Source organism: Diceros bicornis, chromosome X (assembly GCF_020826845.1).
Source record: "Diceros bicornis minor isolate mBicDic1 chromosome X, mDicBic1.mat.cur, whole genome shotgun sequence".
Taxonomy (NCBI): Eukaryota; Metazoa; Chordata; class Mammalia; order Perissodactyla; family Rhinocerotidae; genus Diceros; species Diceros bicornis.
The window spans coordinates 123,161,162-123,232,944 of NC_080781.1; the positions used below are offsets into that span (position 1 = coordinate 123,161,162).

General features: G+C 41.1%; 2 protein-coding genes and 1 non-coding gene across 11 annotated transcripts; 2 read left to right on the forward strand and 1 right to left on the reverse strand.

Annotated features, from left to right (window-relative positions):
- The first annotated feature begins 6,006 nt into the window (after positions 1 to 6,006).
- ZNF75D (zinc finger protein 75D) lies at positions 6,007 to 24,894 on the forward strand. Of its 8 annotated transcripts, none has more exons than XM_058536802.1 (8): positions 6,200 to 6,283; positions 6,936 to 7,012; positions 7,734 to 8,260; positions 9,474 to 9,666; positions 10,389 to 10,480; positions 10,816 to 10,942; positions 16,086 to 16,237; positions 23,499 to 24,894. In XM_058536802.1, exons 3-8 carry the CDS (start codon positions 7,814 to 7,816, stop codon positions 23,646 to 23,648), a joined length of 1,161 nt encoding a protein of 386 aa, XP_058392785.1. In that variant the 5' UTR covers positions 6,200 to 6,283; positions 6,936 to 7,012; positions 7,734 to 7,813; the 3' UTR covers positions 23,649 to 24,894. The 8 variants fall into 8 exon arrangements, with proteins under 8 accessions (XP_058392788.1, XP_058392782.1, XP_058392783.1 ...); XM_058536803.1 differs by having other exon boundaries at positions 23,535 to 24,894; XM_058536799.1 differs by lacking the exons at positions 6,200 to 6,283; positions 23,499 to 24,894 and adding an exon at positions 6,106 to 6,182 and having other exon boundaries at positions 16,086 to 16,984.
- A 4,008-nt stretch (positions 24,895 to 28,902) lies between these two features.
- Positions 28,903 to 29,009, reverse strand: LOC131401517 (U6 spliceosomal RNA). The gene has a single exon (XR_009217716.1). It is a non-coding gene; the product is annotated as a U6 spliceosomal RNA (small nuclear RNA).
- An 11,792-nt stretch (positions 29,010 to 40,801) lies between these two features.
- On the forward strand, positions 40,802 to 54,257 carry LOC131401461 (zinc finger protein 449-like). 2 transcript variants are annotated; one of them, XM_058536806.1, is made up of 5 exons: positions 40,857 to 40,911; positions 43,332 to 43,781; positions 45,441 to 45,645; positions 52,128 to 52,244; positions 52,499 to 54,257. In XM_058536806.1, exons 2-5 carry the CDS (start codon positions 43,428 to 43,430, stop codon positions 53,212 to 53,214), a joined length of 1,392 nt encoding a protein of 463 aa, XP_058392789.1. In that variant the 5' UTR covers positions 40,857 to 40,911; positions 43,332 to 43,427; the 3' UTR covers positions 53,215 to 54,257. The 2 variants fall into 2 exon arrangements, with proteins under 2 accessions (XP_058392790.1, XP_058392789.1); XM_058536807.1 differs by lacking the exon at positions 43,332 to 43,781 and having other exon boundaries at positions 40,802 to 40,911.
- The last annotated feature ends 17,526 nt before the right edge of the window (positions 54,258 to 71,783 follow it).

Genomic DNA, 71,783 nt, shown 5'->3' on the forward strand with positions numbered 1-71,783 from the left:
AATAGTCTGCTATTGAACAGCAGGATTGATGACCTCTCATTCTCTTGTAGGCACATTTCAAACAGCAGGTCTGAGTGCCTTACTGGAGGCTCCCATGAGGTCACTGCAAAGGATGAATAAGTTCATACTTTTTACATTCATATTTTTACATTACATGCATACTTTTATGTTTATACTTTTACTCTCTCGTCCTCTCATAAAAGAAACCAGAACAGATTTCAACTGTCTTTTATATCAAAGGGAATGTGACACTAGAGTCATAAGGATCCCTGGCCTCTAAGTCCAAATGGGTATAAAAGGAGACCTGGGGGCCGGCCCCGTGGCTTAGCGGTTAAGTGCACGTGCTCCGCTACTGGTGGCCCGGGTTCGGATCCCGGATGCGCACCGACGCACCGCTTCTCCGGCCATGCTGAGGCCGCGTCCCACATACAGCAACTAGAAGGATGTGCAACTATGACATACAACTATCTACTGGGGCTTTGGGGGAGAACAAAAGGAGGAGGATTGGCAATAGATGTTAGCTCAGAGCCGGTCTTCCTCAGCAAAAAGAGGAGGATTAGCATGGATGTTAGCTCAGGGCTGATCTTCCTCACACACAAAAAAAGGAGACCTGGGAGATATAGACTGACCCTGAGCAAAAGCCACACCTCCCTGTAGCAAAGAGAGCACATGAGAAGGGCAGAAGGCTCCGGGGTGGAGAATCAGTACCACATTTAAGCAATGTGAAAGCCTATGGCATGCCAAGTGTAACAGTGAAAACAAAGCCTGTAGTACCAGGGTGGGACAAGCAGTGTGGAGGAAGTTTTATAACCAAAAAATCATCGAATTGTTTGATTTTTTTTTTTCAGGAAAATCCTTTAGAAATCACTTTATCTAAATTTTTTTTTACTGCAGTAATAAAGGAACTTACAGGTCTAAACATCATAATCAGAGATTTGAGGTTTTTAACTCAGCACCCTTTTTTTTTTTTGCTGAGGAAGATTTGCCCTGAGCTAACATCTGTTGCCAATCTTCCTCCTTTTGTATGTGAGCCGCTGCCGCTGCCACAGCATGGCCACTAACAGACAAGCGGTGTAGGTCTGTGCCTGGGAACTAAACCCAGGCTGCCAAAGTGAGGCGTGCTGAACTTAGTCAGTAGGCCACCAGGGCTGGCCCTCAGCATCCTCTTAAGAAGAATTTAGAAGCTCATTATTGAATCACTACATCTACTTATATAATTTTGGAATGTGCAAAATCACCACCACTGCTTAAAAGCTGTAATTTATCTAAATGTTTTACAAGTGGTTGAGACATTTAAGTCTTAATATGTGTTACAAGAAAACCAACTAGCAAAATTATTAGCACTAAGAGAATTTATAACTTTTCTTTCTCCCCAGGAGCTCAAGAATAACAAGATCAGTGAAAGGAAAAATATGTTTATTTTGAAGCATTTTCTTTTACCCTTCAATCTAGCTTGCAAGCAATTTTGAATAAAAATTGACTTCCATTCTTGAAAAGAAGACTCATTTCCTTCTGATCATATAATTTCTTATGAAGAAGGCATTATATGCATTTATTCTACAAGAGAAAAAGTTTAAGATTGCCTCTTGCCTGACACGGGTACTAAGAAAAGAGGCAGTAGGAATGACCTAGGAAAATTAAACAATGTTAGACAATAGTTGTTGATGAAAATTTGCTCATATCACACGCTCAAAGTATTTGATAAATCTTGCAGTTAACATTAATATCCTTATAAAAATCGCCAATAAGCACATGAAAATATGCTCAATATCATTAGCTATCAGGGAAATGCAAATCAAAACCACAATAAGATACCATGTCACACATACTATGATGGATATAATAAAAAAGACAGATCATAAGTGTTAGTGGGGATGTGGAGAAATTAAAACCCTCATACCATGCTGCTGGGAATGTAAAATGGTATAGCTTCTTTGGAAAATAGTCTGACAGTTCCTCAAATGGTAAAACATAGAGTTACCATATGATCCAGCAATTATACCTGTAGGTATAATTCATTATTCACAATAGCCAAAAGGTAGAAAAAACCCTGATATCCATTAACTGATCCTTTTTTTTTTGCTGGGAAAGATGTGCTCTGAACTAACATCTGTTGCCAATCTTCTTCTCTCATATTTTTCCCTCCCCAAAGCCTCAGTACATAGTTGTATATCCTAGTTGTAAGTCCTTCTAGTTCTATGTGAGCTGCTGCCACAGCATGGCTACTGACAGACGGGTGGTGTGGTTCCACACTGGGGAACCGAACCCAGGCTGCTGAAGTGGAGCACACTGAACTTTAACTGCTAGACCATGAGGGCTGGCTCTTAAGTGATCCATTTTGTTTATCCATCCCATTGTATGGATATGCCACATTTTGAAATACTAAGTAAAAAGAGAAACTATGTAAAATCTAAAAGGCATTTTCTTTCCCCTAAACACAGCAATGTGTATATCCATACAATGTGGTATATCCATACAAAAGAAAATGTGGTATAGCCACACAAAAGAAAATGTGGTATATCCATACTATGGAATATTATTCATCAGTAAAATAGAATGAAATACTGATACATGCTACAACATGGCTGAAGCTTGAAAACATCAGGCTTAGTGAAAGAAGCCAGGCACAAAAGATCACATGTTGTATGATTCCATTTATATGAAATGTCCAGAATAGGAAAATGTAGAGACAGAAAGTAGATTAGTGGTTGCTTAGGGTTGATGGTGGGGGGGAATTACGGCAAATGAGGCATTACAGTTAAAGGGTTTGGTGTTTCTTTTTGGAGTGATGTAAACATTCTATAATCTATTGCCATGTTGGTGGTACAACTCTATGCATATAGTAAAAACTACTGACTTTTAGCATACTTTAAATGGGTGAATTGTATGATTTGTAAGTTATATCACAATAAAGCTGTTAAGAAAATCTAATTACTAGAACTAGAAGTAATTTTTAATAGCTCCTTAAATATTATGAGGCCTCAGTTTCAAAAGCTACCAATTTTAGATGGAATCTACTCTGGCACCATTTTTTGATTACTACTTGTTGCATCAACTTCAGCACAAAATGAAACCTCTGAAATTCATTTTTAGCATCAACAAAATCAAGGAGGTAGTCCAAAGTCTGTCTTATAGCAGATAACTTAAATTCAGCAGTTTGTTGTTATTCAGCAGTCTCTCCTCTTTTCTGAACAACTCCCTCCATAATCACAACTTTGTTGTTTGGAGGCAACCTTTTTCTTCTTCATTCGCATTTAACCACATCCTATCTTCTTCCAAGTTGGTTTCTAATTTTACTTCTCAAGAATTTATCTACAAATGCCCTCTTCCCAGCCTTCAAGATCATATTCACGTTCCTTTCTGTAAAGAAGATTTCCTATGCAGTTGCTATAGTTATTTGTTTTACTCCATCCCAACTCGTGGCCCAGTTAAAAACTTCAACATTTTTGTGTTATAGGTTTTAATTTTGGAAACTTCTTTTCCTTCTTTGTCTTGCTCATGATGACCTTACTCAAAATTATGAGATTTTCTTCAAGTTACTTCCACCTATAAAGTTGTTTGCAGTTCAAGATCATACCTTGATTCCTTGGGTGAATCAAGGTTGAAGTGTTCAGGGGAAAGAAAATGCCTTTTAGATTATACATAGTTTTTTTATTATTATTACTGTTTCAAACATATTAGCCAAAATTTAACTATAGACGGCATCTCGGTGTTAGGGGTTAAATTAGAAACCTTTAATTTTGTAGAGCTTTATAAAAGAAAACATGGGGCCAGCCCTGATGGCCTAGTGGTTAAGTTTGGTGTGCTCCACTTTGGTGGCCTGGGTTCAGTTCCCTGGCATGGACCTACACCACTTGACTGTCAGTGGCCATGCTGTGGCGGCGCCTCACATACAAAAAGAGGAAGATTGGCAACAGATGTTAGCTCAGGGTGAATCTTCCTCAGCAAAAAAAAAAAAAAAGTTATAAAAAATAAATAAAAGAAAATATTGCTCAATGTATGCTTTTACTACTAACCATACTAATAACACATAATGAAATGTTTTAAGTGAATTACAACGTGTATTCCTGGAGTCTATAGTCCTTTTAAAGAATTTTTTCTTTTCTTTGAAGCATATAAACCATAGTAGGTTATTAGGAAAATCGAAGACAGCAGTATACTTATTTCTATATTCATTCTAAATGGTTAACTATATAATAATTTACAGATAAATTATATTGAAAATAATTACAAGGAAAAACTTTGTGCAGATTAATATATAAACTCCACATGGTTTAAAAAACCTTACTATTTCAAACAAAAACAACAAAAAAAAGAAATAGAAAATGAATTTTTTTTCTTTTTGAGGAAGATTAGCCCTGAGCTAATATCTGTTGCCAATCCTCCTCTTTTTTGCTCAGGAAGATTGGCCCTGGGCTAACATCCGTGCCCACCTTCCTCTACTTTATATGTGGGATGCCGCCACAGCATGGCTTGATAAGTGGTGTGTATGTCTGCGCCCAGGATCTAAACCTGCAAACCCCAGGCCACTGAAGCAGAGTGCAAACTTAATTGCTATGCCACCGGACCTGCCCCAAGAAAATGCCTTTTATCTGACCATCCTCACTGGTTAGTGATTCAGCTGAACAGTAAGCCTGGGAATTGTCCAGAAGCAACAGGGCCCTGACTTCCTCTTCACAGTCATAAAACCTTAGGTTGAATATGCCTGACCTCAGAAACATAGCTTTGAAAGAACCATTCTGAAAACGAACCTCTGGTGAAGCAAACGTCTTTACTAGGTTTATATATCACAGATAATGCACTGTGTCCTCTTGCACACTTTTGGGCAGCTTTGCTTTTCAAATGAGGATTGACTTTAGCTTATCAGTCTGATCTGTGTTTACATGTAAAAAGTCAGACAGGTGCTCTTTTGTTTATTTTCCTCCTGGGCATGCAGACGTCTTTTCTGCTTGCCTGAGTGGTTTGTCACACTGATTTCCAAAAGACACCAATTTCATCCCCACCGTACAACTGAGCGACACAGTTTCTCCTCTTTGATATATAGGGACAATTTTTGTCCAAATGGCTCAACACTAGGCAAATCCTGATAATTTGGAGACACGGACAATGCAAGATACTCAAGTTCTTAGAAAGATGATTTATCCAGAAGACTATGCCAAGCATTACAGAAGATATAAAATGAAGGTCCCTGTCCTTCAGGGAGGCATAATGTAGCAGAAAAAGCATGAGATATACCAACAAGAGACCTAAATTCCTGTCTGAAATCTGCCACTGGGAATCTATGTGATGCTGAGGCCGCCACGTCCTACATCTCGAGAAATATAAATGGAACCTACTTCACAAGGTTAAAACCTACCTAACAAGAATAAAACAAGATAATAGTTGGGAAGGACGTGCCAGTGAACCAGAAAAGGGTTTAAAAACTATAAGGGACTGTTGTTCCTGGTCTAAGGAGGAGCCTGGCCAGGACCAAACTGATTCTTAATTAAGGAGGCTCCGGACAAGCTTAGTGACGACTTTTGGGGTGGCGGCCTTTACCGGGTAAAGTTCTCGGTAGAAGGGCCGCCGGCCGCCGAATGCGCTGCAGGAACAATCCGGACGCGCAACACTTTGCGAGTCGGAGATACGAGTTCGTGGCACCCAGAGTCAGCTGGCTACATCGCTCCCAGGCGACGAGCCGCTTTCTGGGCTCCTCTAGGCCTTCAGCGGGACTGGAGACTCGGTGGCATTAACTCTTTTTCGCATCCGGGGGCTGAACCGGAGCAGAAGGCCGGTTCCTCCGGGATGGAGAGCACCCGCCGGACGGTTCCTGACTGGCTGGGCTGGGACTCCGCAGGTAGAGGGAGGGAGATGGCTGGGCGTGGCTGTCACGGAGCCACCGGAAACGCATCCTTCCTTTTCCGGTTGGGGCCCCGTCCACAGACCGCGACCCCAAAATGGCGAGTCGGGGTACGGTCCCTGGGAGCTAGAGGGTTTGGGTGGGGGACTGAACTCTCTAGGCCCCTGCGCCCCCGGATCTTGGCGCTGCAGTCGCCAGGCCTCGCGCGCTTTCGCGACACCGCCTCCGGCAGTGGCACAGCCCCCGAGAGCTTCCTCCCCGGAGCAGCGGGGAGGCGTGGAGACTTTATAGTCGAGTGGAGAAAGAAGGAAGTGGCGTCCGCGGGAGCCAGAGCTGCGTGGAGGTAATCGAGAAACTGATTTTCCCTTTCGAGTTCCTCCGGAGAGCTCCTGACAGATACCGGCCGCACGTGCCAGTTGCAGCCTTTGGGCCGGCTGCGTGGCGGTGAGTGAGGGGGAGCGGGGGACGCAGCCTTCTCCACTTCGCGGTGGCATCGTTGCCAGGCGGCGGGTCGGCCGGAGAACGGGCGAGACCTCCTCTCAGCAAGGCCGGTACTCAGGCTCCTACAGCCACATCTAACCTCTGAAAGCAACCTCTTTGTACCCTATGTGCAGTATAACCCAGGGATGCTGCTGAAGCACACTGGGAGGCTGCCCGCGTGCACAGTGCTTATGGGCGCCCTTGTGGATGAAGAATATGTAGCGAGTTAGTGGTGGGGGTGGGGCAGTAGTCTGCCACTGCATCCAGCGAAACTTTCCCTTTTCCGCTGGCTTAGGATCCCATCACTGGAGAAAGGGTCGTTAGCTTCTGCCGACATAAAAATATAGGAGGTGTCCCTGTACCTCCTGGGCCTGCATGGGCAGCAAAGAACCAATCGTTTCTTTGAATACCCGTGGCATCCTCGAAAGAATTTTGTTGCTGTTTCTGCTGGGTCACCTCAGGGAAAATCAGACTCCCAAGGCCACCCTCAGTCTTGCTTAAAGATCTATATGACCCTGAGGGGATGTAAAGTCAGGAGAAGGGTTCCCTTTACTAGGACCCTTCCTGTCTCTGAAAAGAGCCTTAATCATCACCGTTTCTCTTTCCTCTTTTACAGTCTGACATTAGGATATCTTGTAAACAAGGCCAACTGTACATTTTTCCAGTAAAGTAAGCAAAAAATTTGATACACAGGTACAAGTCTGCACAGTGCCCTTTATAAGTCTTTCCCAAAAGTACCAAAAAAAAAAAAATGTTGATGACAGCTGGTTGCTTAATGCGGGGTATTTACTGAGAGGAATAAGGTTCCTTTTCCCTTAGTTATTTCTTTTCTGATTTGGGCTGTCTCAGTTCCCCTGCCAATATTAATGCAATGGAAAGGAGAATATCACATGTTCCATGAAGTAAAAGTTTCAATCTTCACAAGAGGATGAAGGGGCGTGGAAGTTGTTTTCCCCCTGGCTAGGGGCGTGAAAGTTGTTTTTCCCTTGACTAGAGACAAGAGTGGAATGATCGGTTAAAATTTAGAGAAACTCACATGTGCCCTGTTTGTGAAGATGGAACAGGAAGCACACAGATTAAGTACTGGATCATCTCAAAGCTCCTTTTATCAAATGGGCACCAGGTTTCTCACCCACCAACCTTTCTTCAACTTTTAAAAAAAAAGGGAAGTGATGCATTGACGTTTGTCTTCTCTGAGCTGTGCTTTGTTTTAAAGTTGAGTAACAGAGAAGAGAAGAGAAACATGTCCTGAAATAATCTGTCATCATGAGTGTCCTAATCCTTGGCAGTTGATTTTAAAGGGGAGGCAGGACAGGAACATTTGTTTGTTCTTCTCTGATAACTATAAATAGCAAGTAAATGTGTGTCATGTGGCTTTCTTCTTGACATGTACTTTTTTTCTCCCCTCCCTCAGTGCCCTTGGGGAGAAGATCCACTCATTGCTTTTGTACCAAACCTGACAAGGCCTCAGTTGTCAAAGGTGGCACCAGGAGGATGTCACACATAGGAGTAAAACTGTTCCTAGAGCAAATGATGATGAGACATCTGAAAGTGAATGCATGCTTGTACCCACACATGGAGGCTTTGTGGGAGACAGAGGGGTCTGTGAAAGAGAGCTCCAGTCAGAGTAAGAAATCCAACCCACAAATGGACAGTCTTGGTCCTGAGAGCGCTCGCCAGCACTTCCGGAGCTTCTATTATCATGAAGCACCTGGACCGCTCGAGGCTGTCAGCCAACTTCAGGAATTATGCCATCAGTGGCTAAGGCCAGAGATCCACTCAAAAGAGCAGATCTTGGAACTGCTGGTGCTAGAGCAGTTCCTGACCATTCTGCCCAGGGATACCCGGGACTGGGTGCAGAAGTATCATCCACAGAGCATCAAAGAGGCTGTGGCCCTGGTAGAACGCTTTCAGAGAGAAGCTGGTGGAATAAGTAATGAGGTGAGAAGAAAGATTCCTTACATGTACAATGAAATAGAATAAAGGTGATATATCCGGGTGGGGGCGTTAATTGAGGAATGAGATGGATTAGGTCACTCTTCTGTTGTTCCTTTAGGATAGCTCGGCGGGATCGGAAATCACACACATGCAGCAATAGGTTTCAGAGTTCCTGGCAGTCTTTCCTGGCCTTAGAAAAAAGAAATGCTTTTTGCCCTCTTCAGGGCCAGGGTGAATTGAGGGTAGTGGGCCTAGTGTGGCATGGTCAAGGAGACAGGACTTGAATTCTTAGAAACAGAAATAAAAGGCAAGAAAAAATTGGGAAAGTGGAAGAAATCTGAGTAAATGGACAGCACTTAGAGAGCAAAGGAGAGAAAGGGTAGCAAACAGAAGTATAAATCAAATAGCTCTGGGGAGACTGCAAAGAAAGAGAGGAAATGGAAAGTAAAAAGGGAAACAAGGATACAGAAAGAAGAAAAACACCAACAGAGAAGTGGAGAGAGTCAAGGTGCTGAGGGGTAGTGCGCTTTCTGGTGGGAACACATTGCTGGGCCAGGAGAAAAGAGCCTCCACTGCCCTCCCTTTGTGGTCTGTTCTTGGCCTTGCTGGTGATTGGGGAACCAAGGTTCACCCTTGGGAGAGGGCAGCACACTTCCTTTCCTCAGGAACCTACCTTGAGGAACACAGGGCAGGACATATTTTTCGTGTTTTATTACAACTGAATCATGTGGAGGGAGGTTAGTGCCCAACCTTCCCCATTTTTTCCTCCATTAGGTCCCCTTTCTCCGTGAAATCCTTCCCTGGCCGTGGGAGGGTTGGAAAATCTGACTGACAGGAAGTTTTTTTTATTCATTTCCTTATTTTTTAGCAAAAACTAGAAGATAGAAATCTACTCAGGCAAGGATCCAAGTCAAGAAAGCAAGCCAGTGAAGTCAGTATGAGAACAGGCAGCCTGCCCCTGCTCTGCTAGTGGCCTGAGCAGAAGGGTGGAGGCTGGCAGCAGTCACAGCCTTTTTCATTTTATACTAACTTTCCCAGATGATGTGTATGGTTCTGTCTGAGAAAACAGTGGCGCAATATCTCTTCAGGTTTTTTTTATTACTTCCTTTAATGTCACACACTCCCCAAATCTTGGCTCTACTCTTGTCTGTCCATCTACCACCACCTCAAAACCAAAAGTAAGTTCTGTGCTAATGAGGATGGGGATTATTTCTAGGTCACAGACCATGAGCTGGGAAAGGAGGCAGTGCTCTTGGGAGGAACAGCAGCGGCCCCAGGCTTTAAGTGGAAGCCAGCAGAGCCCCAACCAATGGGTGTGTTCCAGAAAGAATGTTGGAATACATACCGGGTACTACAAGAACAGCTGGGCTGGAATACTCACAAAGAAACCCAGCCTGTATATGAAAGAGGTGAGGAGCTTCATAATAATTCTCTTCTCCTGGGAGCTGTGATAGTAATTGGTTCAGCTAGAATGTCATGGGAATGTTCCAGGTGCCCAGCCATGCTAGCAGTTGGGGTGTCTCTCAGGTGGGAGTACAACAGGCCAGTGGTGGGTGACGGTGAGGTCCAGTCTGGGGTACAGAAATATCCAAAACACAGAACCCCGGTATTCATACCGTGGACCTTGCTCCTTAGAAATTTGAGAGAAGATGGAACGGGGACAGGTGGGATCATCTCACCCTTATAAGTTAGAGAAGAAATTGGATCAGAAATGGGCCATCAGTGGCAGAAGGGGAAGAGAATTGTGCACCAGGAAAAAAATAATACAAGACGAAAATCTCCCACATTTCCTACTGTACACTAGAGGACCTGAGTCTTTTATTTTCAAACAGCTCTAATTCTTGCCCAGCTCAGTGAACAATTTATTTTATGAGAGGAAAAAATAAAAGATTTCCTTTTATTAATTTCTCTCATGAAATCTGGGGAAACAGGCAACTAGGGAACCGGTTCTATGGAATGGTGGATATTTGTTACTTGTTTATGATGAGAACACTTCTGGTACGACACACACACTTGTGAAGGTGAGCCGTCTTTACTGAAGGAGTCTTGATGTTCTATATTTTAGAAATCAGCTCAGGATATTCATAAACAGAAAAGAGAGAAATTTTCTCTGGCTCTTTTCCACCCACAGCTGTGCCTGCTCAACAGATTCTAGCCTTTTCTGAGCAGAAAAACACCCCAAACTGGAAGATGGCATCTGAGCTCACCTTGCCTGAGTCCCAGGTGAGCTGTACTTTCCAACTTTTTCAGGCAGCCTGAACGTGGCCTTGTCTGTGCTTTTCTCTGCTGCCTGTGACCCACAGTGCCCAGCGGCTACTCTGAGGCATATTAGCCCCAGATGTTCTCCTCTAGGCAGCTATGCTTGGCACAGTGGAATTGGGCACCTCTCAAGCTGTTTACTGATCTCTTTGGCGCCTTCCTTTTCTGCCATCTCACTTTTTTCCCTAAATCTTATACTCTTAACTTCTTGTGACTGGCCTGCCGTGTGATTCAGAGATGAGTGATGAGATGGCTTCTGTAGTGGCAAGGACTGAACTAAAACTCCTTCTCTTCTTTAGAGTTTGTTGACATTTGAAGATGTGGCCGTGTCTTTTTCCGAGGAAGAATGGAAGTTACTGAACCCTGCTCAGAAAATCTTCTACAATGATGTAATGCAGGAAAACTATGAGAATGTCGTCTCTCTAGGTAAAGATTCTTCTTTTCCTTTGTGTTGAAGTGGAGGGATCTGTTATGTCCTCAGTTTTTGGAAAACGCACTCCTGTAAGAGAGTCCCATTGTTCCAGTAGCTGATTGGTTCTCAACTTGATGGTGTAGGAGAAAGTAAAGGCATACCCAGATCACCTGGAGAGCTTTTTACAAATACATGTCCCACTTCTTTACTCTAAATAGAATTCTTGATCTGTTACACTTCCGCCCCATCCTGCAAACTTGCTCTTCCTGTATCTTTTCCATCTCAGTGAAGGGCACCACGATTTACCCAGTTGCTCAGGCCAAACCCTCTCAGATTTCCTTTCTTCCAGTCTTTCTGTTATACCCCACAACTGATCCATCAGCAAGTCCTCTTAGCTCTGTCTTCAAAATAGATCCTGAACAACCATGTCTCAACCTCTTCCACTCTTACCTCCTAGTCTAAGCCACCATCATCTCTAACTGGATTCCCACTCAGCATATCCTTTTCATCTATGCTCCTTAGGGTTAGTTCTTGGCTTCCTCACTGCATATCCACCCACAACCACAGTAGGATATAAAGAAGATATTGAATCTAAGATGCTGCCCATTTAAACATTTAAAGTAAATAAAAGTATAAAAGTGTCATTCATTCTTCCTGAAAATAGTCTGGAATTAAGATGGCAGTCCATAACCTTAAGGTTTTATTCTCAGCATTATTGTTGTACCCTAAACTTAAAGTGATCTGTTTAGAACAAGGGGAAGAACCATAGATCCAAGGTCCTCAAGAGTTCAAGGACAGCCTTGGAGTGTCTCCTACACATAAGTATATACGTAGAAAGAGGAGAGATGTTCCTTGATAGGAACCTTTACAGGGGCTTAACATTTTAAGATTCCGCTCCTGTATTTTTTGTTAATTGAACTTTTTATTGAGATAACTGTAGATTCACATGCAGATTTAAAATGTAATATATAAAGAACCCATGTACACTTTACCAGTTTCCCTCAATAACGTTTGCAAAACTATCATATACTGTCACAACCAGGATATTGATATTGATACAATCCACTGATCTTATTTATATTTCCTGTTTTGCTTGTATTCATTTGTGTATGTGTGTATTTAGTTCTATAAAGCTTTATCACATGTGTCGGTTTGTGTATTCAACACCACAGTCAAGACAGTGGACAGTTACATTACTACAGGGATCCCTCCTCTTGTCCTTTTATAGCCACACACACTTCCCTCCCATACCCCACCCCATCACCAACCCATGGCAACTACTAATCTGTTCTACATTTCTAAAATTTTGCCATCTTAAAAATGTTATATGAATAGAATCATAAAGTGTGTAACCTTTGGGGGTTAACTTTTTTCATTCAGAATAATTCCCTGGAAATTCATGTAAGTTGCATGTATCTATAATTCATTCCTTTTTATTGCTGAGTAGCATTCCATGGTCTTGATATACCACAGTTTTTTTAATCATTCGCCCATTGAAAGATATCTTTGCTGTCTTCAGTTTTTGGCTGATGTGAATAAAGCTGCCATGAACATTCATGTACAGGATTTTGTGTAGAGATAAGTTTTCATTTCTGTGGGATGAATGGCTTAAGAGTGCAATTGCTGATTCATATGGTAATTACATGCTTAATTTTGTAAGGACCTGCCAAACTGTTTTTAATAGTGGCTGTATCATTTTACATTCCCACCAGCAATGGATGAGTGATTTTCTACATCCTTGCCAGTGTTTATTGTTGTCACCTTTTTTTTTTTTTTTTTTTTGCTATTCGGATAGGCATGTAGTGTTATCTCATTGTGGTTTGGATTTGCATTTCCCTAATGGCTAATGATGTTTTATAGCTTTTCATGTGTTTATTTGCCATCTATATTCTCTTCAGTGAAATGTCTTTGCCTATATTTTAATTGGATTGCTTTTTAACTTCAAGTTTTGAGAGTTTATATATTCTAGATTCTAGTCTTTTGTCAGATACGTGGTTTGCAACCGTTTCTCTAAGTCTGTATATTGTCTTTCTATCCTCTTCCCCTGGGCTTCCACAGAGTAAAAGTTTATAGTTTGATGAGGACCAATTTTTCCGTTTATAGATTATAGTTTTGGTGTCAAGGATAGAACTCTGACTAGCCCTAGATCCCTGAAATTTTCTCCTATGTTTATTCCTAAAAGTTTTATAATTTTACATTTAAGTCCATGATCCATTTGAAGTTAATTATTGTATAAGGTGTGAAGGTGTTTTGCCTATAGAGGTCCAGTTGCTTCAGCCCTTTTTGTCAAAAAGGCTATCCTTCCTCCATTGAATTGCTTTGGCACTTTTGTCAAAGATCAGTTGGGCGTATTTGTGTGCATCTATTCTGTTCCATTAAGCTATATGTCTATCCCTCTTCCAATATTGCACTGTCTTGATTATTGTAGGTATATAATATAGTAAGCCATTTTAATATCTATCAGGTAGAGTGATTCTTCCTACTTTATTTTTTTTTTTGTCAAGATAAAATTTTATTTTAGCTATTCTAGGGCCTGTGCTTTTCCATGTAAATTTTACAGTAAGCTTATCTATGTCTACAAGAAACTTTGTTGGGATTTTGCTAGAAATTGCACTGAACCTGTAAATTAGTTTGAGGAGGATTGGTATCTTTACTGTGTTGATTTTTCCGATCAATGAACACAGTATGTCTCTCTATGTAATTAGGTCTTTGATTTCTCTCATCTAATTTGTGTAGTTTTCAGTGTACAGATCCTCCAAATGTTTTGTTAAGCATATGCTAAAGCATTTTGTTTTCATTGGAGCAATTGTAAATGGTATTATTTTTAATTTTGATTTCTGCATGTTCATTGTTTTTATATAGGACTGCCACTGACTTTGTGTTTTGATCTTGTGTCCTGTGACCTCACTGAACTCACTTATTATTAGTTCTAAGAGGTTTTTTATAGATTCTTTGAGATTTTTATATGTAGACAATCAATGTCATCTGTAATACCTTTTATTTCTTTTTCTTACCTTATTGCAATATCTCCAACTTCCAGTACTATGTTGAATAAGAGTGGTAAGAGCAGACATCCTTGCCTTGTTTCCTATTTTATCATGAAAACATTGTCTTTCACCATTACCTATGATGTTAGTACAGATTTTTTTGTTGATACTCTTTATCAAGTCAATATAATTCCTAACTTTCTGAGTGTTTTATCATAAATGGATGGTAATTTGTCAAATACTTTTCTGTGTCAGTTAATAGGAGTATGATCTTTGAAAGCTTGTTGATATGGTGGGTTATGTTGATTGATTTCAAATGTTGAACCAGCTTTGCATACCTGCGATAAATCCTACTTGGTCATGGTATATAATTCTTATATATTGTTACATTCAGTTTATCAGTATTTTGTTGATGATTTTTGCATTTAAGTTCATAGGAGATATTAATCTGTAGTTTTCTTTTTTAGTATTGTATTTATATGATTTTGCTATTTGGGTAATACTGGCCTTATAAAATGAATTGGATAGTATTTCCTTCTCTTTTCTGGAAGAGACTGTGTAAAATTTGTGTTAATTCTTTAAATATTTGCTGGAATCCTCCAGTAACACCATATGCACCTGGAGATTTCTTTTTTCTGAAGCTTTTTATTTATGAATTCAATTTCTTTAATGGTAATAGTGCTATTCAGATTATCTATTTCATATTGGTTCAATTCTGGTAGTTTGTGGTTTTTGAGGAATTGGTCTATTTTTTCCAAACTTTTTAAATTCATGAACATAAAGTTGTTTATAGTATTCCCTTATTATCTTTTTAATTGCTGTAGAATGTGTAGTGATATACCCAGTTTCCTTCCTGATAATGGTGTCTTCTCTCCTTTTATTTTTGTAGTCATGATAGTTTATCAATTTTATTAATTTTTTTGAAGAACAAGCTTTTTGTTTGACTGTGATTTCTGTTCTCATCTTTATTAATTCCTTTCTTCAGCTTTCTTTGGGTTTATTTTGCCTTTTTTCTAGTTTCCAAAGTAGAACCTTAGATTATTGATTTGAGACCTTTCCTCTTTTCTGTTGTAAGCATTTAGGGCCATACATTTTCCACTGAGCACTTCATTAACTGCATTTCACATATTTTGATATATTGTCATTTCATTTTCATTCAATTATGTATTTTTAAATTTCCTTTGAGACTTTCTCTTTGAACCATGGATTATTTAGAAGTGTATTGTTTCATTTCCACATATTTGTAGATTTTCCTGTTGTCTTTCTGTTTTTGATTTCTAGTCTGATTCCATTTTTCTCAGATTGCCTTTTCTCATTCAACTTGTGATTCTTTTGGTTCTCAGTGTGATGGGTGATTTTTTATTGTAATGATCGTTTTGTTTATTATGTTAGAAGAGTCTGGGTCCTATTTAAATATTTTAGTTTAATGGGCAGTCACCCTGTTTTAGTTTAGTACGTAGGGTCTTTCCTACTTTTGTGGGGTATGCTTCCAGTGACAGTTTAATTTTCAGAGGCTTTGTATTGTTATTTGGTTTCCTTGGTTTATATGGTACTATGAGGGCTGCCATGTGTTGCTGCTGGTGCTACCTGAGGGTGCGGAAGGTATTTACCTAGGCCAGAGTGTCTCTCAGTGGGAAAGGGGAGTCTTAGACCCATAAGGATGAAGAAGCTTCCTGAGCCAGGCTACTTATGGCTAGGTCCCTCTTGCTAGTTCTGCCTGCTCACTTTGGTATCTCTTTACTGGGGTTCTGATGTTGTCAGAAGGTTTCCCATTCAGACTGGGGCAGGGATAAGCCTATCCAGGCAGCCTTCTGTTGCTAGGATGAGGATTGGAAAACAGTAGATCTGAGTTGCCTTCTTTTGTTGGGTGTAGGAATGTAAGACACTCTGCTGTGTTATTCTGCTAGTCCTGAGGTCTCAACATTTTGCCTCCGTTTTGCTACTTTTTAGAATTCTCTATTGGTTGTGTCTTGCATTCTTTAAGGGGTTTGTTATTGTGCCTAGCAGGGAGTATCATGGAGAAATGGATCTATGCCACTTTGTTCTGATTGGACCAGAAATCACTTGTTCTTATATTTTTTAAAAGCAGTCATCATTGATTTTTCTCTCTATTCCTATAGTTTTCTTGTTCTGGAACACAGATGGCTGATTCTTCTGTTTATTCCAACAGGGTTAAAGATCAAAAATGACACTGGAAATGACCAACCTATATCTCTTTCTACATTAGAAACACAAGCAGCAGGATGCAAAGTATTAAGAAAGTCCAGAATGAAAGTTGCCCAGAAAACAACGGGCAAAGAAAATCACGGTGGTACACACAGGGTACGGAAACGGCATCGAGCTTTTCTAGGAAAGAAAAGAAAGAAACTTTCAACTTGTAAACAAGAGCTTCCAAAACGTATGGATCTTCATGGGAAAGGCCATGCAGGAGAGAAACCTTTTAAATGTCAGGAATGTGGGAAAAGCTTCAGAGTTAGCTCTGACCTTATTAAGCACCAGAGAATTCACACTGAAGAGAAACCCTATAAATGTCAACAGTGTGATAAGAGGTTTAGATGGAGTTCAGATCTTAATAAGCACTTAATGGCACACCAAGGAATAAAACCATATAGATGCTCATGGTGTGGGAAAAGCTTCAGTCATAACACAAATCTACACACACACCTAAGAATTCACACAGGAGAGAAGCCCTTTAAATGTTATGAATGTGGAAAAAGATTCATTCAGAACTCCCACCTTATTAAACACCAGAGAACCCACACAGGTGAGCAGCCTTATACTTGTAGCATATGCAGGAGAAACTTTAGCAGGCGGTCAAGCCTTCTTAGACACCAGAAACTCCATAGGAGAAGGGAATCATGTCCAGTGTCTCCAGTCTAATGAAAGAATACAAAATTATGAGACATCCAATGATAGGAATCTGTCATCAACAGAAAATTTGGGAGGGGTACATGTCATGTTTCACAGAAAGGAATGTAAGCTGTCTCTCTTATTCGGCATTGTATCTTTAGTGCCTAGCACAAGACTGATACATAATGAGTACTTCATAAATAAAAGAATGAAAATATAGCTATCATATGTATAGTTATCTGTCCAACTATCTATCTATATCTGTCTGGTTACTCAGCTTCCCTACCCTCTGTGATCTAAATTCTTCAGATATCAGGTGCTCAGCAAATATATGATGGCCATGAGTCCTACTCTGATTGTTTTTCAGGAGAGATGGAAAAATAAAGAGTATTTGGGTCTTATGAAGGGAGCTCAGAGAGAATTACTAAGATGGAAAGAGTTTCTATGGCTATTCTGTCTGCATGAACAACCAAGCCCAGGGCTCAGGGAATGGGAACGGGAAGAGAGGATTCTGTGTTTGCCTTGGGAGTAGTGACCCCATTCTAGTTGCTTCTCCCCTGAGCACCCATTACCACAATGTTTTCTGGCAAAGAATTCCAAGCAGCAAGCAAAGGCGTGAATGCCGACACAGACCTAGGGACCTTGCAAGCACTTGATACCTCTCCTGCAGATCCTCTCAACACTGGGGTATATAGAACAAAATGATGAAGGAGGCAGTCTGAGCTCTCATCCAGTTATCTGTCTCTTTGTAGAAAGCACAGGGCAGTGGTGAATGGCCTTTTTTTTGACTTTCACTGTATAGAGTGGGGGCTTTCAAATTGGTGCCACACTGCTCCAGGGCCTAAGGGGAGGCCCATTTTTTTGTGTGTGGTAAATAATAATTTTTTTATTGTTGTCATGATAGTTTATAACATTGTGAGATTCCAGTTGTACATTATTATTTGTCAGTCACCACATAAATGTGCCCCTTCACCCCTTGTGCCCACCCCTCAACTCCCTTCCCCCTGGTAACCACCAACTGTTCTCTCTGTCCATGTGTTAGTTTATATTCCACATATGAGAGAGGTCATACAGTGTTTGTCTTGCTCTGTCTGGCTTATTTCACTTAACATAATACCGGGAGGCCCGTTTTTATGGCTGCTCAGCCACAACCCTATACACCTGGATGCTCTGCAGGAAGGCCTGGAGATTTTCCAAATTGATTTACTGAGAATGGCAAGGAGAGCACTGTGGTCTTGTAGCCTCAGTGCACATGGGTTACCAGGAGGGAACATCTAGAAGTGTCAGAGCAAAGTAAGGCCTATGGCTTAGAGTGATGACCCCAGCGAGAGCAAGGTCAGACAGAAACTATCTTTTGATGTTGGTGGTTTCTCTTCCTTCCCCATTGGGCTCAGCGATTATGTCCTGAGAAGACAATGTGATGTCAAGAGAAGGGCAAGGAAGTTGGAAGACATGGCTTTATACCTATGTCAGATCCTAGTTTAAGGTGTTGGCCAAGGCTTCTATATATTATTTCATAAAATTTTACTTTTTTATGAAAATGGCATGTTTCATATTAAATTTAAACATTAAACAAAACTCCATTGTTATCAAATCACCCAGAGATGGCCAATGTTCTCTTTTTGGAATAGATATCTTCAGATATTTTTTCCATCAAGAGACCTTTCTAAGCCTGTTTTTCAGGTTTGTAAAATGGAGATAATTCCTTTCCCTCAGGGCTGCTGTGAGGATTAAATGAGACACATGTGAGCATGCCTAACACTGACGGGCCACACTAGATGTTCCATAAACATTTGGGACATTCTTCCTTCACCTTTCTGCTAGTTATTTGAAAAAAGAAAATCAACTTTGTCTACTTGTCCAGCTTTTAAGCATCCTTAATGGGGTTACCATCATTTCCAGCTGGTTTTTAAGCCTGCTAATGATAGAAGGGTACCCTTCTGATATGACATTCCTTTCTAGGGATGCTTCACTAATGTCCCCATTCAGCTAGGTACACAGCTAATGAGTAATGGAAGCAAAATATACTAGATGCCTTTGAGTTGAGATGGCTGAAAAAGGAGGGGAGGTGATGGCTAGGGGTGGGATTTTTGTGGACAGTATTTACATTATTAGGTGCATCCTCAAACTGATGAATGAGGAAAGAGGTGACTGTGTAGAATGTTCACTAAGAAGAATGAAAGTGCTAAGCCCAGAGGAGGAAGTGACCTGGAAGGAAAGGATCCCATTATATTTCTAAAGGCTTGGAGACTGACTGCCCCACCACCCTTCCAGGACTATCTGAGATTGTGTCCTTGGAACTAAGGGGAAATTCAGCTTGCAGAGGGCACTCTTCTTGGTGTGAATCTATGTTTGGTAGCACACTAGATAGCTGCTATCATACCACCATTCAAATGACATTTATTCATGTAGCATTTAGAAAGAAGAGATTGACTCAAAAATGGAAGGCTATACTGCATCAGTGGAGCCAGCAGTTATTGCCCACTCATGAGATTCAGCCAGATTCCTGAAAACAGGTCAGCAAAAGGGCACTCCGTTTTTGCAAAGCTGCCAACCCCTGTAATAACACCTGTTAGCTTGAAAGCTCATCTTGCAGGTCCTCATTGACACTGGTATTCCCAGGAGAGGTCAAACACAGGGAACGTGGGTCCTATTTTAGATATCAGCTATTTAAGGCAAGTGGCAGAAAGTCCTTTAGATATGAATGGGCAGAAACAGGAAGAGAATTGAGAATTCCTGGTTCCAAGTTCAGACTCCACTGCCCTTTGAGGACAAGGGCTCCAGGAAGAAAGGACATTCTTGTCCCCATGGTTGTGGAAGAGGATTTAGAAGTTGGGGCTCCTGGCTGACCCATCAGTACCTATTCTTCCCTTTCAGTCTTCTGTCACAGCCTCCTAGGGCCCCATTCCCCATCCATCCTGACCAATCGTATCAGCCCTCACGGTCTCAGAAAACGAAGGACAGACATGGGCACTAAGGAAAGAAATGGCAGAATAGAATCAAGGGGAAAGACGTCTTTCTGCTTTATACAGGGAAAGATGTCATTCTGCTTTATACTTGCCCACCCCCTCTGCAGCATATGGCTAAGAGAGGTGAACTCCACTGGCTTTCTGAGGACACAACAGGAAGATAGCATACAAAAGCTCGGGGACTGGAGAAGCAGGCTGATTATTCATTCGGGGACAGAATGAAGAGTCAGAATGCTCCAACTTCAGATTCCACAGGCGGAGACAGAACTGAGGAGGTGAAAGCTGACCTGAGCCAGGTATGAGGGGTGTGGTTCCTATCCCAGTCTCTGTGCTCCTGTCCTCAGAAAGTGAAGGACATCAGGGAGAAGATGGGCTGGGCAAAGAGAGGATGAGAAAGGAGCTGGGAGAGCAGAGGACAGCAGTCCTTTTCCACTCAGGTCTGCATTTGTAAGGCCTGAGGTTGGAAGTCCAGGGCTTGGGGGGCAGAATGCTTCTGCTTGCTGTGGCTGAGACAAGAGCATGTCGGTGGGTCCAGGCCAGTTCGTGCAGGACCCAGTCATTACCTTCTCCCTCCCAGCAAACAATGACATGGCTTCTACCCCAGTGCCTGTTTGGGTCCCTTTGAGCCCTCCCTCTACCTCCAAGCAGCCTCTTCGTCCTTCACTGCCTTGCTCCCTTTGCCATGGGCCAAGTGTGCTCCTGACACTTTGCCAGTTACGTTCCCACAGAGCAGAAGGGGAGGTGCCCAGGGACAGGACCTAGTGAGCGTTACTGTGTTCCACTGTTCCCAGAGGAATGAGCACAATAACTGAGAATGGGTAGGCAGGGTTGGGGAAGGAAGATGATGGTCTAGTCTTTATCAAGAGATTGAAATGCTCGTCTTGCTACCTCATCTCTCTATTCTTTGAAAAACACTGAATGTTAGGTTGTTGGTCATGGTAATGACCATGGGCGGGGGCGCTGTTCCTAATTTAAAGGAGGGACTTCCTATAAAAGTCCTGTCACTGGCACAGCAGTTGTACACAGTTGCTGCTAAGCCCTTCCATTCTTGTTCTTGTCCTTGCCTTCCTCTTCTCCCTCTGTGCTGCCTGCTCCATACTACAACTGTAGGTTCAGGCAAGGGACACAGCTGTGGAAGAAGGGACAAGGAGTCAGGGAGACTCTCCCAAGGAATCAGCAATCATGAGCATACAGGGGGAGAGGACAGGAATCAAGGTTGAGAGCAGTGGTGAGCACCATATCACCCTCGAATCTTCTGGATGACCCGGGTAAGGGAGGAAGGGAAAGAGGCCAGAACAGCTTCGGGAAGCAGTTCTGCTCTAGGGCTGGGATTTAGGGAGACGTAGAGAGGAAGAGCTAGGAGACACCAAGAAAGATTTCCCCTGCCCTTCCCTCAGGCTCTGGGTATATCTGTGTGAGACTTGAGGTGGCGAGAAGGAACTGACTCCAACCCAAGGACTGCAGACACGTCAGAAGAACTTGAGTTTGGTAGTATGAGATCTCATTCCTGAGGGAGTTATCTCTTCAGGTAGGATCCATCTATCTGCCATCCCCAGGCCGCCGTTAGGAAGGCCCTCAGATTCCCTAAAGGGACTTATTCTGATTTTTCTTCTTCACCTAATGCCCCATTCTACTGTAAGTGACAAGAGTACAAGGACCTCATTTTGGGGGTATTCCTCATGTTGGAGCCTGGTGCAGGATCTCACAAAGAGTAGAGTTAGTAGGGGCATGAGCTGTCCGTGGATTTTTTTGTGTGTGAAAAATACACCTAAAGGGATAAATCTAAACCCCTGCCAAGATTGGAAATTAACTGTCTTAACTCTGTCTGTATATTGTTTGCTTTTAAAATCTTTCTTAACAACAGGTAAGTGGGAATGTGAGCTGAGAGAAATACAGCAGCATGGGGGCGTCTATGTGGATTACACTATGCTTTGTCCAGCCCGCACTCCCACAGATCCTTACACAGACAGTGGGTAAAACCTTCCTGAAAATTCTCAAGAATGGAGAAATGTCTTCAGGCTCAGTGGACACAGGCCTACCCAGGACCAGGCCCCTAATGTCCTTGTACAAAGACCTTCCCCTCTCCCCTGCCACAGGAATCCAAAGCCTTTCCACCTGTTGTGCTGACAGGGACCCCTCTTGGAGTGGGGCATACCCATGGGATAGATCATGTAAAAAAATGTATGTATCTTCCATTCAATGGTCTTTGACAACCTGAGAAGCAAAGCTTCCTTATCTGGGGTCTATGGATGGTTTCAAAGGACCTTCAAAATCTTGAGCATGTGGCATTTGTCTGAGAAGCTGGACCTTCAAAGACTTTCAAAAGTCTTCCTGACCCCAAAGCATTTAGGTAAACTTACTGCTGCCATTACTTAAGGCTGTATCCCCTACTCCCTCAGATCTTGTAGTACATCAGGACGGAAGGGGCCTTTGGAAGCCTTGGAGACCATGCCCCTTGTTTTCCAGAAGAGGCAACTGGAGCTTACGGGGTTTCCTTTCCCAGGGCCTTCTGGCAGAGGAGGGACTGGAACAGTCTCCCAAGCCCTAGGCTTTGAAACTAAGGTTCCTCTCTCCAGACATCAAGATACACTCAGCCCCTGGCAGTGGCATCTTGGGAAGTGCCATCATTCTCAAATTGTGATCTCTTGGCTGTCTCCCTTTGGGCTAGGAGTCCCTTCTTGGCGATGGTCTGTTTTATTCTTGGAGGGCTCCAAACTCTGTTCTCTCAAGATAACCCCTCAGGAGGGTGTTTCCACACCTGAGCTCTTTAAGAAAGAGCTACTCTGTTACTAGGGGGTGTCGTGTCCTCTAAAAGTGCTTCTTGTCCCTGTCCACAGACTAGGACCAGGGAACCATCCCCCTCTACCCATTCTCAGGCCTCAAGTGGTCTGGGACTTGCAGGACAGTCACAGGAAAAGCTAGACACGAGGGGCATGTTCCAGGAGAGGCAGACTTCTCAAAACGCTCTGCCTCCTTATTTCTGTGCTACATATTCATCATTTCCTCCAACACGATGGTCACCAAGTCACTCTTCCACTCAGAGTTTTAACAGCTCCCCAGTTCCAATATCCTTTAAGTCCCACTCCCTACTTGGGCTTCAAGGCCCTTCTTCACCTGGCTCCACATGCTAGCCTACCCTCTTTCCTCTCTCCTAGCTCACATATCCCTGATGCTGAGCCGGGCTGTTAATCTGTCTTCAATTATTCTTTGCTCTTAGCACCCAGTATTGCCTCCTGACCTGTCCAAATCCTTCCTTCAGCATCACATCCCATCTTCCTTCTTTTAGCCCCCCAAACTCACTCCATACTGACTGTCTTCTTCTCTTAGAACGGCATTTAAAAACGCAGATTTTGTTAAAAACACTGATTGCTGGGTTTCACCCCAAGAGTTTCTACTTCAGTTGGTCCGGGGTAGGGCCAGAAAACTGGTGTTTCTCACAAGTTCCCACGTGATGCTAATGGTATAGCAACCCTACTTTGAGAACCGCTGTCTTAGAACATCTCTCATGTGCTTTCTCCTAAGGGTAGAGGTTGTCTTAGAAGCTCAGTAACTCTATCCAAGTCTGGCCCAGGCCTGGATATCAATATAAACTCTGAACATATGGGGCTGACAACTTTAGGGTTAAATGTGAACTTAATCTGTACTTTATTCTCATCCAATTGGCAAATCACTACCAAAAATTAAGCGTGGGTAGAAAGTCCCTACATGTTCCCTGAATTTTGAAGCTTCCATACCTGTCTCCCTAATCTCACCCTCTATTTCAGTCTCCCAGACAGCCAACATGCCTGGTCTCCTTGCAGCTCTCTGGACATGAGCCTGCACCGGCTTTGGGCCTCCCCGGTCAGGAAACCCAGGAAACGTTTCTAAACAAGCAGCACTGCCACCTGCTTCTCTGGGCCTTGGCGAATCAGTGACCATGAAGCTGCCTGCATTGTAAGGACCTCTGGGATCTCATGGCCTCTGGAGGTGGATTTGACCGAAACACCCAGGAAGCATCTCTGTAAACTGGTTTTTCTCCTTCCTAGTGCTGCCTCTCCTCCACTATCCTGCCTGCCTGCCAGCCCTTTGCAACTCAGCCCACCCAGCATGCTGTCCCCTTTGGAAACTGACCTTGGCAGAGGTCACAGAGCGGCCCAAAATGATGTAGCAGGGAAGCACAAGGGCCTGCTTCTCTCCAGGAGATTCACCTTTCTCTGAGATCTCCTAATACCTTCCTCATTTTGGAGATGGGCAGGGGCCGGAACCATCCAGGGCCCCAGAGGTGGGCTTGACAGTTGGTGCAATAAGGTAGACCCTGCACCCTCACTGAGGCCTGCAGGTCCCCACCCCTGCAGGTCAGCAGCAGCCTGGGTGCTTGAGGCCCAGAGAGGCTTCTTGGAGATGCAGTCTCAGGAGCCACCTCTGAGGAGTCATTTAGTCTAGCAGGTTTCAAACCAAGGTTCATGTGTGCCCAGGGGTGCACAAACACTATCCGAGGGAGACTGGGCATGGATGGTTTTAAAGGAATCTTGTTGCAAATCCTTAGTCCCATACAGTGTTCTTCCTAAAACAAATCTGAGGAAAACCCCAAGGGAGGTTCTCCATTCCCAGATCCCCTTCACCACCACCCTTCCACCACTAGTACCTGCCCTGATCTCCCCAGGGTTCATTGCCTCAGAGTTTCACATGTCTGAGGAGCCGAAGAGGCTTGAAAATACACTAGCCAGGAAACTGAGTGACTTATGCCTGCGTAAGGAATCTTGCATATCAAATAATTTCCTGTTTTTTCCTTTAGACAGAATTGAAGAAGGACTTAATCAGTTGATCAGCTGGTTGATCAGTGGGGAAAAAAATGGATGATAGTTCAATATTTGATTTATGCCATGTAACTCTAAAAGAAATAAAAAAATTTTGAATGATCCTGCTGTAACAAAATTCTTTCCATGCCCATTTACATAACATCTCTGAAAATGAGAAATAGTGGTATAATTGGTGGTGAGCCAGGACTCATTCTGAGAATAACTAATATTCATTCATGATACGAACTAATTTTAAAAGATTAATCCATATCATTATGAGTGGGATTTTCAATAATTTTTTTGTTTATAACTATCCAAATTTAGAATATATTTATATTATATATAAATATATTTATGTTGGATCAATATATTTATAAATATATTTATGTTTGATCAATAGTGTTTAATAATTGTAATAACTCAGAAGAAACACATTAACACTTAGAGCCTCATGGTCACAGGAAATTTTTTACCCTACTCATATGCCTTTTAAAAGAAACTTTTATTGAAGCATGGCACACAAACAGAAAAATACTCAAGTATTAAGTGTACAGCTCAGTGAATTATTACTAAGTGAACATCCTCGTAACCACCACCCAGATCAAGAAAAAGAGCATTAGCAGCACTCTAGCACCCTAGGAGTGAGATGGTTGGGTTATAGGGTTTATATATGCTCAGCTTCTTTAGATACTGCCAAAATGTTTTTCAAAATGTACCAATTTACATTGCCACTAGCAGTGTGTGAGGGTTTCAGTTGCTCCTTATCCTTGCCAACATTTGAAATTGTCTGTCTTTTTCATTTCAGCCATCCTGGTGAGCCAGTAGTAGTAGTGTGGATTTAATCTGAGTTTCCTTAATCATCAGTTAAGATGAGCACCTTTTCATGTGCTTAATGAGTATTTGAATATACTCTTTTGTGAAGTGTCTGTCAAGTTTATTGCCCATAATTCTATTGGGTACTTTTTTCTTTCTGGAGTGTTTGCTTCTGAATATGAGTCCTTTGCTGGATACATGTACTGCAGATATCTTCTCCCACTACATGGCTTAGTGTTTCACTCACTTAATGATGTCCCTTGATAAAGAAAAGTTCCCAGTTGTAATGTAGTCCAATTTATCAGTATTTTTCTTTATTATTTGTGTTGTTGGAGTCTTGGTGAAGAAATCATCACCTACTCCCAAGGTCATAAAGATATTTTCCTTTGTTTTCATTTACAAGCTGTATTATTTTACCTTTTACATTTGGAACTACAATTCATCTGGAATCGATTTTTTCAACAAGATGTGGTATATCCATTCAATGGATAATTATTCAGCCAAAAAAAGGAATAAAATATTAACGCATGCTACAACATGGCTGAACCTCAAAAAACAATATGCTAAGTAAAAGAAATCGGGCACCAAAGGTTATATATTGTATGATTCCATTTATATGAAATATCTGGTATAGGTAAATCCATAGAGACAGAAAGCAGATTAGTGGTTGCCTGAGGCTGGGGAGGATGGGAGTCTCTTTTGGGGTAATGAGAATGTTTTCATAGTAGATAGATGTGATGGATGCAAAACATAGTGACTGTACTAAATGCTATTTAATTGTACACTTGTTTTTGAGGTCCATCCATGTTGTAGTGTGTATCAGTTCTTTGTTCCTTTTTATCTGCATTATATTCCAATGGATAGATATATCACATTTTGTTTATCCATTCTTCCATTGAAGGACGTTTGGGTTATTTTTATCTTTTGGCTTTGTGAATAGTACTGTATGAACATTCATGTACAAGTATGTGTTTGGATGCCTTTTTTCAAAATAATTGAAAACACCTATTCTTTTAGGTATATACCTAGGAGCAGAATTCCTGGATCATATGGTAATTGTATGTTTAACTTTTTGAGAACCTCCAAATGGTTTTCCACAGCAGCTGCACCATTTTACATTCCAACCAGAAAGTACAAGGGTTCCAATTTCTCCACATCCTCAGCAAGACTTGTTAATTTCTATTTATTTTTAATTATAACCATTCTAGTGGGCGTGAGATTGTATCTCATTGTGGTTTTGATTTGCATTTCCCCAATGATGAATAGTGTTGAGCATCTTTTCGTGTGCTTGTTGGCCATATGTATACATTCTTTGAAGAAATGTCTATTTGAGCCCTTTGCCCATTTTTTAATTGAGTTGTTTGTCTTTTTGTAGTTGAATGGTAATAGTTCTTTATATATTCTGGATACTTGACCCTTATCATGTATATGATTTGCAAATATTTTCTCCTGTTCTGGAAAAATTTATCACTTCCTTGATGCATGAAAGTTTTTACATTTACTAAAGTCCAATTTATTTATTTTTTCTTTAGTTGCTTATACTTTTGATGTCATATCTAAAATACCATTGCCAAATCCAAGGTCATGAAGATTTGACGTATGTTTTCTTCAGAATTTTAAAGTTGTAGCTCTAACATTTAGGTCTTTGATCCATTTTGAATTAATTTTTATATATATTGTAAGGTAGGGGCCCAACTTCGTATTTTCTCATGTGGCTATCCAGTTGTCTCAGTGCCATTTTTTGAAGAGCCTATTTTTCCTCATTAAATGACCTTGGCATCCTTGTCAAAAATCAGTTGACTCTAGATGTATGAGCTTATTTCTGGACTCTCAATTCTATTCCATTTGTCTATATGTCTATCCTTAAGCCAGTACCACACTGTTTTGATTACTATAGCTTTATAATAAATTTTTATATCACAAAGTGGGAGTCCTCCAACATTGTTCCTCTGTTTCAGAGTTGTTTTGGCTATTGGGCATGTCTTGCAATTCCATATGAATTTTAGGGTTAGCATTTCTGTTTCTTCAAAAAAAGGCTGTTGGAATTTTGATAGGGATTGTATTGAATTTGTAGATTGCTTTGTGTAGTATTGCCATTTTAAAACAAGTCTTTCAATCCATGAACACAGGATGTCTTTCCATTTTCTAGGTGTTTTGAAATTTCTTTCAGCAATGTTTTGTAGTATTTATGATCCAAGTCTTGAGCCTCCTTGGTTAAATTTATTCCAATGTATTTCATTCCTTTTGATATTACTGTAAATGGAATTATTTTCTTAATTTCCTTTTCAGCTTATTCATTGTTGGTATATAGGAATACAACTAAGTTTTGTGTGTTGATCTTTTATCCTGCAACTTTACAGAATTTGTTTATTAGCTCTAGTAGTTTTTTGTGTGTGAATTCTTTAAAATTTTCTATATATAAGATCATGAAATCTGTGAATATAATTTTATTTTTTCTTTTCTGATTTCAATTTTTTGGGGGTTTGTTTGTTTTTTTGCCTGATTGCTCTGGCTAGAACTTCCAGTACAATATTGAATAGAAGTAGTTAAAGTGGACATCCTTGTACATTTCATCTAGGATGTCTAATTTGTTGGCATGGAATTGTTCATAGTATTTTCTTATAATCCTTTATAATTATATAAGGTCCCCACTTTCATTTCTGATTTTAGTGATTTGAGTCTTTCCTCTTTTTTTCTTAGTCACTCTAGCTAAATGTTTGTCAATTTTGTTGGTCTTTTCAAAGAACTGCCTTTTTGTTGATTCTAATGTTTTTGTGTTATCTTTTTTCTTTATTTCCACTCTAATCCTTATTTTTTCTTTAAGTCTGCTAGCTTTGTATTTAGTTTGCTCTTCTTTTTCTAGTTCCTTAAAGTGTAAAGTTAGGTTATTGATTTGAGATATTTCTTCTTTTCTAATGTATATATTTACAGCTCTAAATTTCCCACTGAGCACTGCCTTTGCTGCATCCCATAAGTTTTGGTATGTTGTGATTTTAATTTCATGCATCTGTAGGTATTTTCTCATTTCCTTTCTGGTTTCTTCTTTGACTTAATGTTTTTTAAGAGTATGTTGTTTACTTTCCGCATATTTGTTAACTTTCCAGTTTTCTTTCTGTTATTGACTTACAGCTTTATTCTATTTTGGTCAAAGAAAATATTTTGTATGATTTCAATCATTTAAAATTTATTGGGACTTTTAAACTTAATTTAATTTTAGTAAAAACACTGAATATGAGATCTACCCTCTTAAAAATTTTTAAGTGTACAATACAATATTGTTGACTATAAGTATGATGTTGTACAGCAGATCTCTAGAATTTATTCATTTTGCTTAACTGAAACTTTATGCCAGTTGATTAGCAACTCCCCATTTCTCCCTCCCCCAACCCTAGGCAAGCACCATTCCACTCTTTGATTCTAGGAATTTGACTGTTTTAGATACCTCATATTAGTGGAATCATATAGTGTTTGTTTTTTTGTGACTGCCTTATTTCACTTAGCATAATGTCCTCAAGGTTCATCCATATTGTTGCATTTTGCATAATTTCCTTTTGTGTGTGTGTGTGTCATTTCTTTAAAAAATATGGAATGCTTCACAAATTTGCATGTCATCCTCACACAGGGGCCATGTTAATCTTCTCTGCATTGTTCCAATTTTGGTATATATGCTGCTGAAGCGAACACCCTTCTTTTTTTAATGCTGAATAATAGTCCATTGTATGTATATACCACCTTTTTTTTATCTATTCATCTGTCGATGGACATTTAGGTTGTTTCTACATCTTGGCTATTGTGAATAGTGCTTCAATGAACATGGGAGTGCTAATATCTCTTCAAAATCCTGATTTCAATTATTTTGGATGAATACTCAGAAGTGGGATTACCGGATCAGATGGTAGTTCTATTTTTAATTTTTTGAGAAATCTCTATGCTGTTTTCTGTAACAACTGCACTGTTTTGCATTACCACCAACAGTGTACAAGGGTTCCAATTTCTCCACATCCTTGCCAACGCTTGTTGTCTTTTTTATAAAACAATAGCCATCCTGACAGGTGTGAGGTGATATCTCATTGTGATTTTGATTGGCATTTCCCTGATGATTAGTGATTTTGAATATTTTTTCATATACATGTTGGCCATTTGTATGTCTTCTTTGGAGAAATGTCTTTAGCCAAGTCTTTAGTCAAGTCTTTAGCCCATTGTTTACAAAGCACTGGTGAAAGAAATTAAAGACACAAACAAATGGAAAGACATCCCATGTTCATGGATCAGAAGACTTAATATTGTTAAAATGTCCGTATTACCCAGAGCAATCTACAAATTCAATGTAATCCCTATCAAAATCCCACTGGCATTTTTTACAGAAACAGAAAAAATTTTAAAATTCATATGGACCCTCAAAAGACCATGGATAGCCAAGTACATCTTGAGAAAAAGGATAAAGCTAGAGGCACAACACTTCCTGGTTTCAAAATATATTACAAAACTACAATAATCAAAACAGTATGGTACTAGCATAAAGACAGACATATAGACCAATGGAACACAATAGAGAGCCTGGAAATAAATCCATGCACATATGGTCAACTGATCTTTGATAAGAGTGTAAGTGGTAATGATTTCATGGATATGATACCAAAAGCACAGGCCACAAAAGCCAAAATAGACAAGTGGGACTATTTTAAGCTAAAAAGCTTCTGCACAGCAAAGGAAATGATCAAGAGTTAAAAGGCAACCTATGGAATGGCAGAAAATATTTGCAAGCCATATATCTGATAAGGGGTTAAGATCCAAAATATATAATGAACTCCTACAACTCAACAGCAAAAAAATCTAATAAATCAGTTTAAAAAATGGCCAGAGACTTGTTTTGTGACCTAAAATATAGTCTATTCTGAGAATATTCCATGTGCACATGAGAATAATGTATGTTCTACTGGTTTTGGGGTGGAGTATATGTCTGTTAGGTCCAGTTGATTTATAGTGTTGTTCAAGTCCTCTGTTTCCTTATTGATCTTCTGTCTGGATGTTCTATCCATTACTGAAAGTGAGAAGTGTAGTTTTTGACTATTATTGTAACACTATTTCTCCCTTTGATTTTGTCAAATTTTGCTTCATATATTTTGGAACTCCTGTAATATGTGCATATGTTTATTATTGTTATATTAATTCTTGATAAATTGACTCTTATCAATATGTAATTCATTCTTTTCCTATTACAACAAGTTTTGATTAAAGTCTATTTTGTCTAATATTAGCATAGCTACCTCAGGCCTCCTGATTACAATTTGCATGGAATATCTTTTCCATCATTTTTACTTGAAACCTATTTGTGTCTTTGGGTCTAAAATGAGTGTCTTGTAGATAGACTATAGAAGGATCATAGTTTGTATTTTTTAGTCCATTCTACCAATCTCTGCCTTTTAATTGGAGAGTTTAATTCATTTACATTTAAAGTAATTACTGATAAAGAAGGACTTATGCCATTTTATTATTGTTCTCTATATATCTTATATGTTTTTATTCCTCAATTCCATCAATACTACCTTCTTTTGTATATAATTGATTTTTTGCAGGGTACTATTTTGATTGCTTTCTCATTTCCTTTTCTGTATCTTTTAAGGTACTTCCTAAGTGTTTACCCTGGGGACTACAATTAACTTCTTAAACTTTTAACAATCTAGTTTGAATTAATACCAACATAGCCTCAATACTATACAAAAGTTTTACTCTTGTACAGCTCTGTCCTCACTTTTGTAGTTACTGTTACAAATTACATTCCTATATATTGTTTTCATTAATATATATTTATAAGTATTGCTTTATGCATTTCCATTTTAAATAATGTAGGGAAAACAGAGATACTATAAACCAGAAATACGATACAAGTGGTTTTAATATTTACCTGTATTGTTACCTTTACTGCTGTTCTTTATTTCTTCACATGACTTCCATTTACTGCCTAGTATCCTTTTATTTCAGCTGGAAGGACTAATTTCAGCATTTCTTGTAGAGCAGGTCTACTAGCAATGAATTCTCTCAGCTTTTGTTTGTCTGAGGATGTCTTAATTTCTCTTTCCATCTTGAAGCATATTTTTTCCAGATATAGAATTTTTGATTGACAGGTTTTTTTCTTCTTTCAGCACTTTTAATATGTTACCCCACTGCCTCCTGGCCTCCATGGTTTCTTATCTGAAATTAACTGTTAATTTTATTGAAGATTCCTTTTACTTGATGAGTCACTTCTTTCTTGCTGGTTTCAAGATTCTCTCTTTATCTTTGTCTTTATCCAGCCACCCTGTCAGCATGAGAGAGTTCTGAGTTAGGTGAAAAAAGGCAAGCACCTTGCATCTGTCCTCAGGGAAACCCCAGGAAGGTCAAAATACAGCCATGCATTCCTTAACGACAGGGATACATTCTGAGAAGTGTGCCATTAGGCAATTTCATCATTGTGCAAACATCATAGAGTGAACTTACACAAACCTAGATGGTATGGCCTACTACACACCTAGGCTATATGGTACTAATCTTATGGGATCCCTATTGTATCTGTGGTCCATTGTTGACCAAAACATTGTTATGCAGTACATGACAATAGACAAATACAGTTCCTTCGGAACAAAGTCTACTCTGCTTCCTGCAGAACAAAATACCTACACCAGGAATGCAGACTACTGTCTCTAAAACTATCACTGTGGAGGGGAGGGGAGTGGGGCAAGGCTTAGTTAAAATGTCTCAAAGCTCTCCTATCCTAAGTCTTCTTTTTGTTGATTCATCATTCACTTGGTTTCTATAAATCTTTATTTCCTAGAGTCTGACAAAGTTAATTCTGACAGTTTTTGCTCATTTTTTGGTGTTTCTATGGAGGGACAGGCCCTTCAAATTCCCTACTCTACTATTTTTGCTGTTAGCACTCCTCTGTACTTTACCTATCTGTTCTTGCCCATTGTGTATTTTCTTTTCATTATACCCCTTACCATATTAATCATAGTTATTTTAAATTCCCTGTTTGAGCATTTTAAAATCTGTGCCATATATGAATGTTGTTCTGATGTTTGCTTTGCCTCTTCAGACTCTTGTAGCATGGCTTGCAATTTTTTTTGAAAGCTAGAATGATATATTGGATAATAGGAACTAAGGGAAATAGGCCTTTATTGTGAGGTTTTATGTTAATCTGCCTAGGAGTTGGGCTTTGTTTAGTGCTTGCTCTAGCTGTAAGTGTCAGAGGCTTCAATTTCCTCCAGCATCTTTATTTTTATCTAACAGTTGTCTTTGGTTGTCCCTGCAACCTCCTTCTTAAACAGAGTCTGGGCCTTACAGCTCTTTCCACTATAGTATAACAGTATAATAATCCACTGTCATTATACTAGATCCTCTGACTGTAGTGGTATGGTGTGGGGGGAAGTGCAGTGTTCTATAATCTTATGTTTAAATCTCACTCTTTTAGGAGGCCTGTGTCCCTGGGCTTTGACCTTCACAAGTATTTCTCAGCTTTTTTTAAATCCTCTTAGTTGATACAGAAAGTCTAGAGGGGGCTGGAATTGAGTAATTTCCCTTCTCTCAGGTATAATAAAGCTATGGTAAAGTCTTTTTCCCTATGGAGTAGGAGGCCTTTGTTATGGAGAAACTGCTGGGTTTATTTAAAAATGTTTAACACCCCCTCTACCCTATCAGAAACGTGAGGAGTTTTCCTTAGCGCTTCACTGTGAGAATTTGGTGAGGTTTCCGAGGGTAAAACTCATGAAAGTGTGATGACCCCCCAAGACTGCAGCCCCCCCAAGTCTCTTACTCTTGTGATAGTCCATACTTGGCCTCCAGCAATTTGTCAAAGTTACTGTTTAAGTGTTCCTACCAATTTATGGCTCCAGTGGTTTCTGCTCCAGGCAAAGTGACTTTGGCTGTGATTCTCTGTCTTGGCCTGTCTTTCCAGATTTTAGGGTGGCAGTTTGCCCTGCAACCTCAATTTTCTGAGGAGTACAAGAAAGGTTGAAGATTTCCAGTTTATTCAGATTTTTTCTTATTGTAAGGACAGGAATGATAACTTCTAAGCACTTTAGAAGTCAGAGCTGAAACCAGGAATCACTTGTTTTTTATTACACTGAGTCTATTTAATAGAACTTCATTCTTGAAATTCTCTTACTCCTCAATCCCTGTGATACATAATCTGGTTTTCACACAACCTCTCCAGTGTCTTATTCCCAATCTCCTTTGTGGTTCCTCTTCCTTTGCTTGCCATTATATATCAGTTGTTCACTTGGACTTTGTCCTTAACACTCTGATCTTTTCACTCTCTTCATTCTTTCTGACTGAACACATCCACAATAATATCTCTATCTACCACTCCTAAATGGAGAGCCCAAGCCTAGACCCTTTCCCTAAGCCTTTGATCCTTATCTTCACAAACATGTCCAAAAGTGAACTTACTATTTTTCCTCCAAAACCTGTTCTGCCACCTATATTCCCTTTCTCATTGGATTTCACCACTGTGTACACAGTGTTCCAAGCCAAAAAGCATGACATCATCAAAGACTCCTACCTCTCTTCACCAACTATGTAATCAACCACCAGATCCTGTAGATTCTGCTTCCTTATTTTTTTTTTTCTTGTATCTCTTTCCCCTCTTCATCTGCTTTGGCACTATTTTAATTCTATTTTTGTTCTGGATTATTGTAATGGACCTTGTATTAATAAGAACTCTGGGTTTTCAGTCTAAGAAATTGGATTCTAACTAACTTAAGCAAAAAAAGAAAGAACAGAAAAGAAGAGGAGGAGGAAGAGGAAGAATTTATTGGCTTAAGTAACTGAGAAGTCAGAAGAGTGGAATCTATTTCAGGCTTTTCTGGATGCAGAGGTTCATATAGTGTTGTCAGGACTCTGTTTCCCCACCCTTTGTCTCCAACGGGCAGCTCCTCATAGTAGGAAGAGGGCCACTGGCAGCTCCAAGCCTACACAAGGAAAGCATCTTTTTGCTAGCTTCAGTAAAAGCTATTTTATCATTTGAGTTGGGCTACATGCCCAACCCCAAACCAATCATTGTGGCCAGAGTGAGCAGGGGTTAAGATGATAAAGAAGTATTTTGATCATTCAGGCCTCAGGTCACTTGTCCACTCCTGAGGTCAGAAAAGGGCATATAGGCCCCACCTGAATCATGTGGCCTGAGGAAGATATTAGGTTGGGAAAGAGTTGGTACTTAGATGACTGGGATGTTGGACAAAGAGCATGTGTCCACTCCAGCCTCCTGACTTCCTTACCGCCTCTCTGGTCCCTTTCAACCCACCCTGTACACTGCTTTTAGAGTAGAACAAGCTGCAGTTTTATGAAAACATTCTTTCTTGAAAATTCTTCAGGAGATCCCCAATGCTTTCAGCATGAAGTTCAAATGCCTTAGTTTAGGACACAAGGTCCTTCCTCATCTGGCCTCTCCTGCTTCTCTAGCATCATCTTATTCCACTTACCCACAGGTACATCTAACTTCTAGACATATCAAGCTTCTTAACGTACTATTTTGAAAGTCTGTGCCTTGTTCAAGTATTATTCTTTCTTTCTAAATGTCTCCTCTTATCTTTCGCCGCCTTTTATAAAACCTAGTAAACCCTTCTACATCTTCTGAAATTCAGTTTGAAGGGTCATCATGTCTTTTGGGAAACTCTTTTCTTCCAAGTTTGCTTTAAATACATCCTCTCTGCTCTAATAACATTCTGTAGTCAACTCTTTAATAACACATTTTATAAGATGTATTTGCTAGTTTACATGTCTGCCTCCATTTTACTGTATGCTCTTTTGTAGTGAGTAAATGTGCTCTGTTCAATGTTTTTATCCTCAATACTTAGCCCAGAACCTGCCTCATAGTAGGAACCTGGAAAATGCTTTAAAGAACTGAACACCCAGCACTTGTCACGCCCCTCTGCCATCGAATCCCAAACAACAAATTGTACCTTCTTTGATTTCAAAATTGTTTGTGGAGGCCACTACTATTTAGATTTAATGTTTATTTTTATTTTTATTTATTTATTTATTTTTTGAGGAAGATCAGCCCTGAGCTAACATCCATGCTAATCCCCCTCTTTTTGCTGAGGAAGACTGGCTCTGAGCTAACATCTATTGCCAATCTTCCTCCTTTTATTTTTTCCCCCAAAGCCCCAGCAGATAGTTGTATGTCATAGTTGCACGTCCTTCTAGTTGCTGTATGTGGGACGCGGTCTCAGCGTGGCCGGAGAAGCAGTGCGTCAGTGCGCGCCCGGATCCGAACCCAGGCCGCCAGTAGCGGAGCGCGTGCACTTAACCGCTAAGCCACGGGGCCGGCCCTAGATTTAATTTTATGAAACTTTCTACTTGTTGCTACCTAATTCAAGATGGATGATTAATATGTGACAGTACTATTGATGCACTTAAGAAACTGAATTCAATTGATTATTCATTTGTTGGGACCTCTCAGTCCACTGTGAAGTCTCAGAGGCAAGGATCACCACTATGTACACAGTGTACACATAGCATTTTATTTATTGCCCCACAGCCAATGCCTGACTCACCAAAGGTCCTCATTGAGTGTTTATTGGATAAATAAACACACACATCCATGTTTTCCCAAGTAACTTCTCAACAATTTGTAATAAAGCTGAGAGTGTTTCTCTTTTTTGTCACACACATTGGTCTCCTCTCCTTTCAATCTCAGAGGCCCCTACTTTCACATTTATCCTTTTACTCTCCAACTCTCTTTATATTCTCCAAGTAGTCAGTAGGAGGTGGGTTATATTCTTGCCCCTACTTCCCCTGAGTCCAAATTAGAGGGCAGGGACAGCTAAATGGGAGTTAGACATCATCAAGAGTCCTGATGAAAGAAAGTTATGACCTCTACACGTCTGTGAGATGCATGTAAGGACAAACCAGACCTTCAGGCCTAGCTTAGGAACTTTAGGAAGCCAGACCAGGGTTGATTCAGTGCGTAGCTATGATGTTATGGATAGCATGGTAAATTTCTGTTGTTTAAGCCACCTAGTGTGTGGTACTTTGTTATGGCAACCCTAGCAGATTAATATACACGGGTATTTTAGAAAGCATTTGTGTTCACTTCTTCTACTGTTAAGTGTGAAGATGTGGTGTGACCAAATAGAAGGGTGCTACAATAAGAGTCAAAAGGTCGGAGAACTCCGTGTTCATTTTTCCTGGTGACCTGCAAGACCTTGAGTAAGTCACATTACTCCAATGAATCCTCGTTTCTGCATCTCTGAGGTAAGATAATCATACTTGTCCTAGTCACTTCACAGAATGGTTTCTAGGATCAAATTCATGGCTATGAAGTCATACATTAATTATTAATCACTTCACAAATATTAGGGGTTATTATTTTCATCATTACTATTATTGTGTAGAGGAGTTTGCATTCTCACATACTTTCCAAATTTGCCAAGTGTAATGATGAAGAATGCAGACTTTGTTGTATCCTGATTGGAGAGAATCTAACCACCACTCAATGAGTTCTTCTCTCTGGCAAGTCATACTTTATATAATTCAACAATCCCGAAGAAGAGTTCAACAGTGGGGGTAGCTTGTGATTTTTCTCCTTATTGAGAAACACAGAGAAGGAGAAAGGAGGAGAGGAATGTGGAAACTGGCAGCAATAATATTCGATTTTTTTTCCTCATAATTTGAGCTCATCTGGGTTAATTCTGTGGAGAAAGCCTCTCCCTGTTGGAAAATCAACATTTTGTTGGACATCCATCTGTGTCAGGAAAGTCTCAATTTGTGCATCCATAATACCTATTGAGTACCCACCATGTGTACCAGGCACTAGAAATACAATATGAGCAAAGCACACAAGGTCTTTGGCCATACAAAGTTTACTGTGCAATGGAGAATAAAAACATTAAACAATTACAAAATTCTAATTTAACCAATTGTTAATTTCCAACTTGGGAAGATGATGGTTCATCTTCTCAGGATTCAATTGGGTCATGGTACAGTGCTGGACAGGAATGGACAGAGACACCCACCATGTAGTCACAGCTACAGATGGAGTTGTAAAAAGCAAAACGAAGGAGGCGAGTTAGTGCCTCTTCTAAAGAAGGGATGATTCAGCAGGGATGACCGGCATTTTTTTTTCCTAATGTTATTTTTCAAGTTGCAGTGACATTTACATATTTAAGGGGCACAAAGAAAAGATGACATTAGAACTGCTGAGACTAATCTGAAAGAGGGAAGCTGAAGCCTAGGAAATAGGAAGTGCCAAGTACATAGTCAAGAGCAGGACTGGCTGCCCTGAAAGTGCCACCTGGTTCACGTGCCATGGTCTGGCCCTGCTTCTCAACATGAGGCAGAGAGTGTACTCCAGGCAAGAGTGGAAGGCAGGCACCAAAGGCCGTGGTCACACACACACAATCACCCTTCCTTTTTTTGAAAATCTCACCAGGGACAGACAAGGCTGTGAAATTTCCTGTTTGATGCCTGTTTCTTCATAACTTCTGAAACCTGCCCAACCTTTAGGAAGACAGAATAAAAAACCACTCACTTTTGTAAGGACTCCAGTTTAGGAGGTATGATGGTAAATTTTATGTGTCAACTTGCCTGGGCGACGGGGTGCCCAGACATTTGGTCAAGCGTTCTTTTGGGTGTGTCTGTGAGGGCATTTTTGGATGAGATTAACATTTAGATTGGTAGACTGAGTAAAGCAGAATGCCCTCCCCAGTGTGGGTGGGCCTCATCCAATCAGTTGAAGACATGAATAGAACAAAAAGACTGAGTAAGAGGGACCTTCTGCCTGACTCCTTAAGCTGGGACATCAGTCTTCTTTTGCCTGTGGACTGGAACTTATGCCACCGGCTCTCTTGGGTCTCCAGCTTACTGACTGCAGATCTTGGGACCTCTCAGCCTCCATAAACATGTGAGAAAATTCCTTATAATAAATAAATATATATATATATGCATCTCCTATTGATTCTGTTTCTCTGGATAACCCTGACTAATACAGGAGGTAAATCACATCCTATGTAAACACCATTTATAATACTATATTCCAGTAAAGCACTAAAACAGGGTTCCTGTTTAAAATGAAAATATGCAAAAGCACTTGTGATTAAAAGAAGCAAAGTGGGTCTGCATGTGCCCATGCCCAGGTACTCTGGTGTGTGTTTTTGTGGCTTGCTGATGATGGAAGGCAATGCAAAGACAAGGCCTGTGAGGCAGGAGGCCCCAGCCCTAACCTAACATAATGATGCCCCTGTGCTTCCACAGCAATCATTTTCTGGTGACGTGATACCTTTTCCCTCTTACCCCCTCCTCCTTCCATTAAACAAAAGGCCCACAACACCGTGAAAACTCACTCTGATGAGAACATGAGAGTTTACCAGCACAATCAGCAAAGCTTTGCTTCTGATGGGTGCAATATTAAATCTTTTTTGGTCCATCTGAGACTCTCCAAAAATACCTCTCATCTTGAAAAATGCCTTCACTTGATTGTACCTAAAAACATAAAAAATGAATAAAAAAGTGATGTTATGGATTTTTGTTGGCACAGAAAAAAGTTCTCAATATATATAATACTTTAGAAATGTCATTAATCACTGTAATGTCATTTTTGGGAAAATCAACATTGAAAACAGAGCTATATCATCTATTTGTGTATAAACCCAGAGAAAAATGTCTACGAGGAAACACTCCAAAATGCCAACAGTGGTTAACATGTGGTGGCAGATTATGGATGATTTTCATTTTCTTCACATAAAATTTTTCTAACTTGTATACAATTAACATGTACTATTGGTTTAATAGAATTTACAGTCCTCTCTATGACTGTTTCACCTTTTCCCTTTAATTTCCATCTCTTTCCTAATGCCCTAATGCAGTAGTTACCTTTTCTCACAACATCTTGTCTTATTCTCCAGTGTGTTTACCACTTTTTCATGGATGTCTTTCCCTTATTTTATTGTACTCTGCACTTTGAATTTTAAAAAAATCTACATTTACTGCTTGTGGAGTCTTCATCTCGAAACTGAGATAAGCCCAAAATGCTTTTCTGGGTTACTGTTCAGTGTATACGGAAAACACACTTCCTCCTGTGTGTTTCTCCTTTACTACCCACACAGAACACTTCATTTCTGACACTGCTGGTCACCAAACGTGTGGGATTTTTTTCCCATACCAAGCAATTCTCTGTGACACCACCTGGGTGTCCCATAATTCAATTAAATTCTGACACTATCTATCTGGAGATAGCGACAGATCCCACAAGTTAAGGGCTCATCCTACAAGACTGCCCCCACTTCATACACCAGTCCCAAGTCCCAGGTTGTGACCTGTATTTCTGACCTCTGGGTCTCAACTGGGGTTCCCACAATTGCCTCCTTGGGTTCGATAATTTGCTACAATGGCTCACAGAACTCAGGAAAACACTTATGTTTACCAGTTTATTATAAAAGATATAATAAAGGATACAAATGAACAGCCAGATGAAGACATACAGAAGGCAAGGTCTGGCGGAAGGAGCATGGAGCTTCCCTGCCCTCTCTGGGTGCACCACTGTCCCAGCACCTCCATATGTTCACCAACCTGGAAGCTCTCGGAACCCCGTACCTTTGGATTTTTATGGAGGCTTCATTTTTATGGAGACTGCATGTACCTTCTCTCCTTCCCAGAGGATGGATGGTGAGACTGAACATTCCAAACTTCTAATCATGCTGGTCTTTCTGGTGACCAGCCCCCATCCAGGAGCCCACCCAGAGTCACCTCATTAGAACACAAGACACTCCTATCACCCAGGAAATTCCAAGGGATTTAGGAGCTCCGTGTCAGGAACCAGAGTCAAAGATCAAATATCACAACGAAAGATGCTCCTCGTGTTCTTATCACTTAGGACATTACAAGTTTTAGGAGCTCTGTGCCAGGAACTGGAGGCAGAGACCAATATATATATTTTCTATTATTTTACATTCACTCTGTATTATATATTTGAAAGTAATGAAAACACATTCAATAAATTCAAGTGACTTCAAAACCCAATGTCTATCTCCACTAAAAATAGCATTGCATTCAGTTGAAATGATGATAGCCAAATACTTTTGTCCTTGAAACTCCTTTACCAATCCAACCTTTATATCATGAGATCAATGCTTTGCTAAAGAATTCTAATTTTCTCCGCCTTTGAAACAGACAAAACCAAAAGAGATTACAGATAGAATGTCACAAGTCTGGCCAATTATTTTTACATATAATAGTGTAAACCAAATATTAACAAATTGTACAATTCTATACCACATTCCTCTAAAATGTCATCAATCATAAAACAAATCCTGATTTTGAACATGTCACACCAGAGAAGAGGTCAATGCATATCAGGATGGTAATCTTTCACGTGGAAAAAGTCCTCCATCTCCCTAAAGTCCGCCTCCCGCACCACCACCCCCACTCCCCCGCCCCCACGCTCCTCTTGGCCTCGGGCTGAAATTGTACTTGGAGCAGACCCTGTTCGCCCCGCCCAGGCGCCGCGGGTTAGAAAATGCGGGCTCTGCCTTGCCTTGGTGAGGTCAAAGCGAGTCCAGACGTCGGTACCAGGACCCAGCACGGGACAGCTTGGAGGGCCGGGAACGCGGAGGCGGTGAGTCCCCGAGCGTCGGGAGGCACGGACGCCCGTGGGCGCGGGCAGCGGGGCTCCCTGGGACGCCTCGGGCTGCGGGACTGGCCGCCTCCCGCGCTGACCGGGCGGCGAGCGGGGGGGGGGGGGGGGCGGGGGGCCGCTGTCCGTCCCTGGGGCGCGGGCGCGGGCAGCGGGGCTCCCGCTCTGGCCAGGGTGGCGGGAACTGACCGCCTCGCCCCGTGACTAGGTGGCGGGCGCGGGGAGGAGAGGCGCGCACGAGCCCCGCCCGTCCGTGGGCGCGGGAAGGGCAGGAGCGGCGGCCCGGGTGCGTCCACGAGACGCGCGCGCAGTGGCGCGGCGCCCTTCGCACCCGAGGCCGCGGGAACCGGTCGCCGACAGCCCCGACGCGGGCTTCCCGCGCGAGGAGGAGCCGCCGGCAGCGCGCCTCTGTCCTTCCACCGGGCGCGGGCGCGGGGAGGAAGGCTGGGCAGCAGACCCCTGTCCCGCCCGGGTCCCGGGCGCCGCTCCCTGCGCTCAGGTACAGCTTTCGCGAGAGTTCTGCAGGGCTGGGAGCGCCCCTCACGGCGACGGAACATCCTCGCCAGGGAGTGCTCGGGGCCGCGCGGTGCCCCCGCATCCGGTTTTACACCGTCTTTTAGACGTTTTAGGGACTTGTCCCTCTTGTCTTTCCCCGAGTGCCCTCTTTTCACACCCCTCTTTATCCACGGGCCCCGTGAGCGCTGCTTCATTCAGGAGGGTTTGGGGAGAAGCCATCAGCCCCGAGGTGGAGTGAGGTTTTCTCTGGAGGCGCCGATGGAGGGAGACCCGGAGGATCAGGTCGATTCCCCGGTAGAGCTGGTGGAAGGTTTGGGTCAGGCAGGGGAGGGCTGCCCAGCTGTGAGGCTGGAGGGGTTAACGGTGGGTCCACAGCCAAAACCGGCACTGTTCCTGGATGCCCTCCAGCCACGGTCAGGTGCCTGGGCGGAGGAAAGAGAAGCTTCCCAGGAATGAGTCCTCAGGAGCAATCACCTTGCTTGAGCGCTTCCTCTGTGCCGGGCATGCTGCTGTCCGATTTCCATGCGACTGATCCACCGCAGGAAATTTTGTGAAATAGATGCTATGATTATTCTCATGTTACAGACAGAAGCCCTGGGTGGCAGGGTCACACAGCTAGCAGGTTGTCACACCTCCATGGGTCTGCCGCTCAAGTCCAGGCTGCCATCGAAATAAAGGGTGATATGGGAACAGTGTCCATTTGGGATGACTTGGTGGGAAGAGTCCTGAGTACTCTTTTCTTGATCCCCTCCAGGAAAGAGGACAGGTACGTGAGCCATGTCGGCGAATACGGGGAGAGAGGACCCATAGGGCGTGGGCGGGTCTTGGTCTTGAGACTTGTGGAGACATGTATGTGACCGCCTCTGTGACCTCAGAGACTGCACTAAGAACGCTTGGATGTTTGCAGACATGAGCATGGCAGGAATCTGTGGAGTCTATCACCACTTCCTGTGGCATTTGCTGTGTGACCTGGGACTAGTTATTCAGTCCTCCTAAGCCTCAAACCTCAGTCCCCTCGTCTGTATTCAGGGCATAGTGCTAGTACCCTCCTCCTAACCCTGGCGGAGGGCTCAGTGAACTAATATACGTGGGAGGCTTAGAACAGCTCCTGGCTCACAGCCTGATGGATGTGAGAAATGTCGTTCGTTACTAATGCAGACCAGGGTCATGATGGCCTGCCCCGCTGCAGTGTATTTTTCTCATGAGAAAGCCACTTGGAAGGCCACAGCGGGATGAAGGACATGGTGATGTTGGCTGAACCACACACACCTCGAGTGGAGAAGAATGGGGGGTTGAGGATTTGCTGCCTTTGCAAGGCATGGCTCTAGCTGAGATGCTGTGGTTGCAGGAGACTAAGGGTTCCTCAAAGCTAGATGGGCGTCCGGGGTTATTCACCAGTGTTATACGTATGGCTCCTCCACTTCTTTTGTGGCCTCCCTGTATTCAGAAACACGAGACAGCCCGTCTTAGACTGGGAGTGGGGTTACAGGCCTGCAGCGGCATGGTGGGTTCTCCTTCAGGGCGGGGGTTCTTAGCCTTGGTTGGTGGAATTCTAGAGCAGAGCTGTAGATGTCTATTGAGGACTTGAAATGTGGCTGGGAGCTGCAATTTTTATTTTAATTCTGACTTAAATGTCCACATGGGTGTAGTGGCTACCATATTGGACAGCACAGTTCTAGAGGGCCTGTGAATGCACTTGGACATTTTATAAACCTTTTGGTTTTTCTCGGAAGTGAGTTCATGGCTTTTATCAGATTCTCAAAACCACCGAAAAATTTACAATCTGCTACTTTAGGGCTTTGGTGAAAAGTAACCAATTAAGAAAGCCTAAGTATGCCCTCTGGTAACCACTGTGTTTCTCCTCTCTCATTTGGTCCTGTCCTCAGCTGTAGGTGGCTCCCCGCCCCACAATTACACAAAAAAAACCAATTGGGATCTGAGACTTCAGGCCCAGATACATTGTACACTGCTGGAAGGGGGCGATGGCTGTGGCCCTGGGGTGTGCAATCCAGGCCTCCTTGAATCAAGGCTCAGTGTTTCAAGAACATGGTACCGACTGTGAAGTCTTCCGCCAGCGCTTCAGGCAGTTTCAGTACAAAGAAGCGGCCGGGCCTCATGAAGCTTTCAACAAACTCTGGGAGCTCTGCTGTCAGTGGCTGAAGCCAAAGATGCGTTCTAAGGAACAAATTCTGGAGCTGCTAGTGTTGGAGCAATTCCTAACCATTCTGCCCACGGAGATAGAGACCTGGGTGAGGCCATTCGGCCTACAAAATAGAGAAATAATTTTGGCACTGATAGAATTCTTACAGACAGAATCTGAGATACCAGAGCAGCAGGTGAGAAAAGAGTTTGGGATCTTGGTAATTAGACCAAAAGAAGAAGCAGAGGCAGCTGGGCCTAGACCAGGGTTTGTCTCTGTGTCATTCTTCAGCTCTAAGATTTCTCCATGGGCCTTTTCATTTTTCTCTTCTCCTGGAATCAGCATGTATGGGTCAGTGGTTCTCATCCTTATCATACCCAATCCCCTTGTATAAAAAATATTGTGTAATGTCTCCTTAAATGTACTTAAATGAAATTCATAAGTAACATAAGCTACAGACATTCATCCATCAAAAACACCAATGTTATCCTCTAGGGTCTGCAGGTCAGATGCAGCCACGGCCGGTTTTTCTACGCCCCATGAGCTAATAATGTTTTTTTTAGCTACTAAGAGGTCATTTAAAAAAAAAGAGGAAGAAGGAGAATAAATGAGATACCGAATGTGGCTCACAAAGCCTTAAATATTTACTCTCTGGCTCTTTACAAAAAAGTTTGCCAGCCCTAAGTCAAGTAGAGTCTAGAAGGGATATAAAGGAAAAGGAATGTGGTTTAGTATAAACTAATAAGCATCTCAGCACGCACATGTTGGGCTGGACCACACCAGAGAACCTCATGAAGTTGTCTGAGGGTCGCCTCTGCATAGACTCCCCGTGAAGGCCACAGCTGGAAAGTCACGCTGACGCAGCTCAGACACTGTGAGCGGTGTTGCTGCTGGTCCTATGATCTTCCAAAGTGGCAACCAAGTCTTGGTTAAATCTGAACAGTAGGTAGTATAGTCTTTCTTTGATTTCCAAAGTAGTGCTTTCCTAGAAAATTCAAGTCATGCTAAAATATGGAAAAATACTTTGTTTTTATATGACCTACAAGATGAGGTTGTAAGTTCTTGACGGGTTCTTTTTACCTACTTAAATGTATGAGGGGGACATTCCAAAATTGCTTGGAAGGTGGAACAATTCTGCACTATTAATTGTATGTACTCCCATCTGTGCCCACTAAATTCTGATAGCCACCACATGCCATCATATCCAAAGCATCCCATGGGGACAGTGGCACTGCCCTCTGTTCAGAACCACCGAGTGAAACCTCTTTGGGGCTGAGCCCAGGGCAGATCTTTGGGAGAAGGGAGGAAGGGCTTCTGGTTGGGCGTTAGGGGCTCTGCAGTGTCGTGTGCTGATGGGGCTCTGCAGTTAGCCTGCCTGAACAGGACTCTTCCAAAGTTTCCTGTCTCCCTAGGATGGAATGAATTTACGGTTTCCCTTCCTTTCTTTGTCTTCTTGTTTGGCTTACTATATAAGATTTCATCTTTCTATGGTCTAATCGTGCACTGCCCAGTACAGAAGCCACCAGCCAAGTGTGGCTCTTGAGCACTAGAAATGTGGCTAGTCCAAATGGAGATATGCTGCAAGTTTATACTTTTTTATAATGCACGCCACATTCAGAAGACTGCATATGAAAAAAGTGGGTTAAATATGTGATTAATATTGATTATATTCTGAAATTATGACATATTAGATATATTGGGTTAAATAATGCATATTATTAAGATTGACTTCACCTATTTCTTTTTTTTTTGTATGGCCACCGGAAAATTTAAAATGAGATGGGTGGCTCGCATTATATTGCTGCTAGGCAGTGCTGGTCTAGACTTGAGAGTGATGGTTCTGGCATTTCCCCAGATCGACAGGCAGGAAATGCTCTTGGAAGAACTGGCACCAGTGGGGACAGCACACATGCCACCAGACATCCACCTGGAGTCACCCCCACTCCAAGTCATGGGACCTGCCCCCGAGGCCCCAGTGGCAGAGGCGTGGATCCCACAGCCAGGGCCGCAGGAGCTGAGCTACGGTGCTGCTGGGGAGTGCCAGCCCTTCCTGGACCCTGGTAAGGCAAGGGCTTTGTTTCCTTTCTCTGCTTTCTGCTTTGAGAGCTCAAGAGCTCTCCAGGGTTGGGGTTGGGTTAGAAACACCGATTACCTAATGGAAACTGACCAGTCTGACAAAGAGTGGGAGGAGGGACTGTCTCTCTGGGAATGGCAGAAACAAAGCACGCTAGATAGAACAGGATTAAAACCCCCCTCTGCTAATGACCCTGCTCGGGAGACTTGACCAAGACTGTTATACAGGAAAACTATGGAGTTTGGATACTCTGGATAAGGACTGATTTCCCCAGCAGTTTTAATCAACGGATCTGTGATGCTGTGGGGCCCAAGAGCCTCAGTTGCTTTTATGGCATAAGACTCTCATTCAAAGTTGATGTTTATTAATATCCTCACCTCAGATCCTTTCAGAGGATTTAATTACCACAGTATAAAGGCAATACCTATTTCATTTGATCAAACCCTAGAGTAGTGTTTCTTCAGGTGTAGTGAGCAGATTGTCCCTATCAGGATCACCTGGGGTGCATTGTTTTTTTTTTTTGTGAGGAAGATTAGCCCTGTGCTAACAACCGATGACAGTCCTCCTCTTTTTGCTGAGGAAGACTGGCCCTGGGCTACATCCGTGTCCATCTTCCTCTACTTTATATGGGACGCCGCCACAGCACGGCTTTACAAGCGGTGCGTCCGTGTGCCCCCGGGATCTGAACCTGCAAACTCTCAGGCTGCCACAGCGGAGCGCACCAGGCCGGCCCCCCTGGGGTGCATTTTTAACAGGCTCTCCAGGTGAGTGCTGTACATACTGAAGTTTGAGAACCACTGCACCGGACACTACAGGGGTTACTACTAGAAGGATAAAAGTCCAGGTGGGCCGCGTAGCTGTTGTGTTCCTCTGTTTCACCTCCTTTGGGGATATTCTTATGTTGCCACCAACGATCCCTGTCTCTACCCAACACCCTCCAAGCACTCCCCCCCAATCCCCGCCCATTAAAGCTTTGGCCCGAGGGTGGCCAGAACCTCTGTCCTAACTCTCTCAGGCACAGCTTCGACATGTTGGTACTTTCAAGACACTGAGAAAACGAAAGAGACATAAAACATGAACATATCGAGAACAGTCTAAGTTACAAACTATAGATGCCTGGTCGATCTCTAACTAGCTCAGTGCCAGGACTTAGCAACCATGTCCCTTTCCACATCCTAACATTCATTCATTCAACCAATATACACGAGCACCTATTAAGAGCCAGGCACTGTGCCAGGCCCTGGGGATCCAGCAGGACACAGGCAGAAGATCAGTCCCAGGTGTCCTGGATCTTCAACTCCTGTGGACCATTTACATATGTAAATAGGACTGTAGGTACCATATGCGATGTAAATAGGACTGTGAAATGATATGTTGGAGGGAGTAGGATGCTATCAGAGCCCAGAGGAGGGCCACCTAACCAGCTTTTGGCAGAGAGGGAAGATGTCCTGAGAGGGGAAGGGGGATCTGCGTTGAAACCTACAGGATGAATTGGAGTAAGCCTGCTGAGTGCTGGAAGTGGGGAGGGGAGAGGGCTCTGGGCAGAATGGACGGCATGTGCAAAGGCTCGGAGGGATAGAGAGCTTGGCATATATGAAGAGCTCCTGCTGCAGTGTGAGGGGTGCAGAGGAGGAGCAGAGGAGCCAGAGTGGCCAGAGGAGCCAGCCTCAAAGAGGCTGGAGAGAGAAGCAGGGGCCTGGATCCTGAAGAACTTTGTCAGCCTTGCTGAGAAGTTGTGCTTTATTGTCAGGGCAGTAGGGGACCACTGGATGTTCTTAAGTAGGGGAGTGATATACACAGACTTGGATTTTACCTGACCACTCTGGCTCCAATAGGAATGGGTAGGACTGGAAGCAGGGACACCATTTGGGAGGTTGTGCAATCATTAGGTGATAAACGATGATTTTCTAAACTAGGGTCATGTTGGTGATGATGGAGTGGAAAAAAGGGACTTATTCAAAAGATATTTACCTGTGTAAAATATAGGACTTGGTGATTGACTGGGCATTGGGTGATGAAGAAGAAAGTGTTAAGAATGGTATCTAGGTTTCTGGCCAGTGAGCCGAGTAGATGGCAATGTTTGTCGCTGACATAGACAACACAAAAAGAGGATCAGATTTGGTGGGTCATAGTGAGTTTAGATTTGAACATGAGGAATTTGAGATGCCTATGGGTCTCCAGGTAGAAATGGCCAGTGTGGAATGGGAGCTCAGGAGAGAGGTCGGGGTTTGAGACAGAGATGTGCAAGCCAGAGGTTTAGAGAAGGTCATGGAATTTTTGAGGTTTTTCCGGGATTATATAGTATGGGAAAGCACAAGGTCCTCTGGGCAGACCCTGGGGTCTGAAAAGATCATTCTATATGAATTCAAAGATTGTCAAACTTTCAGTTACCTTACCTGGGTTCCTTGCTTTCCAGTGTTCTCTCTAGCCAGATGAGAACAGATACCCTAGACACTTCGACCCATTTGATCTTGAAGCCAATAGATATTCTAGCTCTGGTGCTTACCTATTGCTGTTTTTTTTCATTTCTTCTGGTTTCCATTCTGAGCACAATCTCATCTCCAGGTGTCTGGCTGGCTGTGAAGGACACGCGTGAGTCTCCACCTCTCCTTGCAGAGAATGGCTTGGTCCCTTCCAGACCAACAATAGGACCATATGTTATCTGTGCAATGCCACCACCCCATAGAATTCAACTGATATTGTTCCAGTGTGGGTGTTTGGTGATGAATTTGTCCCCCTTTCTGCATTTAGTCAATTTGTCCAGGTACCATATTTTGTAGCTTACTCTAGCGAGTGCTGGGCATGTAAAAGACATGAACTCTGTCTTGGTTTTAACAGAGGTGACAAAGAGGAAAAACCCATAAGTACATACGGTGTATCTGCAGTGGTCAAATTGGAACTATGTAAAATAATGTCATTTATATACCAATCTTTTTTTGATTTTTTAATTTATTTTTTATTTTTGGTGAGGAAGATTTGCCCTGAGCTAACACCCATTGGCAATCTTCCATTTTTTTTTGCTTAAGGAAGATTAGCCCTGAGCTAACATCTGCACCAATCTCCCTCTATGCCTCCACAGCATGGCTGATGAGTGGAGTAGGTCCGTGCCCAGGATCCAAACCTGTGAACCCGGGCCGCTGAAGCAGAGCATATGGAACTTGAACCTCTCAGCCGGGACCAGCCCCATATGCCAATCTTTACCTTACCTAAATCTCTGAGTGTTAACAAGTTTTTGAAAATTTATTTTTGTGTGTATGCCTGCAACAAGTGGCAGAACCCAGCCAGTCACGTTAATTCTAAATCTTCTGCATATGCATTGCCATTTCCTGTGTTCACTTGCTCCTCTTGGCAACAGTGCCAGGTACAAAGATCACATACGATGCCGAGCAGCCATATTGCTCTTGGTTGTAATACTTTACTCTCTGAAGCCCAGGAAAGTCCAGTGTATTTAACAAGGGAGAGAGATAATGAATTAAACAAGAAAAGTATTCCAAATAGGAGGAGAGGAAACTACCCCTTTCTCATCACTGTTTAAAGTGATATAATATGCTTTGTCCTACTGACTGGAAGGTCCCATGCCTACCTCCTAGTCACCCAAATCCCATCCTCCTTACCACTTGTAGAGGGTCTGAGGTGTCTGGGGGCTGACCAATGAAAAAGATATGACCAGGAGGTGGCAGTAGCACGTACAAGTTTTGTTGGGCAACTCATCGTCAGGTTTGCTTGTAGGGGAAGTCAAGGGTCAGAAGTGGGAGAGGACAAGGGAACTCCCCAGGGAGTGAGGATTCAGAGAGGGGGCTTACCCATCTAGGTGATGTCACTGCCCAGTAGCACGACAGAGAGTCTATGGGTCAGATAAGTCCACAGGGCAGCAGTGGTTGGGGGACATATAACCACAAGGCTCCATCTTCAATGGCTAGCAGGTGTGGGGTGAGGTTTTCTGGAGTATGCAAAGCAGGCAGGCTCTAAATGGTCAAAAATCTGCTTCTGGGGGGTAATTTTTAAATAATGGGATGTGTGAGAATTTGAGTTTGGCACTGGCGGGCTTCTGAGCTAAGGAGTTGCAGCCTGTGGTGAAGGAATGGACAACCTAGGGGCCAATACAAAGAAGGCTTGTTCATACCCTCCGGCTCATTTGTAGAACAACCTCTCCGGTGGTTACTGTGGCAACACAGACTGGCTGGTGTTGAGAGTACAGAGAAGAAGAGTCCCTAGAGAGAAGCAGGCATAGAGGCAAGACTTCTGACTGCCATTCAGCGTTGACCAAAAACCCTAGAGCCAAGCTATAAAACACACAGTGAGCATCCTTCTGTGGGCATGTGTCGACAGGACAAATTTCTAGAATAGAAATGACTGGTTAGTGGGCACATGCATTTAAAACTTTAATAGATGTGGTCCAGTGTCCTCCAAAATTATTGTACCAATTTACCCTCCCACCACAGTGCATGAAAGTGCTAGTTTCTGCTGGCCTTCACTCACTCTGTGTACCTTCAAATGGTTTAAGCCTTGCCTTATGATGAGCGCCCTGGCTGTTTTCCCCATGTTGGCAGACAGAAGGAGGGCTGATATCTGTGAAGACCTTTTTTCATAAGTGTCAAGTTCATTCAGCATTCCTGATGCTGTTCTATGGAATGTATGAGAGTAGAGATGGGAACTGAGGTCAGAAGGGTGGGAGATGGGACGAAGGGAAATGGTGAGAGGCCTTAGCTGACATGGGCTGTGAGCATAGGATGGGGGATGCAAACTGGTGATGGTGTCAGAAGCAGGGCTTTGAGAGTCCAGGAAGCAGAGGCTAAGTGCACTGAGGACAAGGATCTGAGTGTCACACAGGGTGATGGAGTGTGTGGGGGGGTAGATAGTTAGGAAGTGCATGAGGTTAACATCCAGGAGGAAGCTCAAGGTTGGGCCAGCCTCTTTGAAAGCAGGCACCAAGGGGTACTATGCCAGGACGAGGAACTGAGGTGAAAGTTCTCAGGCCTCTGCTTTGGTGCTGCACAGAAAGGAGCAGCTGGACTGACGGCAAGTGCATGAGGCACAGGGGCCTGGTAGCGATACTCTTGGCCTTAGTTCTCTTGCGTGCTGGATTCTGCCTCCAGGGCTGCTCTCAATCCCTGACTAGTCACATCTTTAGCTCCCTTCTACCCAAGGGGCAGGTGTCTGAGGTGGTTTCAAAGTGACCCATGAAGAAATGTACAGCCTTCCAGTCCACGGTCTACATATGGAATGGGAACTGCCATATGAACACTTCCTGCCATTCTGGACTGCTTTTCATGTCTCTCTTGTGGGGATGTCCTGGGCCTCCAGGGTTCTGCCACCCTAAGACTGTGCCACTCTCCATCCCCTACCCTTTACTTAGCTCCCCTTGAACTTGACAGCAGCTTTCCTTTGATCCAGGGTCTCCAGTTTATTTGACCTGGGTCTCATTACCCCCTCATCCCAACCTTAGCTTTGAAACTGAAGCATAAACAAAATGGGAGTTTAAACAGCTTTTTAAATTCTCTTCATCTGAAAATATATGGCCTTTTCTCCATCAAAATATGAAATAAGATCTTTTAGTCGACTTCCTATGCCTTGATATAATGTTCTGAATTTTCAGTTTTCCTTTGGATTAACATTAGCCAAACTAACTTGCTAATGTCATTTTACTAATGCCAATATTTAAACATCATCCTGCATTTCAATCTCAAATGAGCCATTTCCAACCCACATTTTCTGGCAGACCCATAAACTTGGCCAGAGCTGAGGAAGCCTAGGAAGGGGCCTGGAAAGTGGATGCAAATTACAGCGGTTCTTAGTGAGAAGAGGGATGATAGGACTTAGGGGGACAGGGAGTGCAGAAACTTCTCCTGGTTGTCCTTAGATTGACTGTTGGATGGCTATTTGGGTTAATTTAAAGAGAATCCACTTCTAGACTTCAGCTGAAAAAACATAGAGAATATTTTTGCTTGTTGCCAACCTAATTTCATTACCATTTTAATTTGATTATGTTCAACTGAAATTATTCCAGTGAGCAGTTTCATAACTCCCACTGGGGCCTCTCTCTTTGTCCACCTCGTGGTCAATAAGAAAGTGTTTCTCAGTTTTCATATGCTAGCACTGTAAGAAGATGGACTTATGTCCTGACTCTCACCTGAATAACTCCATTCTCAGAACAGATGTGGAGCTCCTCAGTGCATTGACTTCACCCCAGAATTGATTCACTCTCCTTCCACAGATTGGAGGAGAATAGCCTTAAACTGAGCACACTAGGATCTTCCCCTGCCCTCATTTTGTTTTGTTCTTGTCCTAAAAAACAAAACAAAACAAAACAAAAACAACTTGTCAGAAGGCTCCTGGAAGGGCAATGCTGACTGAGAAGGAAGTATGGAGGTATCGAGAGGCCACGTGACCAAGAAAGCCACCTGGACTCTGGAGAAAGAAACCTGTGGTGACTCAAACTGCCCTTCTCCCCATCTCTCCCATGGCCAGGATACCCACGACCAAAGCCTGACCAGAGGTGCCCAGTGGAGCAGAGACAAGAGCCACAGGTGAAGGAGCTACAGGATCCCAAGGAAGTGAAGCAACAATTACTTGACTCCAAGATAGGTAGGTGAGGGTTCTTCGTATGCTTGGGAAGAAAGAAAAGAAAAATTCACCTCAACCCCAGTACAGAGGTTTCGGATGCCCCTTGGGAGTTTCTATCTTCCCACTAGCTGTTGAGTGTAACACTTTTTAGTCCCTATGTCTCCATTCAGTGACATCTGCAATTTCTAGTCCTTCTCTCAAGTTTGGGATTGGGAGAGAAAATATGTCAAAGCAGTAACAACTGTAGAGTGTGTATCCATTTTCTGTTTCTTTAGATGGAAATGCACTTCTTGGTCCCAATTTACCCAAATACTCTGAACAGCTAAAACGTCACTTGGGAAACCCTGCAGAGCATCTACCCAGAGAGGGCACAAAGCCTGTCCGTGATCAGAACCCCGCTCTAGGAGAGACGGCTGAGAGCTCCCACCAGGACAACCCTCTCAGCCCCAGAGCCCATGAACAAAACGGTCCTGGAGAGAAACCACACCGATGTGTGCACTGTGGGAAAGGTTTTGCTAGCAAGAAGCTACTCAATGGGCACCTGAAAATTCATTTGGGAGAGCTCCCTCACAAGTGCCTTGAATGTGGGAAAGGGTTCCTTCGTCGATCAGACCTCTCCAGGCATCAGCGAATTCACACAGGGGAGACACCCTATGAATGCACCGTGTGTAACAAGCGCTTCACTCAGGGATCACACCTTAAATTGCACCAGAAAGCCTATTCTGAACAAGAAACATACCGATGCCCCGAGTGTAGGAAGAGTTTCTGTAATAGAACAAGTTTTATAAGACACCTGAAAACCCACACAGATGGAAAACCCCATAGATGTCACAGTTGTGGGAAGAGTTTTAGTCGACAGACAGATCTTACTTTGCACCAGAGAACACACACTGAAGAGAGACCGTTTATATGCGAGTATTGTGGGAAAAGCTATAGGCAGAGATCAAGCCTTATTTTTCATTTAAGAATCCATGCAAAGGAGAAGCCATAGAAGTAGTCATTGTTCTCCAAGGTTCATAAAGAAAGCAGGCCTTCAGATGCACCAAGCTGCTCACTTGAGAGTTCTCTGAGAATTTGCTGAGGGAAACTGCTCCTACACACACTGACACTAATTCCTAAAAGCCTCCACCTGCACTGGGCTGTCTGGGAAGAAGAGTTTTGTTTGAGCTCATTCATTAGAACAGCTTTGTGTTTTGCTGTGTTTAAAACCCATCTTCCAAGGCATGTAAATTCTAGAGTGTTCACCGACTCTTGCCATTATCCTAGATTTGATTTTTTTCTGCCTCAGCAAATCTTGTTTAATCATTACGATGAAAATGTCTTTGTCTCAGGCGGACCGCAGCATAGGTGTAACTAAGACACGTATGTATGTCGGCCTTCCTTTCAGATCTTGGGTCAGTATCCCAGTCAACAGGGATGTGCCCAGTTGACCCGTATCTATGCAACATTGTATTCCCGGGGAAATGGATATGCTCTTCCTGTTTCGTTCCCACTGACTAGTTGTTGGAGCACCGTGCAGATGCTGCCTTAACCGGGACAGGGAGCACTTCCCTTGACTCCCGTTTACACCACGTGTCAGAATCACTGTCTCCTGTGCAGTCATTGATATGTTTATGCATCATTTGAGCCTTTAACACAGTCCATTTTTGAAATGTGGAGCATTTCAAAAAGATATGGGCAAGGAAAAAGATGTCCAACTCAAAGTACTATGAAGGGCAGAGAACAGTACCCGCCACACAAGGGCTAGCAAGAGTGAATGGACTGTATTAGCATGGAGGCCCTTCCAATAAATATGGTATTTTCTTTATGTGTTTCTTGAAATGATGAAAGCATTGAAGGCTGTGAACTTTAAGTCTAGCTTTGGTCATATTCCACAAATCTTATACAATGCTTTTATTTATGATTTTGCAATTGTTTGTTATTGCAGTTTTCATTTTATTTCCTCTCTGCCCCAAGAGTTGGACAATGTCGATATTTTCCTGTCAGTTTTTGGTTATAATGCATATTCATTTAATAAATAAGGTTCATTCTGTTTCTGCTTTGAAGTTCATTTAGATTTTCTTGAAGCCTTATGTCCTAAGAGCATAGAGAAGAAGGGTTCCATTTGTAGGGCTCACAAATATCTACAGTATAATCTGGGGACTCAATGACTTTTGTGGCATCAGAAATATCCCTGTTGCTCATGAAGGGGCAGTGACACAGAGTGGATTGCCTTGCTCCCCATTCTGAATACCTGCATTCTTGTACTCTCCATTCCCTTCTTAAGAGGTTTTTTGGACTCATTTTATGGATGTTACATAGCAATTGTCAATAGCTGCCCGGCTATCGAGGCTGGCAGTGAAAGCAGGAAGCTGAAGGACCTAGGAGAGACCTGGCCTCTCCACACCAAGCTGAGAAAGCTCTCCCTCGGGATTCCATCGTGGTCTGTCCTCCTGAAAACAGAGAGGAGCTGCAGTGGGCACTCTGAGGTTTCTGCAACAGGCCCTCTTGAATCAACAGGGATTGTTTCACAGCATGCTGAGGAGGTTGTCTAGGCCAAAATCAAGGTAACATATGGGTGACTCAGCCCCCAAGTGGCTCACCATCAGGTGGGGGAGGAGATGTTACACTTTGCCCTCTTGCACCTGCAGTCACTGTGACGTTCGGAAGAGAACCAGTCTCGGTCACCTGCAGGAAACTGCATGATCTTTCCTCCTGAAACCCTGTCTCATTTCTAACCTTAGTGATATGAGCTGAATAATCTCATAATCAAAGTTCATCTTTAAGCCTGAGGCTTGGCTCTCTCCTTCCTGTCCTCCAGTCCTCTGTGACACACATGGAACAGAATGGGTTAAGAGCTCATCTCTTAGCTTCTCTTTAGCATCTGTGCTGAGTTTACTCAACCCCAATTATCAGATGGTAACAACTGGGATTGGGGGTGGGGGGTGGATTCCATTCCAGTTTTTGCTGTCAGACAGGACTTCTCAGAGGTCTAGCACAGGCCAGGTCCACATTATTAAGGTGTTAATGATCTTGAATAATAAACTATTACAAACATTGATATATTTTAAAGATTTATCTTTCCTCAGTGTCTGTAATACCCAACACAAGAATAGGAACATATGAATTACTGGAGATGATGTTAAAAAAAACTAAAATGGAGTCCCTTTCAAGAAGGTCAGACCACACCACTTGGCCCTGAGAGAAGCCTTTTTAGTCTAATTGGCATTGCATTTTATAGTAATTCTTCCTTTAGCCATCTCTTCCCAACTAGGTTCCCTTCCTAAAAAGGAGAGAGTGTAGAAGGCAAGCAGTGAAGGACAGGAGGCTCCTCATCTTAATCTGTGGTGGCAGGGGGAATACCTCCACTGCCACATCTCCTGAGACACTTCAGTTCACCCTGGGTGGCCTAGAGTTCCTTCTCTTAAGATGTAACTCTCAGGGTATCCCTCATGTGCTAAAGAGTCCTCCCAATACACCAAGGTAAGAAGAAAGAGTGAAGGAAGTCTATGACTCTTGTTACAAGTCTTCTCCTTTCAAGCTGAGAGCTGGTGACATTAGCATTGAGAAGTCTGCCAGAGGTTTACCAGATAGATGACGTTGACAAGCCTCCATATCTTGGTTTCTTTATTTGTTGTGGCGCTTTTAAAACACTGCTGCAAATGCTTTCCTATGGACCTGTGGCAGGCATTAAAAAATGCCCTCCCCAAAGATCTCCAAGCCCTAATCCCCAGAACCTGTTAATATGGTACCTTACATCACGAAAGGGACTTTGTATGTGTTAAGGATCTTCAGATGGAGAGAGTTTGCTGGATTATCCAGGTGGGTCCAATGTAGTCACAAGAGACCTCATGAGAGGGAGGCAAGAGGATCAGAGTGAATAGTAGGAGATGTGATGACAGATGCAAGAGGTTGGAGTAATGCCAGGAAGAGGCCATGAACCACGCAATGCAGGTGTCCTTGGGAAGCTGAAAAGGGTGAAGAAATATTTTCTCCCCTCTAGCCTCCAGCAGGAACTTGGCCCAGCAGGCAACTTGATTTTAGACCTCTGCCTTTCAGAACTATATTACAATAAATCTGTGTTGTTTTAAGCCACTAAATTTGTGGTCATTTGTTACAACAACAATAGGAAACTCATACACCTAAGATCAAGATGTGGGGTCTATGTCCCCTGCCCTTGAGTCTCAGCAGGCTTGAGCCGGCTGCTAATTGAGTACAGCGGAAGTGATGCTGTATGAATTCCGAGTTGAGGTCCTATGAGACCATGCGGCTTCCATTTTGTTCACTAGGGGGAAAGGGGAGAGATTCTGTACCACAGTGAAAGAGTCTATGTCTACATTAACCTGACGCCTGCTCTGTGTATGTGTGTGTGTGTGTTTCCTTTGGAGGTAGGTCTCTGTTGTGTTTACTTCCATATTTGTTGAAGGTTCCTTATTTGACTTATAAAATTCAACTCATCCTAGTTTTCACATATTTGTTTCTCTACGGGCACAATCTGCTTTTGCAAATCACTTTCTAAGTTCTGTGCACCCCAGTGAAACAAACATCTCAGTTGCTGTGATTTTTACGTTTTTTAGCTATACGAGTTATGAACAAAAACATCAGAGGCCCCCTCTAACATTTGGCTGGCTGTATTTTCTGGTTTACACTGAAAATATATTCATGGGCTATGTTTAGCATGACATAAAACTTAATAGCTCATGAAAAATATCAAATGTATAGAGGACATAGAGTGAAAAGCACAAGCTGAATCCCATCCCCTCCAATTCTGCTCTCTAGAGGGGTCCTTGTTATATCTTGTGTATCCTTCCAGATATTTCAACATAAAAATATTTTCCAGTATAACAAAAATGGGATTATTTTATATACATTGTCATCCAAACTTACTTTCTCATTCATTAATATATATGGCCATCTTTGTACATCAGCACACAGAAATCCATCACATTGTTTTCAATGTCTGCAGTGTAGTCTATGGAATGGATTCGCCATAGTTTATTCAGCCAGGCCTCTGTTGATATACATTTAAGTTGTTCCCAATTTATAACACATTGGCCAGTGTGGTGGGCAACTTCATGTTCCAGCAGGATGACAGTGATCTGAGAGAAAGAGTGCCAACTGAGACTGCCATTAAGCCATTGAAAAAGTGCAGGTGAACACGATCTTTTTTTTTTTAATTGAAGAAAGTGAACAGGGAAAATATCTTGCTGAGTAGGAGTTTTACAAATGGAATGTTGGAACTGTAAGTAGAGATAGATCATCTAGGTGGATATTTCTAAACTAGTTTTTGGATGAGTGGAGGCTGCAGTACACTTGAGTCAAAGAAATCTTTCTTGAAGGTACAATATATGAAGACAGTTAAAAAGTGGAGGCTCTGAAAGATTCCCCCCAAAACGGTGAGAACTAATAACTGAATTCACCATGTTTCAGGATACAAAATCAACACACAAAAATCAGTTGTGTTTCTATACACTAACAATGGATAATAAACAAAGGAAATTAAGAAAACAATTCCATTTGCAATATTGTCAAAAAGAATAAAATACTTAGGAATAAACTGAACCAAGGGCACAGAAGACTTATACACTAAAAACTATAAAACATTGCTGAAAGAAATTAAAGAAGACACAAATGTAAAGACATTGCATGTGCACAGGCTGGAAGACTTAATATTGTTAAGATATCAGTACTACCCAAAGTGATGTACACATTCAAAGCATTTCTTATCAAAACTCCAAACATATTTTTTGTGGAAATAGAAAAACCCATCCTAAGATTCATATGGAATCTCAAGGGACCCTGAATAGCCAAAACAATCTTGAAACAGAAGAAAAGTTGGAGGGCTCACAGTTCCTGATTTCAAAATTTGCTACAAAGCTACAGTAATCAAAACAGTATGGTTCTGGCATAAAGATTGACATAGAGACCAATGGAATAGAATAGGGAGCCCAGAAATAAACCCTCGCGTATACGGTCCAATGATTGACAAGAATGCCAAGATCATTCAATGGGGAAAAGACAGTTTTTTCAACAAATGGTTCTGTGAAAACTGGGTATCTTCATGCAAAACAATAAAGTTGGACCCCTACCTTACATCATATACAAAAATTAACTCAAAATGGATCAAAGACGTAAACGTATGAGTTAAAACTATAAAACTCTTAGAAGAAAACATAGGGGGAAATGTTCATGACATTGGATTTGGCGATTACTTATTAGATATGGCACCTAAAGCATAGGCAACAAAGGAAAAAGTAGGTAAGTTGAATTTCATCAAAATGAAAAACTCTTGTGCGTCAAAGGCACTATCAATAGAGTGAGAAGGCAATTCACAGAATGGGAGAAAATATCTTAAAATCTTATGTATGATAGGGATTAATATTCAGAATATATGGAGAATTCCTAAAACTCAGCAACCAAAAACAAACAACCCAATTTAAAAATAGGCAAAGGACTTGAATAGACATTTCTCGAAAGAAGATGTACAAATGGCCAATAAGTACATGAAAAGATGCTCTACGTCACTAATCGTTAGGGAAATGCAAATTAAAACCACAATGAGATACCACTTCACATCCATTAGCATGGCTATAAGCAAAAAGAAAAAAAACATAAAATAAGTGTTAGCAAGGATGTGATGAACTTGGAACCTTGTGCATCGATAGCGGGAATGGAAAATGGTATAGACTCTAGGAAAGACAGTATGGCATTTCCTGAAAAAATTAAACATAGTATGACCATATGATCAAGCAATTTTATATATATTCATAAAAAATTGAAAGCAAGGACTCAAACACAAGATATTTGTACAACAATGTTCATAGCAACGTTATTCACAAGAACCAAAAGGTGGAAACAACCCAAATATCCATTGACAGATGAATGAATCAGCAAACTGTAGTGTAAACATACTATTGAATATTGTTCAGAAATAAAAAGAAATTAAAGTCTGATACATGCTACCGCATGGATGAACCTTGAAGTCATTATGCTAAGTGAAATAATGCAGACAAGGTGGACAGATATTATATGATTCCACTTATAGGAGGAACCTAGAATAGTCCAATTCATAGAGACAGAAAGTAGATGAGAGGTTATTTGGCACTAGGGGGAGGGGGAATGGGGAGTTATTGTTTAATAGGTACAGAGTTCCTGGTTAGGATGATGAAAATATTCTGGAGATGGATAGTGGTGATGGTCGCATAATAATGAGAATGTACATAATGCCATTAAGCTGTACACTTAAAAATGGTTAAAATTATAAATTTTATTATGTATACTTTACCACAATAAAAATTAATAAAAGCAAAAACAGTAGGGGCTTATCTCACTGAAGATGAGTTCTTGGCTTAGAGCCAGCCCTACTGGTTTCACTTGGTGGACTTCAAGAAGTCCATGAGACCTGTGAAGATATACAATTTGTAGGTGTATGTTTTTTTTCTATAAACAAAATCATTATCCCTATGGCCCTAGCTTTTCATTAGATTTTTTTCAAGGAACTTTGATACACTGAAGTTTGAGAGTCTGTTTTCTAAGGTCCCAAGGGCCAGCTGGTGTTTGAAAACCCATTCCATACTCCGAGTCCCTGTCCCTTTTATAAATAAAGTGACAGCAGGGGTGGTATTTGGGTTGAATGGCTGATTTCTTTCAAAGCTCTTATTGTAATAGAAAAGAATTCTTTACACGTTCTTCGGCGTGTGCCCTCTCTACCCACTTTGGGAGATAAGCGACCTGGGGCAGGAATTTTGCCTGACATGTTCACTTGTCATATCCATCAAATTTTTCACACCTGACACAGTGTTTGGCACATAGGAGGCACTCAATAAATATCGACATAAACATGAATGAGTGAGAGACAGTATCAAGAAAGTGAGAAGACAGCCCACAAATGGAAGAAAATACTTGCAAATCATATATGTGGTAAAAGTAGAGTATCCAGAAAGTATGAAAACTTCTTATGACTCAATAATAAAAAGACAAATGACCCAACTAAAAATGGGGAAAATAATCGAATAGACATTTTTGAAAAGAATGTATACAAACGGCCAAAAATACATGAAAAAATGCTCAATCAACCATATTAGCAATTAGCAACCATATTAGCAATGCAAATCAAATCCACAATAAAATACCACTTCACACCCACCAGGATGGCTATAATCAAAAAGGCAGATAAGTGTTGGTGAGGATATGGAGAAAGTGGGACCCCCATACATTGCTGGTGAGAATGTAAAATGGTACAGCCACTTTCAAAAAATGATTTGGCAGTTCCTCTAAATGTTAAACGTGGAATTGCCATACGACCTAGCAATTCTACTCTTTTGTATATACACAAAAGAATTCAAAACATATGTCCATGCAAACATTTGAACATAAATGTTCATTCCAGCATTATCAATAAGAGTCAAAAAGGGGAAACAAACCAAATGTCTGTAAATTGATAAATGGATTCATTAAAGGTGGTATATCTATACAATGGACTATTGTTCAGCCATAAAAAGGAATTAAGTTCTGATACATGCTACAACATGGATGAACCTTGAAAATATTATCCCAGGTCAAAAAAGCCAGACATAAAAAACAACATTTTGCATGAGTCCATTTAGAGAGCACTAGTAAAGATAACTTTATAGGTAAATGTATAAAAGACCATATAAATTTTGTTTTAGATTCATTTTTCTCTCCTTTCTGACTTAAAGAGTTGTATAAAAAGAAATAATTATAAATCTGTGTTCATAGGCACACAGTGTATACAGATGTAATTTGTAGGGCAATAATTGCACAACAGAGTGGGAAAGGAACAGAGCTTTATAGTAGCAAAGTTGGTATACTATTGAAATGAGCTTGGTATCAATCCAAATTAAATGGTTATGAATTAAGAGGGTAATTGTAATTCACAGAGCAGTCACTAATAAAGTAACTCAGAAATACAAGAAACAACAAGGGCAATAAAATGTCATACTAGACAATGTCTTTTTCACACTAAAGAAGAGAGTAATAGGTGAACAGAGGAGCATAAAAGTAATGGGACATACAGAAAGCAAATAGCAAAGTCACAGATATATATCCTACATTATTGTAATTTAAATGGACTAACCACTCCAATGGAAAGTCAGACATCAGAAAAAATGATTAAAAAGAAAAACATCATCCATTTGTATGCTGGACACATCTGAGATTCAAAGACAAAAAAATTAGAAGGTAAAAGAATGGAAAAAGATATAACCTGCAAGCTATAACCAAAAGAGAGTTGGGCTGGCTATACTAATAGCAAACATAACAGACTTTGAGATGACAACTATTACTAGACACAAAGAAGGACATTATAAAATAATAAAGCAGTCTGTCTATCAAAAAGATATAACAGAAACATATGCACTGAACAACAGAGCCCCAAAGCATATGAATGAAAAACTGACAGAATTGAAGTGAAAAGTGGACAACTCAATAATGAGAGTTGGAGATTTCAATATCCCTATTTCAGTAATGGATAGCACAATCAGGCAGAAAATCAACTGAGAAATAGAAGAACTGATCAACACTATTAAGGAATCAGTCCCAAAAGACACTAGAGAGCACTGAACCCAACATAGCAGAATACACATTCTTCTCAAGTACATACAAAACATTTTCCAGGATAGACCATATGCTAGGCCATAAAACAACCTTCGATAAATTTAAACAGCTTGAAATCATACAATTTATGTTTCTTAACCACAATGGAATGAAAATAGAAAGCAATAACAAGAGCCAGCCCTTGTTTTGTTTGGTTCCTGGGTGCAGAACCACACCACTCATCTGTCAGTAGCCATGCTGTGGCAGCGGCTCACATAAAAGAACTAGAAGGACTTACAACTAGAATATACAACTCTGTACTGGGGTTTTGGGGAGGAAAAAAGAAAAGAGAGGAAGATTGGCAACAGATCTTAGCTCAGGGTGAATTGTTCCCAGCAAAAAAAAAAAAAAAGAACAAAACCAAATAAAATGTGTATGAACTTAAAAAAAAGAAAGAAAGAAATAACAAGTGGAAATTTGGGAAATTCATAAATATGTGTTAATTAAGGAAGACACCCATAAATAACCATTGTGTCATAAGAGATATCACAAGGAAAATTAGAAAAATACTTAGAGAGAAATGAAAATGAAAATGCAACATACCAAAACTAATGGGATGCAATTAAAGCAGTGCTTAGAGAGAAATTTATTGCCATAAGTGCCCATATTAAAAAGCATGAAAGATCTAATATCAATAACCTAACTTTTCACATTAAGTAACTAGAATGAAAAGAGCTGACTAAATCCAAAGCAAGCAGAAGGGAAGGAGATAATAAAGACTAGAGTGGAAATATATGAAATAGAGTTTAGAAAAACAATGGAGATAATGGGCTAAATCAAAGTTTGGTTCTTTGAAAACATCAATATTGTTGACAAGCCTTTATAGGATGACCAAGAAAGCAAGAGAATATTCAAATTACTAAAATCAATAATGAAAAAGGGACATCTCTATTGACCTTACAGAAATAAAAAGGATTGTAAGGAAATACTATGAACAATTGTATGACAAAAAATTAGGAAACCTGGATGAAATTGACAAATTCCTAGAGACAAATTTCAGAAATTGACTCGAGAGGAAATGGAAAATTGGAATTCATCTGTAACAACTAAAGAAGTTGAATTACTAATCAAAACACTTCTTTCAAGGAAAAGCCCTGGCCCACAAGGATTCACTGGCTAATTTTAGCCAACAGTTACAAGAATTAACACTAATTCTACACAATCTTTTTCAGAAAATAGAAGGTAAGGGAATGCTTTCCAACTCATTTTAACTGGCATAACGATAGAAACATAGATCAATGGAATAGACTTAGAGTCTAGAAATAAGCCCTTATATGTATGGTCAATTGATTTTTGACAAGGATGCTAAGACAATTCATTGCATAAAGCATAGTCTTTTCAACAAATAATGCTGGGACAACCTGTATCCATATGGAAAAGAATGAAATTGGATGCCTACTTTACACCACACACAAAAATTAAATCAAAATGGTTAAAGGCCTAAATGTAAAAGTGAAACATTGAAAAGCCTAAGAAGAAAAGACAGGTAAATCATGAGCTTGGATTTGGCAAATCCTTCTTAAATATGACAGTAAAAGTTGAAGCAACAACAAAAAAATAGATGAACTAGACTTCATTAAAATTCAAAAATTTTCTGCTTCAAGGGACACCATGGAGAAAGTCGAAAGACAAGCCTCAGTATGAGAGAAAATATTTGCAAATCATATATCTGTTTAATGACTTAACCAGAATATGTGAACAACTATTAAAAATCAACCATAAAAAGACAAATACCCAATTAAAAATGGACAAAGGATTTGAATAGACATGTCTTCAAAGAAGATATACAAACGGCCAATTAGCACATGAAAAGAAACTCAACGTAATTAGTTAGTAGGGTAATGCAAATTGAAACCACAATGAGATACCACTTCAAGCCTAAGTAGGATGGGTACAATCCAAAAGACAGACAATAACAAGTGCTGTAGATGATGTCCAGAAATTGGAACCTTATAGACTGTTGGTAGAAATGTAAAATGGTGCAGCCACTGTGGAAAACAGTTTAGTTCCTCAAAAATTTAAACATATAGTTACCATATGACCCAGCGATTCCACTTCCGGGTATTTATCCAAAGAAAACGAAAACACTAATTCTAAAAGATATATGCACCCACATGTTCATTGCAGCATTATTTACAATAGCCAAGGCATGGAAACAAATTAAATGTCCACTGATGGATGAACGGATAAAGAAGATGTGGTATATATATATATATATATATATATATACACACACACACACACACACACACACACACACACACAATGGAATATTATTCAGTCATAAAAAAGAATGAAATCTTGCCATTTGCAGCAACACAGATGGACCTTGATGGTTTTATGCTAAGTGAAATAAGTCAGACAGAGAAAAAAAATACCACATGATCTCACTTAAATGTGGAATCTAAAAACAACAACGACAAAAAAAAAAAGAACTCATATATACAGAGAACAGATTGGTGGTTGCCAGAGGTGGGGTAGGGGGTGGGCAAAATGGATGAAGGAGATCAAAAGGTACAAATTTCCAGTTATAAAATTAATAAGTCATGGGGATGTAATGTACAGCATGTTGGCTATAGTTAATAATACTGTACTGCATATTTGAAATTTACTAAGGCAGTAGATCTGAAAAGTTCTTATCACAGGAAAAAAAATTTGTAACTATGTACAGTGACAGATGTTAACTAGACTTATTGTGGTGATCATTTTGCAATATATACAAACATGGAATCATTACATTGTACACCTGAAACTAGTATAATGTTATATGTCAATTATACCTTAATAAAAAAAAGATATTCAACCTCTCTGTGACTTGGTTTCTTCATCTATAAAATGAGAAGCACAATAATAGTACTTACTGTATAGAGTTGATATGACAATGAATCAATATGTGTAAAACTCATAGAATAATGTCTGGCACATAGTAACCACCAAATAAATGTTGATTGTTATTTGTGGTAGCAGTAGCACTAGGAGATACTGCTATGGTCAGAATGAAACAATTTCCCCAGGTTTTTCTGTCAGCTGATGAACCCTTAAATATGTAATCTTACATTTTAACACTTATAAACAAATACTTTCAAACAGAATTTTTAAATAAGTTAAAAGTAAGTCACAGGATATAAAGGTACCCACGAGGATCAGGAGCAACTGGAAATCTCAAACACTGCTGGTGGGAGTTTAAATTGGCACAACTACTTCATAAAACTGGCAGTACTGACAAAGTTAAACAATTCTTTGTTCTATGACCCAGCAGTATAGAATGACACAAGACATGGGTCTTGGACCTCATGTCTGTCTGTCTGTCTTTATATCTCTCCCTCTTCCTCACTCTCTCTTAATCTCTTTACAATTCTTTCATATGACTTTACGTAATATTCATGACTGATAACTCCAAAATGCATATTCCTCCACCTCTAATAACCTGGGATTCATATATCCGTGTACCTACACAAATTTAGCAAGTCTAAAGCCAAGCTCTTGCTCTTCTTCTCATGCACCCAATTTTGCTCCTCTTAGTCTTCTGTGTTTCAAGTTGGCAACTCCACTCTTACCATTACTCAAACCAAAAACTTTGGGGTAACCTTTGACTCTTCTTTTCCTGCACTCCAAAGATCCCATCCAACAACCAATATATTCATCTCTACCTTCGAAGTACACTTGTACACCCTTGTCCGAGTCTCTATCACTGCTCACCAGGACTGTGTGGCCATCTCTTAGCTGATCTCCCTGACTCCACCCTTGCCCCACATAGTCTCTTCTCAACAAAGCAGAGTGACCATCTTAAGACATAATTCAGATCAGAGTCCTGGTTTTTACATCCATGGAAAGTAAAATAGCAAGCGGCCTGGTGGGGCTGAGCTAATCCCCCCTTTTGTACCCAAGCTAAGTGGTAGCTGCCTTAGACTTAAATAGCATAAACAAATTATACCTTACAGTCTAAACAAAATCTTACAACATATCTGCTACTTACAAGTAGATTTTAACAATGGATATACACACATACAAACAGGTACAAGGCTGTCTACAAGCCTTTTTTTTGAAGCATTTTAAAAATAGCATCACTGTGCTTTTGTAGTATTTTTTCGTTTATTAGAAATTAAATATTTATATGAATGAAAAAATTATCCAGACATTAGTGACTGCACTCAATAATGATATAGCATGAGTTTTTAGATAAATTATGTATTTCTTCCCATGCTGTACATTATTTTCAACTCCAAAGACCTACCTCAAATATTGAAGAGTCGCTGACTATAGCCAAGTACATTGTAGAAATAGTTCTAGTACTAAAATCTTCTCAAGCACGTCCTATTTTGAACCTTGAAATGATGTCTGTAACCAACTAAATCTAATCTACAAATTTAAAACATAGTAATTAAAACCCATTTTTAATTTCTCTGATGTAAATCATACCTTCAGAAAAAGTATCTAGAGAGAAGTAAGGTTTTTTTTTTTATTACTGTGGATGTCACCTTTCCTTATAGAGGTAACATAATCAATTAAAATTCTAGTACCAGAGTCTGATGGTCCATCAACACCAAAATTATCAGAGCTAGCATCCACCTGTAATAAAGAAACTTTACTTCAAACACAATAAAAATTTTTAAATGGGAACTTATATCCTTAAACCATTGTTTTTCAATAAATGTTTTTAAACAACTGCCCTCAACAATAGTGAACATATTTTACATGACGAATAGATATAGACATGAGATGATGGTAAAAATAATACCTGAGCCTCGTGTATCATTAAAATGCATCAACAAGAATTGCACTCCCAAGTTTAATTCCAGTGATAGTATTAGATTCAAAAATTTAAAAAATATACTGTCCCTGCTCTCCAGGAATTCGCAGTTAAATGGGGGTAAAAGAAAAAAATTACTAGTTCTAAGGAAGTTGTGATAAATGATAAAAAAAAAGTTCAAAAATTAGTTTTTTGGAATTCCCAGAAGGAAGAAAATTTCAGAGTTTGAGAAAATAGGGGCATTTCCTGCAGGAAGTCAGATTTAACCGGGGCTGTGAAAGAAGAGAAAGATTTTACCTGGCAAATGGAGATGTGGGCAGGAGCAGGAAGACAGAGAGGAAAAACAAACACAAGCTAGGAGACTAGGGAGGCAGATCGTAGGATTCAAGATCAGGCCCTGAGGGACGGAAGCATGAGCTAAAGGTGGAAAAATCACTTCAAATTGAGGAGAGCTCTAAAAAAGACAAGTCAAAATAGGGCTTTAATTTATCTACAATAGGCAGCCATGCAAATCTTTTTGCTTATTGGAAGTGTAATAGTTCTTATTTTGTAATTTGTTACATGTTCATTACAGGAAAAGTAGAAGAAACAAATAAGCACAAAGCAGAAAGCAATTACCCATAATTCATAATTCCATTACCTAGAGATAACCACTGACCACAATTTGGAAGTTACACTGCTCCAGGTGTTTTTTTCTGTGCGCAAATATATATCCATCATTTTAAAAGCAAAATTTAATATTGTATATAGTATTTAAGTATCACATAATGATGGTAAACATTTTTCTATGACAAGAGATTATTGAAAGGGTAATATGGCTTTCCCATTGAATGAATGTGCCATAATTTATTGACTCAATTCCACATTGTTGGACATTTAGCTTTTTATCCTAACATACTGCCTACTTGCTTGATTTACTTCCGTAGGATAAACTCCTAAGAGTGGAATTTCTTGTTCAAAGGTTTCTGATGAAAACTTCATCAATTGATGTATATACATTTTTTAATCATATTTTTTAATTATTAAGAAAAGTTCTAATCCCATTTTGCAATTGGTGTCCTTCCAGCTGTCAATACCAATCTCATAGTTATTTCCTCCTCATTCACTATCATTGAGGAATGAAGCACCAGGCTCGCGTCTGTCTCTCCGCCACCACTTCTGTCACTGTCCAAATGGATGATCCATAAGATCCTCTGACCTTTTTGTTCCCCGACCACTCTAGCTCTCAGATTGAACCTTCCCCCAACTTTCATGTCTAAGGCCCACTCTCTCAATTCCTTTGATTTTCCCCTTGCAAATATCACCAACATGACAGAGAGTCCAAGCAGATTCAGATGTTTGTGGGAATGTACAGAAGTAGCATTTCTTTATTTTTTTATTTTTTTATTGCGGTAACATTGGTTTATAACATTGTATAAATTTCAGGTGAGAAGTAGCATTTCAATTCAATAGGGGAAAAGTGGATTATCCAATTAATGCTATGGAACAACTAGGTAATGTTAAGTAAACAAGATATGAATCCTTCTCTCAGTCTGTACATCTAAATCCATTCCAGGCTGACTGAACATTTAATGTAAATAATTAAATAGCTTTCAGAGGAAAAGCTAAGTGAATACTTGTGTGAATTATGAATTGGAAAAATTTTCTCTTAGGATTCTTACTGAACCCAAAAGTCACATGGACAAGATAGACATATTTATAGGATATAAAAAGTAAACACCATAAAACAAAGTCAAGAGACAGTATTGGAAGAAATAAGCGTAAAACTCATTTTCCTAATGAATCTTTAATTTTCCTAGCATAGAAATAAATGTAATGTCCCTAATAGTAAAATAGGTCTAAGTAAAGAAAAGTTGCTGTATTTTCATAAAGACTTAAAGAAGTGCCAAATAAAATTAAAACACTGATTTTTCACTGCTCAGATTAGCAAAGATTTCAGATTGATAACATTCCTGTTCTTGCCAAAATTGTCAAGTAGGCAGTCTCACAGCCTGCTGCTGAGACTATTCAACAATATAGCTAAAGGATAACTTGATGATAGCCATTAAAATGTAACTATCTGGACTGTGGTGATGGTTACCCCACTCTGTAAATCTACAAAAAATTTGCACTCTTAGGAGAATTTTATGATATGTAAATTATACCTCAATAAAGCTATTTTTAATATGTTTAAAATGAACATCATTTGACCTAACAATTCTACTTCTATGAATGTGAACTACAGAAAATCCTTATTTACCTGAAAAAAGGGAATTTGCGGGATAGTACAGAGTCCAATAATTACCAATGTTAAACATATTGTTTAAATACTAGAGGAATAGATATTCAATTTTTACTTTTTTTTAAAGCAACTTTATTTTTTAATTTTTTGTGAGGAAGATCAGCCCTGTGCTAATATCTGCCAATCCTCCTCTTTTTTTGCTGAGGAAGACTGGCCCTGGGCTAACATCCATGCCCATCTTCCTCCACTTTATATGGGACGCTGCCACAGCATGGCTTGCCAAGTGGTGGGTTGGTGCGCGCCCGGGATCTGAACCTGCGAACCGCGGGCCGCCGCAGCGGAGCGTGCGCACTTAACCGCCTGCGCCACCGGGCCGGCCCCAATTTTTACTTTTAAAAACAGAAATCACTACAAATGTAAGAAACAAACCAAAGAACCTGCACTGTCACATGAATGGGACTTCAAATTCCACCCTACACCCACTATACCAGGTCACCTCAGAAAGGGTGGATTAATACAAGAAAAGCAAGATTGAAAACACACTAGGATAAGAGGTCCCCCCTCAAACTCATACTAATCTTACTTTGATTGCTTTCAATCTGTGAGATGTTTTATCTTCTTCCACAACTGCAGTAACTTTTTGTCCAACCTTCAGAAGCACATTGCCGGTCACAACATCACTGCTGAAGTAGATCAACTCATCAATCAAGCCATAATCACTACAGAACTTTGTCAGGACTCCCTGCACAGTTTCTAACCTGGTGTCATCTAAGAGATGGGTAAACAAAAGGTTTCATTAATTAATCTCAAAAGCAAACACATATTACAAATAGGCCCTATCGGAGAAAGTTACAGTAGACAGTAACTTATTTCTAGAAATAGAATAGGCTGGATGTGAGATACAGATGACCCGACAATAGAGCATAGTGGTGCATGTGCAAGATTCTGGAGGCAGAGTGCCCAGGTGCAGGTCCTGGCTCGACCATTCCTCTGTACAGCTGTGTGGCTCCACACCACAGGCAGTGGAGTGCCAGAGCTAAGAACACTGAGCCTGGGGCGAGACTGCATAATTTTTAATCACAGCTCCTACACTTACCATCTGTGTAACCCTACCCACATTTCCTATCCTCTCTGACCCTATTTTCGTCTTTAAACAAAAACAATAACAATGTCTGCCTAATAGTGTTGTTGTGAGTATTAAGTGACATATAGAAGTCAACTGCTTAGAAGTGTGAGTGCCCACACAGGTTAGTGTAAATGTTAGTTGTTATGGTCATATCTGCACCTGGAGAGTCTTTAACCATTCACTATAACTATGTAACTTCATCATCATCACCAACATAATTAGTAGCACTATCTAAACAGTACTCGCCCCTTATCTGCAGGGGATACATTCCAAGACCCCCAGTGGATGCCCGAAACTGTGGATAGTACCAAACTCTATAAATACTATGTTTTTTCCTATATATACATACCTATAATAAAGTTCAATATATAAATTAGGCACAGAAAAAGATTAACAGCAATAACTAATAATAAAATAGAACAATTGTAATTACCGTAGATCTTAGCAAACTCAGCATACGATTTATTTCTTTCCTTATTAAGTTGAGAGCTTTCACCTTTTCACTTAAAGGAAGCACTTTACAGCTTCTCTTTGGCATATCTGAATTGCCAGCATCACTACTCTTGCACTTTGGGACCATTATTAAGCAAAATAAGGGTGAGTTGAACACAAGCACTGCGATACCAAGACAGTAGATCTTATAACCAAGACAGCTACTAAGTGACTAACAGGTGGGTAGCGTATACAGCTGGATCTGCTGGACAAAGGGATGATTCCCATCCAGGGCAGAAGGGAGCGAGATGGCATGATATTTCATCACACTACTCAGAATGATGTAGTAATTTAAAACTTATGTATTGGGGGCCGGCCCTGTGGCTTAGTGGTTAAGTGCGCGTGCTCTGCTACTGGCAGCCTGGGTTCGGATCCCGGGCGCGCACCGACGCACCGCTTCTCTGGCCATGCTGAGGCCACGTCCCACATACAGCAACTAGAAGCATGTGCAACTATGACATACAACTATCTACTGGGGCTTTGGAGAATAAAAAGGAGGAGGATTGGCAATAGATGTTAGCTCAGAGCTGGTCATCCTCAGCAAAAAGAGGAGGATTAGCATGGATGTTAGCTGAGGGCTGATCTTCCTCACAAAAAATATAAATAAATAAAAAATAAAAATAAATAAAACTTATGAATTGTTTATTTCTGGAATTTTACATTTAACATTTTTGGACTGTGATTGACTGTGGGTAACTGAAATCTCCGAAAGCAAAACCCCGGATAAGGGGGGACTACTGTAGATTCTTAAATATCTCATTAGGCAAAACACTAAAGGACAAGGCGATTTAAGTCTAGCCCAAAAGTGCATCTGACTCAACCAGGGGAGTTGTTTTTGCTTTTCTTTTTCCCCTAACAAGAACAGTTGATAAGTGATATTTTGGGATCTGACCACAGCCACTCAGCCTGCAGAATCTAAGCTCTGAACCACAACGCCACAGGAGTCTAGCCAGTGACGTGGGTGAATTGACAGGATGGCTGGGAAAAAATCTTGACTATACTAGATTACAAAATCAGAAATCAAGAAAATTCAAACACGGTGAAATAAAATGGGTCAAATTTGTTACTTTAAATCATAGCACTGGAAAAAGAGGAATGACAAGCAAGACAATTGGCACTCAGGCACAAGAAAACTTGTCAGCAACTCTTCCATGTCGTCGCATTGGCACAGGCCTCTGCAATGAGTCCTAAAAGCTAAGCAGCAGCCTTCTGTGGGGACGTCAGCTAAGACTCAGCCACCTCTGCAGGGGTTCAGCCTCAGCGGGCACAGAAGCTGCAGGGAGATTCCGGCAGCAGGAAGGCCAGGCCTCCGCTGAGAGAACAATGCTGACCGACTAGGAGTCTCTTCCAAAGGACCATCCCGAGCACACTGTGAAG

What these genes read in the sequence shown, in the direction of transcription:
- LOC131401461 (XM_058536806.1), top strand. Translation starts at nt 43,428, where the DNA reads ATGGCTGTGGCCCTGGGGTGTGCAATCCAGGCCTCCTTGAATCAAGGC. An exon ending in CTGAGATACCAGAGCAGCAG is followed by an intron (nt 43,782 to 45,440) that starts GTGAGAAAAGAG and finishes GCATTTCCCCAG; the next exon opens with ATCGACAGGCAGGAAATGCT. An exon ending in CCAGCCCTTCCTGGACCCTG is followed by an intron (nt 45,646 to 52,127) that starts GTAAGGCAAGGG and finishes TCCCATGGCCAG; the next exon opens with GATACCCACGACCAAAGCCT.
- ZNF75D (XM_058536799.1), top strand. Translation starts at nt 7,814, where the DNA reads ATGTCACACATAGGAGTAAAACTGTTCCTAGAGCAAATGATGATGAGA. An exon ending in CTGGTGGAATAAGTAATGAG is followed by an intron (nt 8,261 to 9,473) that starts GTGAGAAGAAAG and finishes GATTATTTCTAG; the next exon opens with GTCACAGACCATGAGCTGGG. An exon ending in CCAGCCTGTATATGAAAGAG is followed by an intron (nt 9,667 to 10,388) that starts GTGAGGAGCTTC and finishes TTCCACCCACAG; the next exon opens with CTGTGCCTGCTCAACAGATT.